Source organism: Saimiri boliviensis, chromosome 8 (genome assembly GCF_048565385.1).
Source record: "Saimiri boliviensis isolate mSaiBol1 chromosome 8, mSaiBol1.pri, whole genome shotgun sequence".
Classification (NCBI taxonomy): Eukaryota; Metazoa; Chordata; class Mammalia; order Primates; family Cebidae; genus Saimiri; species Saimiri boliviensis.
In genome coordinates, this window is record NC_133456.1 from 75255909 (window position 1) to 75327997 (window position 72089).

Below are 72089 nucleotides of genomic sequence, written 5' to 3' on the forward strand. Positions count from 1 at the left end.
ACCTCTGCCTCTCAGGTTCAAGCAATTCTCCTGCCTCAGCTCCTGAGTAGCTGGGACTGCAGGTGTGCACCACCACACCTGGCTAATATTTTGTATTATAGTAGAGACGGGGTTTCACCAGGTTGGCCAGGGTGCTCTCTATCTCCTGACCTTGTGATTTGCCCACCTCAGCCTCCCAAAGTGCTGGGATTACAGATGTGAGCCACCACACCTGGCCAAGATATGACTATTTCTTTATTAGAAAATAATTCTTCTCATTTTATAAGAAAGAGAAAACGTTGGTAAAGGTGGGCCAAGCTCCTGAACTTTATACAGAATAAACTATCCATTGGTTTTCTCCAGTACCGAGGTAAGGAGGGATTGGTAATTAAACAAGATCCTCACTTTACATCTGTTGTTATGTTTAAAATACATGTTGAGTGTACTGTATACACTTCATTTTACAATCCAGGATTGTAAAAATAGATAGATTTTAGCCAGTCTATTTTAAGGACCCAAGTTAAAACTATGGTTTATAGTATAATTAGATATGATTACCTGGATAGGTGAATCCCGTGGACATTTGTGGACACTGTCCAAGTGCTCAGCTAGCATATGGGAATAAACACTCCCCATTTTAGAATGGTGCCTGGGAAATTTCAAGTTTTGTCCTTCAGCATTAAGTCATTCTGATCGACCTCAGTGCTGGGCCCTTTCAGGTGGAATTTTAGAGGGTAGGACTGACACCCAGTTGAGTGACTTCACTTTGAACCAAGGAGAATGAATCAAGTGTTGACACTCACCTTATCACTTGTGCCTAGAGGTTTTGCCAATATTCCAGTAACAAGAAGGAAAGGCCAGAAAGGTGAGAAAACCACTAGGTGTCATGGAAGTCAGAGAAGAGGGTATGGGCAGCTATCCTGTTCTGTAGGAAGAGCAGTAAGGGTGACTGACTCTGAGGTCATAGTGATCATGGGCAGGTGCAGTTGCTCTAGGAGCATCCTGGTTGTCAAGAGTTTACGGGTGTTGTTGCTGTAGGGAGAGTGGAGAGTGGGCTGTTGCTGGGCAAGAGTAGCCACAGGATAGAAAGTGACCAGAGCTTTCTAGAGAAAAGGTCAGCATGAGTTGGTCTAAAGTGGCGGGCAGTGGACATGATAAAAAGAGGATATAATTTGGAGGTAGAAGTCCCACGACCTGCTGATGAATTTAATGTGGGAGTAAGAAAGGGATGAAGGACAATGATCCCTGGATTTGTGGCTTTGTTAACTGGATAGATGAGGAGGGTGGCCATTTACAGAGGCAGTGAATTCTAGTTTGTTTCATTTGCATTACCTCAGCTTCCCTCCTCTCCAACTTAAAATTTGTGCAGGTGATTTTTCTATGTCTGGCTAACTTAGGCCTTGATCTCACGTCTCTCAAGGAAGCAGTGAAGTCAGATGGACCTGCAAAACCCGAGCCAAGCTGCTTCACCTTTCGCTTCTTGCTGCCCTCATTCTACAACCAGACATAGATAACAGCTGATGTACTGGTGTCGGGAGGACTAAATGAGATGCTACAGGTTTATGCATGACCCCTTCTTGGCACATTCTAGGTTCTCAGAAAGTGCCCTCCCTTTCTGCTGCTGCTCCTCATCCTCTGAATTTGGTGGCCTCAGAAGATTATGTTCTTGGCCTTTTTTAAAATCTGTACTCTGCTTGGCAAGTTTATCCTCTCTCATGATTTAAACTGTCATTCTTACCCAGACAACTGCAACTTAATAGCTCCAGATTGGACCTCTTTCTTGAATTCTAACACTGTATTTCCAAATAATATCTTCAGGATTTCCTCACCACAATTACCTAAAACAGTTTCCTATGTGACTTGTTTCCTCTAAGTGATGCATACCTGGAGACAGCATTATTCAAAACGTGAATTATTTTAGAATTACTTCTTCCCAATAGTATCAGAGAGAATATGTTTTAGAGCTGTTAAATATATCGCCCTTATAGCAGATTTTTTGTATTAATACTACTCTGTACTTTCTTAACATTATTTTTATTTTGCAGAGTGTTCTCTCGTAAATTAATAGCACTAAATATGTCTCATTTATTTGTTTTCTTAGTGGATTGTAATCATGTCTAACTCATGTTTCAAAGTTACTGGATTTCAGTTGTGTTGTTTCATACTTGTGCCACTACTACCAATTAAGAATATTTTGGTAGCTGTTAAGATAATATAGAAATTGGCCAGGTGCGGTGGCTTATGCCTATAATCTCAGCACTTTGGGAGGCCAAGGCAGGTGGATCATCTGAGGTCAGGAGTTCGAGACCAGCCTGACCAACATGGTGAAACACCATCTCTACTAAAAATACAAAAATTATCTGGGCATGGTAGTGGGCGCCTATAATCCCAGCTACACAGAAGGCTGAGGCAGGAGAATTGCTTGAACACGAGAGGTGGAGGTTGCAGTGAGCCAAGATCATGCCATCGCACTCCAGCCTGGACAACAGAGCAAGACTCCATCTCAAAAAAAAAAAAAAAGGAAAAAGATTGTACAAAAATTTACAACTCTAATAACACCAAGCATTAGAAGAATAAAATAGCAATAATCAAAGTTACTCCTCAAAATTTTGTTGCACATGAAAAAGTGTCGTTCCCATGATATTGACAAAAGGTGATGATTATTTCTCTTTCATGGAATAGTCATATGGCAATGCTGTAAATACGACTCATACTGTGCTTGCTTTAAAAATATGCAATCTCAGCTAGACACGGTGGCTGGCATGGTGGCTCATGCTTATAATCCCAGCACTTGGGAAGCCGAGGTGGGTGAATCACTTGAGCCCAGGAGTTTGAGAGCAGCCAGGACAACGTGGCAAAGTCCAGTCTCCACAAAATATACAAAAATTAGCCAGGCTTGGCGGCATGCACCTGTGGTCCCAGTTATTGGGGAGACAGAGGTGGAAGGATCACCTGAGCCCAGGAGGTCAGGGCTGCAGTGAGTTGAGATTGTACCACTGCCACTACACTCCAGCCTGGGACACAGAGTAAGACCCTGCCTAAAATTAAAAAAAAAAAAAAAAAAAGCAATCTTTGGCTGATTTTTTAAATGTGTAAGATTTAAATTGTTTCAAAATGTAAATTATGTATTTTTAATCTTTAAGATTTAAAGCAAGAAAATGTAACCTATGTGACATGGCAGTCAACGTCAATTTCCCAAATATTCACTTTTATAAAATATCACTGGTGCTAGCATATACCACTCTCAACACCTGTAGCCCTTTCCCCACCCCCCAACTAGACCCAAAAGTCTCAATAGGAATATACTGCCTTGCTAGCATTCTTATCACTGTGTGTGTGTGTGTGTGTGTGTGTGTGTGTGTGTGTGTGTGTGTTGAGCATTCAGCAGTTGATGAATTCAACACTCCTTTCATATGGTCTGCCAAGGCTAAGAATGTTCATAATGTTCATCACAGCACTATTTGAAAGAAAGTAGATTATAAACAATATAAATTTTCTGTACTAGTAGGCTGGCTAATGAAATAACATTATGTTCACTCCATGGACTACTTTGCAGAAATTTAAAATTATGCTATAAAAAGTAACAATTTATGTAGAAATACATTTATAACATATTTTGAAATGAAAAAAGTGGGTTTTAAAGTGGTATTATTCTGGTTTTCTAAAAAAATGTATATATCAATATATACATACAGACAGGAATAAAAAATTACCAAGTAATAACAGGAAGCAAAACTAAAATACTAACAGTGATTATATCTGAATTAAGGAATACTGAGGAGCTGCTTTTCCTTGTTGTACTAATACTTTTTCTTATTTCCCAAACTTTCCACATGCTCAAGTTTTATTTTCATAGAAAGATATTTTTATTTTGTTTGTCTAGAATAGGGGTTAGAAAACTTTTTAGTGGCTGGGCATGGTGGCTCACGCCTGTAATCCCAGCACTTTGGGAGGCTGAGGTGGGCAGATCATGAGGCCAGGCATTTGAGACCAGTCTGACCAACATGGGGAAACCCCATCTTGACTAAAAATACAAAAATTAGCCGGGCATGGTGGCAGGTGCCTGTAATCCCAGCTACTCAGGAGGCTGAGGCAGGATAGTCACTTGAACCTGGGAGGCGGAGATTGCAGTGAGCCGAGATTGTGCCACTGCACTCCAGCCTGGGTGACAGAGCAAGTCTCTGTCTCAAAAACAACAACAACAACAACAACAAAAACTTTTTAGTGAAGGGCCAGGTAGTAAATATCTTTGATGTTACGGACCAGGCATTCTCTATTTCAATGCAACTCTGCTATTTTAGGAGGAAAGCAGCCATAGCTAATATATAAATGAATAGGCATGGCTGTGTTCCAGTACAACTTTTATTGCAATATGAGCAGTGAGCTGAATTTGGCCTTCGGTTATAGTTTGCCACTGTGGCCTAGTACAGTGGAAGTAAGGAGAAATTGAGTTGGCGGGGGAATGGCAGTCAAAGAATAGATCAGTTTCATGTGGAGTTAGGTGCTAGTCTCTGATGTCAATCCGGTCAAGCAAGAAAGAAGCAAGGGTGTTGTCTGTACGGAAGATGAATCCATGTGAATAATGACAAGCTTGAGGGTGGAGGGCAGGAGAATAAGCCAGGAGACAAAAATATAAGCGACACAGAGAGGCCAGTAAGTCAGAAGATGGCAGGAACAGGAAGAGGAAAGTGTCTACAAGCTAGGTGGCATGGTCCCCACAGAAAAAGGGTTTTATGCAAGCACAGAGGACTAACATCCTGGATAAAACACTGGGAAATGGGGAGGATGCCAGTGTTCCTAAACATAGGCCTCCATTCCAGAGTTCTTCTGGAGAAGCTGTGCTTGAGTGAAAGTGAGACTCAAGTTGAGCCCAGAAGATGGCACAGTTAACAGGGCAGGTAGCCTTTTATTTACTATGGAATGGAAATTTCAGAATGCAGGTGGAAGGATTTGGGCAAAGGAGGCATACCTGATGGCACAGCAAGTCGAGAAAGAGGAAGAAGAAAGGGAAAAGAGATGAGAGTGCCTAGAAAGGACAGACACCAAAAAGGGTTCTATTTGGGGCATATCAAGCTTTCAGGAGCTAGGGTCCAGAATGAGCAGGCAGCAGCCTGCCTTGATTGTAGTTTGATGATTCTGGTCAAGACTAGGCCATGGGATCAATGAACTCTCAGGCCCTCAATACAGGAAACAATGGTAATCTCTGGAGGATGGGAGGCCTTTTCCTAACTGGATAGCTTTGGATGACATCTCATCCAAAGCCCATGCATGGCTATGTTTTCTTTGGTCTCCATTGAGACACAAGCCATGGATATAAGTGGATTGGGTAATAATGTTTTTATCGTCTCTATCTCACCCTCCATGGCACCTCCATAGTGCCTAGTCCTGACTTTTCAGCTAGTCTTGACTTTTTCACTTCATTACCTCTTGGTACACTGCCTGAAGGAAGAACTCAACAAGGCTTTACAAAATCGTCCCCTTCTCTATCCTATTTCCTTTAAATATCATGCTCTAACCAGGTAAAATCAATTACTAGATCTTACTTGAACAAACCCTGGGATTTCTTGTCTCTCTGTGACTGCATATTGCTCCCTGTGTGTACTGCCTCTTGCCCTGTTCCCCAAAACCATATGTCTAAACGCTATTTCCGCACCCACCTCAAAAACCCTCTTCTTCAGAAGCCTTCCCCGAGCCCTAACTAGGAAAACCTCAGCTTTTTCTGGACCTATTTTATGGGACAGAGCTCTTTCTGATGTGTTTTGTGTTTTTTAGTATACATGTGGCAGCCTGTCTGATCCATTTTAATTCTCTCCTCCCCTGCCTCAGCCACCTTCAACACGCCTGCTGATGGCCCACCTATCCAACATCTGCAGCTCTTCCCATCTTGCCTTCCCTACCTCCACACCATTTCTGCCACCCCCAGTTCCCACAGTCACACCATCATGGTGTAGTGGTCCTCTTCCTGGATGGCAAACCTCGCCCTGCCCTCACTCTGCCCTCACTCTGCTCTCAGCTGCCTTTTATCCACCTCTGACTCACTCTTGATGAGCTTCACTGAGAACATCAATCCCTCTGTCTCTCTGTTTGTTCAGGGTGTCAGACACTTCCTTGCTTTACTTCCTTGTCTTCAGGCCCCAACCCCACAATGATCATTTCAAAGATATTCACGTAAGCACCCTCTGTGGATCTTAACCTTCGGTCCTCCGGACCACATGCCTTATCAGGGCCCAAGTCCAGCTGGACTTTCTCTCTGTCCTGTTTCCATCCTGAGGGCCCCACTGAAGGGCTTGGCTCTTGATGCCCTGACAAAAGTTGCTCTCCATCCTCAGACAGGGTCACCGCAGCTCGCCACCGCTATCCTCGTCTCTTCATGACTTCATTTCCCACTCCCCACAATGACTCGTCTACATATTTACCCCTCTCAAATCCTAATCATACCTCCACATCTCAACTCTCAACAGTTGAATCTCCCAGCTTTCAAAGAAAATCAAAGCTATTAGGTAAGAATTCCCTCCACTATATCTCTGAAGTCACCCACTGTCACCTCCTTCTGTCCGGCTCAGAGGAAGTATCTTCCTCCTCTCTTAGGCTACTCCCCCAACCCTCACCTTCCCTGATCACTTCACCCTTCCCAGCATCCCTTCCACCTACATCAGCACCACGCTTTCTGCTGACCACACTTTCAGATGACACCCATGCTAAATGATCTCTCCCCCATGACCCTACATTCCTCTCAAGCCATTTCCCTATCTTTCCCCTTTGTTTTACTACCAAACTTCCTTTTAAAAAAAAACATTTATTTCTGTATTTCCTGTATCTGAATGTTGGCCTACCTTCCTAGGTAGGGGAAGTTCTCCTGGTTAATATCCTGAAGAGTGTTTTCCAGCTTGGATTCATTCATCCTGTGATCTTCCGGTACACCTGTCAGGCGTAGAGTAGGTCTTAATTTCTAAACGCTATGTGTTTACTAAAAAAATTAGGGAAAACCCTGAGAAGTTGAAGGAGTGAAAATAAATGCCTCCCACGATCTCATATCTCAAACACCATTAACCCTTTCCTGTATTGCGTTACTTTCCTTCTGCCTCCCACCTCCACCGCTGCGCAGGGGTGCCTTACGAAACACAGCCCAGCATCATGGCAGTGTCATTTCAACTGTCTGTCCTGCCTTGCAACTTAACATGATAACATAAACATTTTCTATACTACTGTGTAGGCCTCATAAACATCATTTTTGATGGCTAATTGGTATTCAGCAAGTGTAGCCAAATCCAAGCTAATACCACTTGCTGAACAGCATCCAGTAAGCCAAGAGACAAAGCACTGGGGCAAGGAAAGCAACTTTATTCGGAGAGCAGTATTGATTCTTTCTTTATTCTTCCCAGCAAACTGAGAAGACGGGCAGACTCGTGTCCTAAAAAAGCCATCTTAGCCGGGCGCGGTGGCTCACGCCTGTAATCCCAGCACTTTGGGAGGCCGAGGCGGGTGGATCACGAGGTCAAGAGATCGAGACCATCCTGGTCAACATGGCGAAACCCCGTCTCTGCTAAAAATACAAAAAAATTAGCTGGGCATGGTGGCGCGTGCCTGTAATCCCAGCTACTCAGGAGGCTGAGGCAGGAGAATTGCCTGAACCCAGGAGGTGGAGGTTGCGGTGAGCCGAGACCGTGCCATTGCACTCCAGCCTGGGTAACAAGAGCGAAACTCCGTCTCGGGAAAAAAAAAAAAGCCATCTTAAGTTAGTATGCATTTCAGGCTCCTTTTATGTTAGAGAAAGGGAGAAAAGAGAGAGGGTTAAGGTGAAGAAATATCCAATGATCACAGGCACCTGAGTGGCAGCAAGGGTCTGAGGAGGTGAAACTTCTTTGTCCTTGGCCAGGTCACAGTGCTCTTATAAATCTTTAACATAAATAACATTGTTACTTGTGTGTACACCCTTCTTAGCTCCTTGGAAGTTAGTTTGGGGAAGAGACTATTACCATGCTTGCTTTAAAGTTAAACGGTAGGCCGGGCATGGTAGCTCATGCCCGTAATCCCAGCACTTTGTGAGGCCAAGGCAGGTGAATCACCTGAGGCCAGGAGTTCAAGACCAGCCTGGCCAACATGGTGAAACTCTGTCTCTACTAAAAATACAAAAATTAGCCAGGTGTGGTGGCGGGTGCCTTTAATCCTAGCTACATGGGAGGCTGAGGCAGGAGAATCTCTTGAACCCAGGAGGCGGAGTTTGCAGGGAACGGAGATCGCACCATTGCACTCCAGCCTTGGTGACAAGAAGGAAATTCCGTCTTAAAAAAAAAAAGAAAAGTTAAACTGCAAACTAAATGCCTCCCATAGTTTGTGTGGCCTATGTGCAGAGATAAACAAAAGCAGTTAACTTAAAAGATATCATTTTGGGGGGAGTTGCAGGGAGACTGGGAGAAAAATGGAGTTGGTCATGCTAAGCCTCCTTTTCACTGTTACATAAATAGAAGTTTACTTAGCCATTCTCCTGTTGTTGGACATTCAGATGGACACTTTTTCATGGGTGTAAATGACATACCAATAAATATTATTATGCATAAAAGCTTTCCTGTATGTGTGAATACTTTCAAAGGTAGAGTCTCAGAAATAGAACTAGCACTCCAAAATAATGTGAATATCTTACAACTCTTGACATGTATTGTCAAAGTGCTTTACAAACAGATTTTGCCAATCTACACTTCCAAAATCTGAGTGTGCCCATCTCACTCAACCTTTGCTATTACCTGGCCTTATCATTTCTCTCCCCGCAAAATACCAACTTATAACTGCCTTAGTTACTAAAAGATAACTTACTATCTCTTCGTCACATCTCAATCCATCACACTTTGGTTCATATTCATACCACTGTAGTAAGATTTCTCTGGGAAAGGTCATTGTTGACCTTCTTATTGTCAAAACCATTGACCCAACGATTTGTTTTTCCTTGTTATGCTACTTCATCTCTCTGCAATGTTTGTTGTTATTGCCTACCTCCTACTTGGAACTCTTTCTGTCTCCATCTCCTCCAGCTGCCTCTAAAATGCTGGGGTTCCTGAGATTTTCACCTTTTCTCTTGTCACTTTATTTTGTATTTATTTTGAGACAGAGTCTCACTCTGTAGTGCAGACTGGGGTGTAGTGGCGTGATCTTGGTTCACTGCAACCTCTGCCTCCAGGGTCTGGTTAAGCATTTCTCCTGCCTCAGCCTCATGCACCACCATGCCTAATTTTTGCATTTTTAGTAGAGATGTGGTTTCACCATGTTGCAGGCTGGTCTTGAACTCCTGACCTCGTGATCCACCTGCCTCGGCCTCCCAAAGTGCTGGGATTACAGGCATGAGCACCACGCCCAGTGTTCTCCTCGCTTTCTATGCTCCCATTGGTAATCTTATCCACTGTTGTAATTTCAGTTTACTCAGTGGCCTTGGTCTTATTCCACAAATGTGTCTTTCTGCTGTATTTATAATCTCCCCTCGAACGGTCCTACACCCTCATCATATAAACATGCTTAAGTTTCTTCTATTTATTGTATTTTTTGGCTGGGCACGGTGGCTCTAAACAATGGTCTACGGTGGCTCACACCTGTAATCCCAGCACTTTGGGAAGCTGAGGTGGGTGGATCACCTGAGGTCAGGAGATCGAGACCAACCTGACCAACATGGTAAAACCCCATCTCTACTAAAAATACAAAAATTAGCTGGGCGTGGTGGTAGGTGCCTATAATCTCAGCTACTTGGGAGGCAGGAAAATCACTTGAACTTGGGAGGCTGAGGTTGCAGTGAGTGGAGATAGCACCACTGAACTTCAGCCTGGACTTCAGACCCAGACTCTGCCTCAAACAAACAAACAAACAAACAAAAAACAAAAACAAAAAAAACAATGGCCCATACTTGCTCATCTCTACTTCCTGAATTCCCATTCATTTTTTTCCCACTGTAATCTGGCTTCTATCCCCGCTACTCCTCTGAAACTGCTACCAACAAAGATCGGGGGGAACTTCTGGGTAAATGGATACCAGAAGTTATGAATAAAATGGTAAAATGGATACATGTTTAGACCTCTTTTATTCAAGCTCTCCATGGCATCTGACCCTCTGACCATGCCTTTCCTTTTTGAATACAATCCTTCCTGGTCCATGGAGCCTGTCTTTCTCCTCTGCAGCCTTTCAATCTCAGACTCCTTTTCTTTTAGCTCATCTTCCTCTGCTTACTCCTTAAATATTAGTTTTCCCAGAGCTCCACCTCATTCTCATCTCATTGCCTTACCTGCTCTCCCAGAATGAGCTCATCCACTCCCAAGATTTTAGCCTCAATCTCTAGCTGATGATGATCTTACTCATCCCCTTTAAGCCTTGGGTCCATACATCCAACACATATTATGAGTGTCCACTTAGTGATTGCTCAGATTTTCAAATTTAACAGCCTGAAACTCAGGTCCCTGTCCCCTCTCTGTTCCATATCTGCTCTATTCCTGTAATGGTAACTCAACTCTTTGACTCGGTCAAATAACCTGAAAACTCTGGAGTCATTCTTGATCCCTCCCTCTTCCTTGCTGCCATATTTCATGAGTCACCAGGTCTTGATTTCCTACATTCTCATTATATCTCAGATCCAGTCCTTCCTCTCTGTTTCCACCGTCACTTCCATTTCTTCAGCAGTGTCTCCTCTGACAGGCTTTTCTCATTCACAACTGTACCACTCAGAATTCAGATTTATTATAGGGAATTGGCTGATGCAATTGTGTGGGCTGAATAAACAGTCCCTATAAGGCTATCTCCGTATTTGATGCTGTAGCCTAAAGTCCACAGGGCAGGCATTCAGAAAGAGAAGATGGTTATGAAGTAGGAGGAATTGACAGCAGATTGGAACCCACAACCATGAGCTGAGACCCTGCAAGGATGCTTCGACACACACGCCTGTTTTTGTTGCCCATGGCGTTGATGAGGGTATCCTGCAGAAGCTGGGGCCTTTCATCGCTGCTACCTGGGATGATCTTTCTGAGAACCAAGTCCTTAAAACCTTCAGTGATTCCCCAGTACTTTTAGTATCCTATGCAAATCATTACAACACAGAAGACTTTCAGGCTTTTAACTGACTACCACTCTGGCTTTATATCTTGTCATTCCCTTGACATGCCTCTTCTCACCTCTTCCCCTCTACTTTCTAATTCTCTTTCTCTCTCTCTCTGTCTCTCTCTCTCTCTCTCACACACACACACACACACGCACACATGTACACATACACACATGCACGTGCACACACACACACACATAATCTCAAGCCATAAAGAATTACAGTAGAAAAAAATTTACCCATAATTTTGGGAGCCTGGTTTATTCAAAATTAACTAACTTAACTCCAGAAAAGAACACTTGAAGAATTATGTTGCTACCTGCTAAAACATAAAGAAGGCAAGAATTGTCGCAAATTTTGTGCTACAAGCCAGGTTTCTCAAATATCATGTGAGATTTCATTTTAAAGAGTGTTGCCCTGTTCTCATCCTGTTGTCCTCCCTGTTGTCACTGACCAGCCCTTGGCAGCCCTGTGGTGTCTGTTATCTTCCATTGGAGCAAAGGATTCTTCAACTGTTACAATGCAGAAGATTGAAAACTACGCACTTATTTATTTATTATTTTTTTGAGACAGGGTCTCACTCTGTCACCAGGCCGGAGTGCAGTGGCACAATCATGGCTCACTACAGCCTTGACATCCTATCCTGGCTCAAGTGATCCTCTTGCCTCAACCTCCCTAGTAGCTGGGACTACAGGTGCATGCCATCATGCCTTGCCAATTTTTAATTTTTTTTTTTTTAAGAGATGGAGTCTTGCTATTTTGCCCAGGCTGACCTCAAACTCCTGGGCTCAAACAATCCTCCCAACTCAGCCTCACAAAGTGCTGGGATTACCAGCATGTGCTACTGTGCCTAGCTAGCTTTTTAATTTTTTATCGCCAACATCTAGCATAGAGCAGTTACTTCACTCACTAGAGAGTAACTTACATTACTTGAAAGAAGGAACTTTCTTCTTACCCCTTAAAGTCCTCATCCATCAGTCCTTGGAGGAGCCCAGAAAGTCAAGCTTCATAACCTCTCTTTGCTTTTTTTTTTTCGACAGTCTCACTCTGTTGTCCAGGCCGAAGTATAGTGGTACAATCTCAGCTCACTGCAACCTCTGCCTAACGAGTTCAAGTGATTTTCCTGCCCCAGTCTCCCGAGTTGCTGGGACTACAGCTATGCACCACCATGCCTGGCTAATTTTTGTATTTTTAGTAGAGATGGGGTTTCAGCCTATTGGCTGGGCTGGTTTCAAACTCCTGACCTCGTGATCCACCACCTTGGCCTCCCAAAGTGCTGGGATTATAGGCATGAGCCACTGCACCCCGTCTCTCTGCCATTTCAAGATAGGCTTTTGTTTACTGTGCTTGGGACATTCAAAGGAAGATCATTTCCTAATGCTTTATACACTGCTGGTGTGAATGCTATTGTTATAATATTTCTGGAGAGCAATATGGCAAATTATTATAATTATAATTATTATTTTATTTTTTTCTTTTTTGAGACAATGTCTTGCTCTATCACCCAGGACGGGGTGTAGTAGCACAATGATAGCTCACTAAGTGCTTGAACTCCTGGGCTCAGATGATTCTCCCACCTCAGCCTCTGAGTAACTGGGAGCACAGATGCATGCCATCAAGCCCAGCTAATTTTTAAATCATTTTTTATAGAAATGGGGTCTTGCTGTGTTGCCCAGGCTGGTCTTAAACTCCTGGCCTCAAGCAATCCACCCACCTTGGGCTCCTAAAGCACTGGCATGAGCCATTGTGCCAGGCCTAATGTGGCTTTAACATTAAGAATTGCCCTTGACCCAGTAATTCCATTTTTAGGCATTTGTATTAAGAAAATAATCAAGGATGTGAACAAAGATTTACCCATAAGAATGTTAATTGCAACATCATTTATAATAGAAGAAAATTGGAAACATTCTGCACGTCTATCAAAGATAACTGGCTTGAAAAACTGACTCACCTGTCAACAGGCTATTATGTAATAATTAAAAATTAAATTGCAGAAGTGGGTTTTTTATATGTCAAGATGCTCATGATCTATTGTCGGATTTTAAAAGCAAGTTACCATACAGTAAGTATACTACTACAGTATTTTTGTATAAAAATCCATGTGATATATGCATAGAAGAAGGACATTCCTCAACTATTAACCATGTAGTCAAATATTTTTATCTTTTTCTTTTTCTGAGATGGAGTCTCGTTCTACTGCCCAGGCTGGAGTGTAGTGGCGCAATCTCGGCTCATCACAACCTCTGCCTCCCTGGCTCAAGTGATTTTCCTGCCTCAGCCTCCCGAGTGGCTGGGACTGCAGGTGTGCACCACCATACCCAGCTAATTTTTAGTAGAGACGGGGTTTCACTATGTTGGCCAGGCTGGTCTTGAACTCCTGACCTTGTGATCCGACTGCCTTGGCCTCCCAAACTGCTGGTATTACAGGCATGAGCCACTGTGCCTGATCTGCTTTTTATTTTTCTATAAAGCACATATCACTTTGGCAATATTCTTCTAATGAGAAAAGAGTTTAACTTGTAGTGAGTTCTCCAAGCCCTCCACTCAGCTGCATTCGTAGTCATAAACACTTTTGGACCAAAAGAAAGAAGAAAACAATGACCAATTACTAAGACTTACTATTGGGTGGGCATATATCATATACATGAACTCATTTAGTCCTGTAAATATGCATCTTGTCTCCATTTTTACTGAAGGAAAAACTGAGTGCCAGAGAAAATAAATGGTAGCTATGCCTGAAGTCACACAGCTAGTGACAGATGGCATCAAGCAGGTCTATGCAACCATAAGCTCCAGCCCTTTCTACTGCAGCACACAGCAGAGGCCTCTCCTGAGAGCACCCACCTCTGAGGCCATGGTTGGCACTAAGAAGGGTGAAAACAAATAAATTCTCAGGGTCATTGTCCTCTGATGTAAGCCCACCAGAGGCCAGGGATCCTTGCATTAGCAGAAGTTGGGCTGAAGCTGCGGGGGTGTAGATTGGCTTGTAGTTAATGGATAACAATGTATTTGCCTGAGTATTGACCCATGATGAACAAGAACAACCAATATCATGCACTCACTGAAAACACAAGGCCAGAGAGTCTTGGGCTCAACTCCTGGCTGGGTGTGTGATCTTAGGTGAGTAATTCAATTTTTCAGGATTTTGATTACGTTATTTCAGTAGGGTTTGGCCTAGTGACTTTCCAGGGACTCTTCAATCTCTAACGCTTTATGATTCTTTGATGAGTTGCAGATACCATGCAGTTTTCTCTTTGTTCCTAAATATCTCAGGGTCTAACTTTCTCTTACATAATCACCGTATAGTCATCCAATTCACAGAATTTAACATGTACCCATTATTATATAATTTGCACTCCATATGTAAAATCTGCCAACTGTCCCATGGTATTCTTTAGAGGAATTTTTCCTTCTTATCTCAAGATCCAATCCAGGATCAAACTGATTGCATGTTGCATTTGGTTATGAAGTCTCTTCAGTCTCCTTTAATCTAGGACAGTTCTTGAGCCTTTATCTCTCGTGAATTGACATCTTGGAAGAGTACAGCTAGTTGTCTTGCAGAATACCCTTTAGTTGGGTTTGTCTCGTCTTTCCTCATTGTCAGTTTAGGTTACCTGTCCCTCTTGAATACCATAAAAGCGAGGTTGTATCCTTCGCAGTGCATCGCATCAAGAAACACATGGTGTCTATCTGGCTTGTTATTGGGGATATTTATTTTGATCATTTGGTTAAGGTGATGACTTCCAGGTTCCTTTGGTATATAATTAAAATTTCTCCCTTTACAGTTATTAAGTAATCTATGAGGAGATACTCAGAGACTAGGTAGATAACCTCTCCCATTTCAAATTTTTACTCCATAGTTTTAACATACATTGGTGATTCTTGCCTGGATTTGTTATTACAATGATGACTGCAAAATGGTGATTTTCTAACTATCATCTCTTCTATATTTAGCAACTGGCATTTTATTGTAAGCAAAATGTTTTCTTTCTTTCTTATTCAGTTGGTATCAGTATGGACCCATGGTTCACTATTTTGTTCAGTGTATTGTAATTCACTACTATCGTTAATTATTTTGATGCTGATTGTCCTAGATTGCACAATGGATTCTCTTCAAGTGGTTTCTTTTTACATGGACTTATCATTCTTTGAGTCCTTCCTTACTTTCTGCAAAGGATCAACTTATACTTTCCCTTTTCCTGGAATCAGCCATTGCTTCAAGGAGCTTTGGTTGCTTTTAATGGGAAATAGGATTTAGAAAACAAGTTCTGATAGTAGGTGGCCTTACTGGTACTGGAACACATTCTTGCTTGTAGCCATTCTCAGTGGACAAATTTGCAAAGAACAATAATTTCATTTGGGTCCATGTAAAATTATGACTTCATTCTGCCACCTCTAGTACCAATCCAAGATCCCAGAGTTTCTTGTCTTCTCTCATCCTCACTCTCTCTCACAGTGAGAATCCTGGTTTTCAAATGACAGTATGAATTTGCTCAAGATTACAATATACATAAATAGTTTTAAGAATTGCTATACCCATTCTATTGTGTAAAACAAACCTACTAAGTAGATTCCAAGATTTGTTTGCATTTCTTTTTGTTGTTGTTGTTCTTTAGACTGATGAAATATACAATTGTCCCTTAGTATCTATGGGGGATTCGTTCCAGGACCCCAGAGGATACCAAAATCTTGGAATGCTCAAATCCCTTATCTAAAATGACATAGTATTTGCATATAACCTATGACATCCTTCCATATATTTTAAATCATCTCTAGATTACTTATAATATCTAATACAATGTGAATGCTATATAAGTAGTTTTTATACTTTATGGCTTTTTAATTATTTGTATTGTTTATTATTAAAAAAAATTTTTTTTCCAAGAAGTTTCATTGGTTGAATCAAGGATGCGGAACACACAAATATGGAGGGTGATGGTAATCAAGGAACTATGTCCAAAAATTACTTGGATTAGTTTTCTTTTTTCCCTTTCATTATATCTAGTATTCATTTGAAACACAGTTAGGCTCATTTGTTTCTCTTTGTATTTTAGTTTCCATTCCCCTATCTTTGTTCAATTGATTTTGTTTTAAATATATAAAACATTAACATGATTCTAAAAGTCAAAATTAAAGAAGTACTCTGAACATAGTACTGGAAATTCTGAGTAATTTTTTCTTTTCTTTATATTTAGAATTCTCTTTTAATTATTACTAAATATATCTTCTTTCAATAGGATTTGGTGAGACTGCCATCGAGCATACCTCCTCCTTGCTCCATTCAACTTTGGCTGTCCTCATAAACTTTTTTGTTGTTGAGACAGAGTCTCACTCTATCACCCAGCCTGGAGTGCAGTGGTATGATCTTGGCTCACTGTAACCTCTGCCTCCTGGACTTAAGCAATCCTCCCATCTCAGCCTCCTGAGTAGTTGGGACCACAGGCACAGGCCACCACATCTGGTAATTTTTAAATTTGTGTAGAGAGGGGGTCTCCCTATATTTCCCAGGCTGGTCTCAAACTCCTGGGCTCAAGCAATCCTCTCGTCTCGGACTCCCAGAGTGCTGGGATTACAGGTGTGAGCCTCTGTGCCCAGCCCCCATATATATTTTTTTGAGACAGTCTCCCTCTGTTGCCAGGCTGGAGTGCAGTGGCGCAATCTCGTCTCACTGAAACCTCCGCTTCCTGGGTTCAAGCAATTCTCCTGCCTCAGCCTCCTGAGTAGCTGGGATTTCAGGCACGTGCCACCACAACCAGCTATTTTTTTTTTTTTTGTATTTTTAGTAGAGATGGGGTTTTACCATGTTTGCCAGGCTGGTCTCTAACTCCTGACCTCGTGATTCACTCACTTTGAAATTGTTGATGTTTTTATTGAGTTTTATTTTTTTAATATTTATTTATTTTTTAAAATTTCAACTTTTGTTTTAGATACAGGAAGTACCTATGCAGGTTTGTCACATGGGTATACTCTACCTAGGTAATGAGCATAGTATCCAATAGGTAGTTTTTCAAACTATACCCTCTCCCATCTTCCCTACTCTAGTAGTCCACAGTGTATATGTTTCCCATGATTATATCCATGTGTGCTCAATGTTTAGCTCACACTTGTAAGTGAGAACACGTGGCATTTAGTCTTCTGTTCCTGTGTTAATTCACTTATAATTATGGCCCTCAGGTGCATCCATGTTATTGCAAAGGGCAGGATTTCATTCTTTTTATGGCTGCGTAATATTCCATGGTGCATATGTACCACATTTTCTTTATCCAGTCCACCATTGATGGGCACCTGGGTTGTTTACATGTCTTTGCTACTGTGACTAGTGCTGTGGTGAACATATGAGTGCATACGTCTTTTTGGTAGAATGATTTATTTTCCTTTGGGTACACACCCTGTAAAGGGATTGCCGGGTCAAATGGCAGCTCTATTTTAAGTTCTTTGCCAAATCCCCAAGCTACTTTCCACAGTGAACTAATTTACATTCCCACCAACAGTGTATAAGCATTCCCTTTTCTCCACAGCATCACCAGCATTTGCTGTTTTTTGACTTTTTATAATAGTCATTGTGACTCTCAGGAGATGGTATCTCAATGTGGTTTTGATTTGCATTTCTCTGATGATTAGTAATGATGAGTACTTTTTCATGTTTTCATGTTTCTGCTTGTATGTCTTCTTTGGAGAATAATCTGCTCATATACTTTGCCCATTTTTTAGTAGGGATGTTCACTTTTGTTTGTTGATTTACATTTCCCACAGATTCTGGATATTAGAATTTGCATATTTTGCATATTGTCATATGCATAGCTTGTGAATATTTTCTCCTCATCTGTAGTTGTCTGTTTACTCTGTTGGTGGTTTCTTTTGCTGTGCAGAATCTCTTTAGTTTAATTAGGTTCCAGTTATCAATTTTTGTTTTAGTTGTAATTGCTTTTGGGGACTTAGGCAAAAATCCTTTGCCAAGGCTGACACTGAGAAGGGTATTTCCTAGGTTTTCTTCTAAGATGTTTTTTGTTTGCTTGTTTCTGTTTGTTTTTTGAGATGGAGTCTTGCTCTCTCCCTCAAGCTAGAGTGCACTGGCATGATCTTGGTTCACTGCAAGCTCCACCTCCTGGGTTTAAGCGATTCTCCTGCCTCAGCCTCCCAGGTAGCTGGGATTACAGATGTGTGTCACCAAACTCAGCTAATTTTTGTATTTTTAGTAGAGACAGGTTTTCACCATATTGCCCAGACTGCTCTCGAACTCCTGACCTCAGGTGATCCACCTGCCTTGGCCTCCCAAAATGCTGGGATTACAGGCATGCACCACTGCACCCGGGCCTAAGATTTTTATAGTATGAGGTCTTACATTTAAATCTTTCATCCATCTTGAGTTAATTTTTGTACCCATACACTTTTATTTCTTCATCAGAACTTTAAAAACTCCAGTATTCAGGAAAAATCCAGGAAAGAAGCAACTCAATCATAGCTGAGCTTCCACTGAGAGAAAATGTGCCAGAGCTGTAACCTCTTTATGAGAACATGGTTTGCCATTAGATCCTGGTTCTGTTAATTTGGCAGATGTTATCACATGCAGGGTATTTGAAAGGACACGTGCTTTGAGGTGACACGATTGTCAAATGGAATGAAGATACCTCCCAACAAAGCTTCACAGGATGAAATGTGCATACCTCACACTTAGCACAGTACCTGGCATACAGGAGGCATGCAGCAGTGTTAATTCTCCTTTTCTTCTTTGGTCAGGGTGTGGGTAGTACTGGTAATGGTGGAATTTGGCAATAAAATTACCCATTGGGAGTGACACACATGAGAACCAGCAGCACTGGGTGAGGCAGTTTGTCTACAGGGTGGATGCACTCTCTGAGTTGGCTTGTAAAGATGCTAATGAGGCAATCTGAAAAGAGCCCAGATCTGTGCAAGGTACAGGGCAGCTCCTGAGAAAAAGACTGTACTGAATTAAAGCTTAGCCTTCTGCCCTGCCTTCAATTCAGGGTTCAGGGTGTATGCCTGGCACTGGAATCCAGCTAACCACCTGTATTGTTAGTATTGCTAACCACCAAGTGTTCTGAAATGATGATGCAGTCTGTTTGCAGGATATAAAAGGACAATCAGAGAGGAAGAATTTGTCAGCATTTGTCCAGCCCTACTGGAGAGACGCTAGAAGAGGCATCGGTCTCCAGTGCAAATTAACAAACTGGCTTCTGGCTTATACATCAGTTGCCTGTGTATAGGGTCAGTGTACTCATCCCCAGACCTGAGCAACTCTGGGTCCTCAGGAACCCTGAAGGTGTGACTGGCAAAGCAGAGACCCTGCCTTGGGGGCTGCTTCCCTGAGACTGCACCTACTGCATCCTTGACATCTCTTTTCATAAACCAGCACAACTGTGAGTATGAGATATGGCTTGAAGATCCTAACTGCCCCCTTCTTATCTTTTAGAATTTCTTTGGCAAGGTACTAAGGGCAAACTGCATGCCAGGCATTTAGTGTATAAAATCCCACCTGGTCCTCACATCCATCCTGTAGATTAGCTGTAGCCTCAGAGAACATGAGAAACCCATCCTTGGACACAGCTGATGAGTGGTGGAGCTGGGATTTGAACCCCTGTACTCTTAGCCATACTGCCATAGGGATTTGTGGAGGAAATTCCACTTTTGAGGCTATAAGGGAGATTTGCCCTAAGAATATTTTCTATTCTAAAAAGTATTCTCTAAACATTTTGATGTTTTCCATACATTGTCCAAATATGGCTGATAAAAGTAAGAGGAAGAGGGAGATTCCAAACATACGATACTTCAGGAAGGAGTCAAGGACAAATTGCCAAAAGGTAGCCCTGAGGCCAGCAGGTGGGTTGGAAGCAGCAAATACTATCCCAATGACAGAGGAGACAGCTGCAAAAGTTGGAAGGATGTGGAAAGTAAACAATGTGATTCACAGTTTTCACCTTTACAGCTCCTGCAGTAAAAGTCAACAATCTGTTAGATAGGCTCCCTGGCTTTGTCCCTCAGGCATACTCTGTTCTTCCTTCAAACCCCAGAGTGAATGTTATCCTCTCTAGGAAGCCTGTCCTGACTTCCCCAGCAGAACTAGTTTCTCCCCCTGGTGCATTCCTAATATCCACTCCTTGAGGTCCAGAACCATGCCTTCTTCTCCGAAGCCATATAGGTTAGAGGCAAACCCTGACTGTAAGACCTCAGGCAGGCAATTTAACCTTTCTGTTCCTCAGTTCCCTTATCTATACAATAGGAATAATAGTGGTACCTACAGGCCTTGCTTGGTCATGGGCTTACATGAGAAAAGAAACACAGAGTGTTTGGCACAGGACTGGGCACATACCAAGACTTATCAGTGTCACATAGAGTGCTAGGCTTTGGCAGTCGATGGAGTAGATGTTCATTCAGTATTTGTGGAAGGAAGAAAAGATAAAAGGAGGAAAGGGAAGAGAGACAGAAACACACCAACTAGCTGCAGAGACCACTATGAACCAGGCAGCACTTACCTAGTATTTTGAAGCCATTGCTGCCGTACAGTTTTGCTAAGTACAAACCTCCTCGCCTTAGGCCAAGACCTGGTATCTGGATTTCTAATTCTCTGGACACCTAATCTCGTGTGCTGTCTCTCTCAGCTCTGCAGCCAACAATGTCTCATCTGTCTGACCTCTCCCTGTTCTAAAATCAGTGATTCTAAGTTGCTGCCCTGGATCACACCTGCGTCAGGAGATGAGCAGACCAGGAAGCCCCCTGCCTCTCCCTCCTCCCTCAAGGAAAATCAGCTTTGTTTCTCCTAACCTGGTGCACCTGGTGGTACATCCATTCAAGTGTGACCACTTCCCTGTTGCTGGACCAGAAAAAGACCACTGGCAGAGTCACATAGGAATCTGCTCTGTGGGAGACAAAGTGAGGACCACAGGGTGCAGTCACAGCACGGACAGCTGTCCTCAGACATTGTCCCTCACATAGGAATCTGCTCTGTGGGAGACAAAGTGAGGACCACAGGGTGCAGTCACAGCACGGACAGCTGTCCTCGGACATGGTCCCTCACATAGGAATCTGCTCTGTGGGAGACAAAGTGAGGACCACAGAGTGCAGTCACAGCACGGACAGCTGTCCTCGGACATTGTCCCTGGCCATCCTGTGCACCAGGGCTATGCTAAGCACCTTGGCACACCTGTGACAAGCCCATATTGCAACCTCAGGAAATGGAGACGCCTGCTACCTTCCTTTTTACACAGCAGGGGCCTGAAACTCCCAAAAGCTAGTCCTGGACTGTCTAATAAGGTACCCACATGGAACTCTTGAGCATCTTTTTTTTTTTGAGATGGAATTTCACTCTTGTTCCCCAGGCAGGAGTGCAATGGCGCAATCTCGGCTCACCGCAACCTCCACCTCCTGAGTTCAAGCAATCCTCCCACCTCAGTCTCCTGAGTAGCTGGGATTACAGGTATGCACCACCATGCCTGGCTGATTTTTTTTTTATATTTTTAGTAGAGACAGGTTTCTCCATGTTGACCAGGCTGGTCTTGAACTCCTGACCTCAGGTGATCTGCCCACCCTGGCTTCCCAAAGTGCTGGGATTATGGGCGTGAACCACCACGCCCAGCCCCCTTGAGCATCTTAAATGTGGCTAGTCCAAATTGGGGTATGCCACAGTGTGAATGTAAACTGTCCCACTCATAATTTTCATATTAATCACATATTGAAATTATAATATTTTGGATTGATACGTTAAGCAAAACATTGTTAAAATTAATATCATCTGTTTCTTTTTACTTTTTGAATGCAGCTCCCAGAAATTTTATTTCCATTAGACAGCACTGTATTTGACAAAGCCTAGACTGCTCTATCTCCACAGCCTTGCTCTTCACTCCTGTGCTAAAACTAAACTTCCACGCTGATACTAAAGTTGTTCCCATATGCGATGGAAACCCAACACCTGGGTTGGGCTTCCAGGGAAAGAGGAACTCTGTCCTCCTCTTTCTATAGGCGGGTGCATCTGTGCATGTATGCATATGCTGGGAGTGCCATTGTTTTATGAGTAAGGAAACAAAATGCTCTGTGGCACACCCAGTGTCACAGGCCCTCTTACCATGCAGTGGAAGAGGTGGAATTTAAACCCAATACTGCCTGACACTGAAGGCTGCCCTCTTCCCTTGCTTCCTCTCCCAGGGCTCCCATACTCCACAGCCTAGGAAAAGGCCAGCTCAGGTTCTTTGAGACTGGGTTGAAACCCAGGTGCATAGTGGTAGTGCACAAGTTCCACGTTATTGGATCTTTTTATCTGTTTGAGTCCTGCCTTTTATTTTAGTTGCACTCATGGCCTTCACCTATACAAGTCTAATACATTCCTCAGGCCCCAGACCATTCTCCTCCTCTTTGTTCTGTGTCCTGAGGCCTCACATTCTTCCCAGCCTGTTTCTGTACATAGCTCAGGCTCAAAGAATGTTTGTCTCCTCACTGGCTGAAGCTAAACCTTTGTCGTACCCCAGAATCTGAATGTCTGGTTTCTGTACACATTTTCCTAGTATTGTTCCTATTTGAAAACAATGCCTACAGCCCATGTCTACAGAACTGGGATCTTTAGATTAGGATTTGTAAATCAATCCTCAAAAACTGTTTGCCTCCAGGAATTAATTAGGGCTGTGCCTCAGTCAGTTTTGCATAATTATAACAGAATATCACAGACTGGGTAATTTATAATAAACAGAAATTGCTTTGGCTCATGGTTTAGGGGGCTGGGAAGTCTAAGATTGAGGGGCTGTACCTGGTGAGAGCCTTCACGCTACATCATAACATGGTGGAAGGCATCACATGGGTGAGAGGAAGAGAAAAAGGAACCAAATGCATCCTTTTATCAGGAACTTGCTTCCAGATAATGGCATAATTCATTCATGAGGGTGGAGCCCTCATGACCTAATCACCTATTAATGGTCCCACCTCTCAATGTTGTTACATTGGGATTAAGTTTCTAACATGTGAACTTTGGGCACATACTTAAACTATATCAGACTGTATCTTAATAATCTTAGAAGTCTTATCAATCCTTGATTCCCCCAGAATCTTATTTCAGTTCCTGGCATTTGTGGAGTTGCTCAATAAGTGCTTGTTGAGTTACAATAACTATCAGGATTACCCAATAGCTACCACTGTGTACCAGCAAGCACACGGAGGGATGCAGCATCTCCTAAACTTATTTGAACACAGAATTCTGGGATAGAGACAGGAGGAAGGAGAAGGGCTAGAGTAGGGAGAGAGTGAGGGGGTGGTTCCTTACCTCATGGACTAGGACTTTATAGAACGCCTTCTGTGATAACCTCATCTAGAGGCTTCTTTCCCACTTTGTCTCTTTTCTCTCATGACAAACTATTGCTGATACGTTTTTTTGTTGAAATAGAAAGTTTCTAAAAGATAATTGTCTTTTCTTAAACATAAGACCTAACACCATAAAAACCCTAGAAGAAAATCTAGGCAAAACCATTCAGGACATAGGCACAGGCAAGGACTTCATGACAAAAACACCAAAAGCATTGGCAACAAAAGCCAAAATAGACAAATGGACCTAATTAAACTCTGGAGCTTCTGTAAAGCAAAAGAAACAATCATTAGAGTGAACCGGCAACCAACAGAAAGGGAAAAAATTTTTGTGATCTACCCATTTGACAGAGGGCTAGTATCCAGAATCTACAAAGAACTAAGACTTATAAGAAAAAAGCCCATTCAAAAGTGGGCAAAGGACATGAACAGACACTTTACAAAAGAAGACATATATGAGGCCAACAAACATATGAAAAACAATGCTGATCATCAATGGTCATTAGAGAAATGCAAATCAAAAGTACATTGAGATACCATCTCATGCCAGTTAGAATGGCGATCATTAAAAAATCTGGAGATAACAGATGCTGGAGAGAATGTGGAGAAATAGAAACACTTTTACACTGTTGGCGGGAGTGTAAAGTAGTTCAACCATTGAGGAAGACAGTGTGGCGATTCCTCAAGGACCTAGAAACAGAAATTCCATTTGACCCAGCAATCCCATTACTGGGTATATATCCAAAGGATTATAAATTGTCTGAATATAAGGACACATGCACACGAATGTTCACTGCAGCACTGTTTACAATAGCAAAGACTTGGAACCAACCCAAATGCCCATCGATGATAGACTGGACAGGGAAAATGTGGCACATATACACCATGGAATACTACGCAGCCATAAAAAATGATAAGTTCATGTCCTTTGCAGGGACATGGATGAACCTGGAAACCATCATTCTCAGCAAACTGACACAAGAACAGAAAATCAAACACTGCATGTTCTCACTCATAGGCAGGTGTTGAACAATGACAACACATGGACACAGGGAGGGGGGCATCACAAACTGGGGTCTGTTGGGGGGACCTAGGGGAGGGACAGTGGGGGGTGGGGAGGCAGCAAACCACATCTCCATGTATGTACCTATGCAACAATCTTACATGTTCTTCACATGTACCCCAAAACCTAAAATGCAATTTAAAAAAAGATAATTGTCTTTTGTATGGTTCCAATAAGTAGAACCTTTCTGAACCACAAATAGAAGCTCAAAAAGAAGGCAATAGTCCCAACCACCGAGTTGCTAGTGTTCCCACCCACCTGCCCTTCAGTATCTTTCTCTTAGCAAGAGTACCAGGTTTTAGTCTCTTAATACATTTGCTTCCATACATATAAAAGGAAGAATAGGCTTGCAATATGATGAGAGAACTTTTGATGTCTCTGACTTTTCCCCCTTAAGTAAAGTCATTGTTTAAAGATAACCTAAATGACAATAAGTAGAATGTTTTCCACCCAGATGGCTAAAGGGCTTAAGGAGTCTCACCTATGCTTCTGGCAGGTGACTGTGGGGTTCAGCCACCTTCCTGATCTAACAAGGGCTTTGCACACAGACTGTCAGCCAGGAAGTCTGAATTCACCAAGCACCACTGGGACCTGAGATAACTATTAGAGTGGCTAAGGAGATCTTCACAGCAAAGGTGCTAGGGTAGAGGGGGTGGATGGGACAGTCCTCCATATTCCTATTCAGGAGGGGACCTGCAAATCACAATCTAATTATAAGACACTTGAACAAATATTATGATTTCTCGGGAAACAGTTGGGAAACTGAAATTTGTTTGTATGCACAGGTGGATATGAGGTTGCTCAACGGTCTAAGGTTAGAATCATTGGCAAATTCTATCGAAAGTACTGACTTAGGAAAATTCAAGTTCAGAATTCAAGGTAAACTTGATCAGCCCTTCCAATTGTAACAAAACTGCTCAAGTCTGCCTTAAAGAGCCTTACAGGCCGGGCAATCCCTGCAGCTCCACAAACTGACCCATCCTTGGACTTGTTCTCCACAGAATGGATCTGCTCCTTCCCCTGGCTCTTTGCACCCTAGCCCTGTGCTGTGGAGCAGTGTCTCCACCCAGGCCGGCTCTCAACCCCTTGCCTCTGCTCTCCCGGGGCTGCAATGACTCAGATGTGCTGGCAGTTGCAGGCTTTGCCCTGCAGGACATTAACAAAGACCGAAAGGATGGCTATGTGCTGAGCCTCAACCAAGTGAACGATGCCCAGGAGCACAGACAGGCAAGTAACAGGCATGTGGGCAAGCTGGAGAGACTGGCCAGGGTAAGGGAGCCCAGAGTCACATGATGGGAGGTGCCTTCCAAATTGGAAGCCCTGCTGAGAACACTGTTCTCCTCTGCCGGGGTAAGCGACATCGCACCTGCTGTTAGTAAAAACAAGTGTTAACAGTGATCCTATTCTGACACTTGTGTAGGGTTCAATGGTGTATAGGGCATCTTCACAAACATCCTTTGGCTTTCCCATAAAGCGGGGATTTTTTGTGTGCAGTTTTCTGGGTTTCTGCTTCCTGTGAAACATGTTGCATTTCTCCACCCCTTCCCACAGGATGGCCTGGGATCTCTGTTCTATCTCACACTGGACGTGCTTGAGACTGATTGTCATGTTCTCAGTAAGAAGGCATGGCAAGACTGCACAGTGAGGTTGCTTCATAATTCGGTGAGTGCTTGTTTTCATAAACCATTAAGGGCCCTAGGGAAGGCAAGGAGGTGCCTCTTTCTACAGGGTCAAGGTTGCTCAATGTCTGCTATCTTTCAAATGTCCCACTTTATAATAATCTCATGGCAGGTGCCTATGAGTTTATTTTAATGCTCTAGACAGACCAAAGTTTAACTCATGAGAGGGGTTTCTGAGAAGTCCCATTGAGGTCATACAGAACAGAATAGAAAGGCTGCCCCCAAGACTTTTTTTTTCCCCTCCAAGACCCTCCTTTAGGCTCTGAACCAGAGTTCAAATTGTGAGAAAAAGACCTGAGGTGTGTATCCTGCGTGTGGGGTTAATGTAGACTGCAGAAGCAATGGAGGTAGAGCTTTGTCTATTTGTTTTATTTGGTTTTGTTTTGCTTTAATAGACACTGATGTGAGGTTTGAGGGGAGGAAAATGGATGACTTGCAGTATGAAAGCTCTCAAGGGTGCCGTGTAAGGATTTCCTGAAACCACAGAACATAAAGTGCTGCAGAATTAATCTTTTAAAGATGATCATAGAAGAGACTTGAAAATAGATAATCCATTTCATTTGATTCTTAATTATCCTGGCGTGATTTTCATTAACTGATATAAAACTTTACAATATGAGTGCAGGATTGTGATATAAGTGTTTAGAAGCAAACTGTTTGATCAAGATATTTTTCCTAATTATGTAGCCAGTTGGTCAAACTGCCCCCAACTTGATTTTGAAAAGTGAATATCCTGTTGCGAATTATGTTTGTTATGGTGACACTGGCTACTAAAACACATACACAAAAAGTGTATACTGACTCTAACATGACAGAAGTTCATTTCTCGTATGTGTAAAGTTGAAAGTAGAAGTTCCGGATTAGACAGGGGCTTTGCTCCAGGGGGGATTTGAGACCCAAGTTTATTCCACACTGTGGCTCTAGGCTCTGCCAGCTTTAGCTCATGACTTCCCTGGTTACCTGCTCATCTGCATCAAGCTGTGCACAGAGAAAGATGATAGAGGACAGTGAGATCATGGGAGACCCTTACGTGCCAGAGCTGGAAGTGGTTACACCTCACTTCTGCTCACCTTCCTGTGGTTAGAACTCAGTTATACACAGCCACACCTGTTGGGGAGACTGGGAAATGTATTCTAGCTGTGTCCTAGGAAAAGGTTAAACAGTTTGATCATCAACTGCAGTTCCTCCCAACCAAAACCACAAAATTCGATCTTAAGTTTCTAATTACTTTAAAAGAAAATGTCTGACTTTAATTTTGGAGTTATTTTAAAAGCTTGTAGTTGCATTCACTAGTCATAAAATGTATTTGTTGGTTTCAGGTTTATGGTCAATGCAAAGCAATATTTTATATGAACAACCCAAGTAGAGTTCTCTATTTAGCTGCTTATAACTGTACTCTTCGCCCAGGTAAGAAATCACTATGATTTTGTTAATTTTAATAAAGGATGGAAAAGACTACTCAACTAGGGCTTTGCCAAGAGTGTATAGGGTGTCTCTCATTCTTATTTGCAGTTTATTCTTAATGCCAGTTTCTTAATATTTCCATTACTTACCTCCCTACTGAAATTCATCCTATACTCCTCCTCTTCCCACAATTAATCTTACTAAATTACCTGTACATTTATATCCTGCATCAGATCTTAAAATTGCAGTCTGACATCAATGGCATAATCTCTATGACTGTTCCTCAGGCTTCCTTTCTTGCTATCTCTGCCATTATTTCCCAGACTACACCAACTCTACACTCCATTCTACTGGATGCCACGCGGTTTTCTGAACATGCACTGCACTTTCCAGTCTCTGCATCTTGCTTGTGCCTCTCCCTCTGCTGAGCCTGCCCTCCTCTGATGACCTCTGACCTTGGAACACACCTGTTCTTTAAGGACCACCACCATTTTCTTCCACAATGTTCTCTATTCTAGAAAGGAGTGGTGCTTTTGCCATCTACATCCCTATAAAGCTTTGCCTAAACTACTCAGGGAACACATAATGATTTGGGGTCTCATGTCTTATATCACGTACAATATTTTATCCCCTTTGACCCAGCAATCCCATTACTGGGTATATATCCAAAGGATTATAAATCATTCTACTATAAGGACACGTGCACACGAATGTTCACTGCAGCACTGTTTACAATAGCAAAGACCTGGAACCAACCCAAATGCCCATCGATGATAGACTGGACAGGGAAAATGTGGCACATATACACCATGGAATACTATGCAGCCATAAAAAAATGATGAGTTCATGTCCTTTGTAGGGACATGGATGAACCCGAAAACCATCATTCTCAGCAAGCTGACACAAGAACGGAAAATCAAACACTGCATGTTCTCACTCATAGGCAGGTGTTGAACAATGAGAACACATGGACACAGGGAGGGAAGCATCACACTCTGGGGTCTGTTGGGGGGAAACAGGGGAGGGACAGCAGGGGGTGGGGAGTTGGGGAAAGATAGCATGGGGAGAAATGCCAGATATAGGTGAAAGGGAGGAAGGCAGCAAATCACACTGCCATGTGTGTACCTATGCAACAATCTTGCATGTTCTTCACATGTACCCCAAAACCTAAAATGCTATTTTTTTTTAAAAAAAGAATATTTTATCCTTTATCCATTCTTCTTCCTTGCTGCGCCCTTCCTTATTTCTCACCATGCAGAAGGTGGCAATAATGTTGTTAGTAAATACATGGACTAGAAATGAGGCTGAAACTAATGACATTTAAAATATGCACATGCATTTACTTGGGGCCTTCCTTTTTTCAAGGGAAAGTCTTTGGAAAGAGAGCATCCACAGTGCGGGAAAACAGAATTTGGTCACCTGTCAAACAACTACCTGGGTGTGGCTCCCCTGGTGGATCCTGTTAAAGTGCAAATTCTGATTCCATAGGTCTGGGTCCGGGCCTGAGATTCTGTATCCTAATAAGCTCCAGCAGATAAGAATGCTGCTGGTTGCTCTGAATAACAAGGCAAGCGAGCAAACATTTTGTTAGGCCCAGTTTACGGCTCCTGGTTATGAAGGCAGGATTCACCTAAGATAAATTAGAACACCAAGTAGTAAACAGTCTCAGGACTTAAATGGAAGTCATAGGTATCAGAGCTATGGGAGGTCAGGAAGTAATAGGTGGTGATGATTCAGGAGTGACAAGCTGTGGATGTAAGTCCCCCATTTTCTTCCCCAGTCTCCAAACACATGCAGATAAACACAGAATCACTCAAAACAATGTGTTTGCTCTGCAAAAGCAGCTTCAAGATAAATTCTCTATCCTGCCTTCCACACGAGGCTTACTGCCCTCAGCTCCTCCCAAATAGAAATTCTGGCTGTACTTGGTGTGATCATTCTATCCAGTCATACAGTGACTTGACCAATTTTGTTTTCTGGCTCACTCGCATTTTTCTTCCTTTATTTTTTTTTTAAATGTTTTTCTTTTTATTGACAAAAAAGAGTTATACATATTTGTAGCATACATAGTGGTATTTCCATAACTACTGTATCATGATCAGATTGGGTTATTAGTATATCCATCTAGTATAGGAGCAACGGACTAGTTAGAGATTAGACAGGTCCAGACTGCATTCAAACTTTTATCACTTCCTTGTGTTGGGAACATTCAACATTCTTCTTCTAGCTATTTGGAATTTTATCTTATCGTTAACTGTACGCATCCTGCAGTGGTCTAGAACACTAGAATTTATCCTCCTATCTAGCTGTAATTTTGTGCCCTTTGACAGATCTCACTTGCATTTCTAACCAAACAGGATGTGCTTCCACCTTCTACTATGTCATTCACTTACCCATTCATTCTACAAGCATTTACTAAGCACTTTCTACGTATCAGATGTGATGTTCGGTGTTAGGGACTGAAAGGTAAGTATGACATGGCAGCAATGAAATCTCAATCTTTTAAGACACTAAGTCTACTTTACAGAGTCAATAATGAGAAAAGATTTTGAACTTGTTGGAGGAAAAGGTCCTATATAATATACTAAATCATGTGTCTTTGAACAAAATTCTCAGAGTAAATGTGTGTGAGGTGAAAACTTGGCTTTGCTTTGTTCCTTTTTTTAATTGTGAAAGTAATACATGGTCATTACGGAAAACACTGCTGACAGCTAACTTCTATTCCAGAAAATGTCTTCCTCGCCCCATCCTTGCCTCTTTACAGTCATATGATTTATAGGATTCAAAGTCAATAATATTTAAAAGTGTATGTTATTGGCATCAACAGTTTCAAGAAGAAAGATTCACATGATGTGTCCTGACTGCCCAACGCCCTTACCCACCGACTCTTCATATCCCCAAGTTTTGGAGGCTGCCATCAAGTCTCTTGCAAAATACAACAATGGAAGCACATCTAAGCAGTATTCTCTCTTCAAAATCACCAAGGCTTCTAGCCAGGTGAGGCTAAAATGCTCAAGCCAGTTATACAGTGGGTCTCATAACTGCTGCTGAAGGTTCCTAAGCTGAGAGGAGAATGTCAAGGCACTCATTTTGATTAGAACCAAAACAGCTTTCTCTACTTTCCCCACTTTGATAGATCTGATACACAGTCTATCATGTTTCAGTTTCTAAGTTATTCCATGGCATTTCTACAAGAGTCAGGTGACTTGATTTTGCTCCCCCAACCTTAAGGAAAGAAGAGAAATGGACTCCTGGTCTCCTTAGGGGATTGTCCATAGGTCCACTGCTCCCTGCTACCTTCTCATATCTGACTGATCATGGACCATTTTACAACATAACTTTTACTCTACATTAAGGCCTAGCGTGGGTCTTGAATTTTATGGATTAGGGAAAATAAAGGCTCATTTGTATTTAGGTCATGTTGATTTTTTTCCTTCTTTTTTTCCCCTCTGTCTTTTTTTTTCTTTTTTGAGACAGAGTCACTCTGTCACCCAGGCTGGAGTGCAGTGGCACCATCTTAGCTTAGTGCAACCTCCACCTCCTGGGCTCAAGCAGTCCTCCTACTACCTCAGCCACTTAAGTAGCTGGGACTCCAGGTGCATACTACCACACCTGGCTAATGTTCGTAGAGATGGGGTCTCACTATGTTTTCCAGGCTGGTCTTGAACTCTTGAACTCAAACCAATCCACCCTCCTCAGCCTCCCAAAGTGCTGGGATTACAGGCATGAGCCATTGCACCTGGCCTGATACTTCATTCATATGCAGAAAAATCTAAAAGATAATTCTACATAAGGAAAAATCAATGAATTAAAATAAGGTGTTTAGGGCCCATTCAAATCTTAAAGAAGGGAAGAAAGGTATGCGGTTATAAACATAATAACTAAATCATGGAACACGGCTTGATCAGTGTGGGTATTTGCAGAACAACAGATATGTGCATTGACAATGCCTCTGGTGACATATTGTTTCTGCAGATGTAATGCTGCCAAACCTGGGTCTTTTCCCCAGGCGAAATGTTTGATTTTTATGTCTTAACTCTTATCTCATAACAGTGGGTGGTTGGCCCCTCTTACTTCGTGGAATACTTAATTAAAGAATCACCATGTACCAAATCCCAGGCCAGCAGCTGTTCACTTCAGTCTTCTGATTCTGTGGTGAGTTTTCTTGAATGCCTTCATAATTTCAGTGTTCACAGATAATTTTTAAGTGTTTGTGGAGCATAAATTACATATGAGGTGTCATAAAGCATGAGATGCTTTTCTTTCTCTCAAGGATCAACTGACTAATTAGAGATTAGACAGGTCCAGACTACATTCAATTTTAAGTGCAATTTTCATCAGCAGTTGCAAAAGTGATTATATGGAGCTATAAAATATAGACATCTCAGTGGTGAGTAATGCTTTGGTCTGACCCAATTCAGTTACATTTGTAATACAGCATGGTGCTCCATTCCACTCTTTAAGAAGGACAAAGTCAAATAGTCCTTCATTCAAAGAGGTATCCAAGAAGGAAAACATGCCTTGAAGCCATCTGAAACACACCTGGTGGGAATTTAAACTGGCACGATGTGTTGGAGTGCAACTGTCAAAATGCACCAAGAATATTTTTCCTCTTATTGACTTACAATAACAGCTTTATTAAGAATTCACACATTGTATAATTCATCCGTTTAAGGTGTACTTCAGTCGTTTTTAGTATGTTCACAGAGTTGTGCCACCATCATCACTTTCTTATTTTAGAATATTTTCGTTAGCCTCAAAAGTAGCCTCACATCCACTAACAGTCATTCCCCACTGTCACCTTACTTTGTGGAATACTTAATTAAAGAATCTCTATGTATCAAATCCCAGGCCAGCAGCTGGAAACCACTAATCTACTTCCTGTTTCTATGGCTTTGCTTATTCTAGACATTTCATATAAATGGAATCACACAGCATGTGGTCTTTTGTGTCTGACTTCTTTCACTTAGCATAATGTTTTCAAGGCTTCTCCATCTATAAATAGATACAGTTTTACCTCTTCCTTAGCAAATAATGTCTTATTGCACAAATTTTGTTTATTGTTTGTCCATGCTGGTGGACATTTGAGTTGTTTCCTGCTATGAACAAGTGTACAAGTTTTTATGTATACATATATTTCCATTTCTCTTGAGTATATACCTCAGAGTGGAATTGCTGTTACATGAAAAAAAAAAAAAAAACCCAACTCTGTGTTTAACGCTTTCACAGATATACTGTTTCCCACTGTGACTGTATCAGTTTCACAATTCCATCAGCAATGTATGAGGGTTTCAATTTCTCCATATCTTTGCCAACACCTATTATCATCTTTCTTTTGGTTATAGCCATCCTACTGGGCATGAATTGGTATTTCATCATGATTTTTATTTGCATTTTCCTAATGACTAATAATGTTGAGCATCTTTTAATGTGTTTATTATCCATTAGTATGTTTTCTTTGGAAAAACGTCTACACAAACCATTTGCCCACTTAAAATCCAGTTGCTTATCTTTTTATTGTTGAATAATAAGAGTATTTACATATTCTGGATACAATATCCTTATCAGATATATACCTTTTAAGTATTTTCTCTCATTCTCTGGGTTGTCTATTCACTTTCTTGACAATGTTCTTTGAACTATAGAAGTCTTACATTTTGATGAAGTTCTATTTATGTCTATTTTTTCTTATTTTGAATAAGAAATAATGTCATACATAAGAAACCATTGCCTAATCCCAAATCACCAAGATTTACATGTGTAAAATGCAAAAGATCCAGAATGCCAAAATAATCTTGAACCAAAAGAATAAAATAGGAAGACATACTTCCCAAACTCCAAACTTACTACAAAGCTACGGTATTTAAGTGTCTTGGTGGTATAAGAATGATATATAGATCAATGAAATAAAATTGAGAGTAAAGAAATAAACTCCTATATGTAGGTCTATGACACATTTTGAGTTTTTGTACAAGGTGTGAGGTAGGGAGTTCAACTTCATTCTTTTGCAAGTGAACATCCAATTTTCCCAGCACTATTTATTAAAAAGACTATTCTTTCCCCCATGTAGTTGTCTAGGCATACTTCTTGAAGATCAATTGACCATAAATGTTAAGAGTTTATTTCTTAAATCTCAATTTTATTCCATTGATCCACACTTCTAAGCTTATACTAGCATAACACTATCTAGAATACTATATAGCTTTGTAGTAAGTTTTGAGATTGGAAAATTTAAGTCCTCCTATTTTGTTCTTCTTGTTCAAGATTGCTTTGGTATCCTGACTCCCTTGAATTTTCATGCTGATTTTAGGACCAGTTTGTTCATTTTCTATTTTTAAAAAGGCAGTAGGAAATTTGATACATTTGATTGCATTGAATCTGTACATCAATGTGGAAAGTACATTATCTTAACATTAAGTTTTCAAATCCACGAATATGTGGTATCTTTCCATTTGTTTAGAACTCATTTAATTTCTTTCAACAAAGTTTTGTAGTTTTCCATGTACAAAAATTTACCCCTTGGTAAATTTTATCTCTTTTATGCTAATGTAATGAAACTGTTTTCTTAATTTCATTTTTGGATTGTTCATTGCAAGTGCATAGAAGGACAATTGATTTTTAATATTGATCTTATATCTTGTAACCTTGATGAACTCGTTTATTAGTTCTAACAGTTTGCTAGTGGATTTCTTAGGATTTTCTATGTGATCATGTCATCTGAAAAGAATAGCTTTTTACTTTACGCTTTTAAATCTGGATGCTATATGTGTCCCTAGCCTCTAGGGCTCACATGTTCAGCACATCCATAAACTCCCAATTTGTGATCCACTCTAGTGTCAGCACCAGGTAGGCCAGTGAACTTTGGTAGCCCAGCAAAGCCGAGCCAGCATGGGAGTGGCCAGGCTCTACTTGGTCCAAGTACCTGCAGTTTCTCCAGAAGGTTCTCTGAGAGCCCTTACCCTTTGTGACTTGATGATGAAGAGAAAGCAAAGGCTGAAACACCATTTCCCAGGCACTTCATACTTTAATGGATTGTCCCTTTTTAAGGAATTTCTAGTCTTCTTTTCATATGGTCTGGAACTGAGTGACAGAGTAATATTTAGGTAATCTGTTTAGACACTTATTTTTCTTTTTGTAGATTTAGGGATACAAGTGGAGTTTTCTTACATGAATATATGGCATAGCTGTGAAGTCTTGGCTTTTAGTGTACCCATCACTCAAATAGTGTACATTACATTCAGGGTGGTATTTCTTCTTGTCTTTTCTTTTTTTGTTGCTGTTTTGTTTTGCTTTTCTTTGTTTTGTTTTGAGGCAGAATCTTGCTCTGCCACACAGGCTGGGAGTGCAGTGGTGCAATCGTGGCTCACTGCAACCTCTCCCTCCTGGGTTCAAGCAATTCTCCTGCCTCAGCCTCCCAAAGCAGCTGGGACTGCAGGAACCTGACACCTCGCCTGGCTAATTTTTGTATTTTTAGGAGAGATGTGGTTTCACCATGTTGCCCAGGCTGGTCTCAAACTCCTGACTGCAAGTAATCTGCCTGCCTCAGCATCCCAGAGTGCTGGGATTACAGGTGTGAGCCACAATGCCTGGCTCAAGGTGATATTTCATACCTCACCACACTCCCACCTTTTGGAGTCTTCAATGCCTGTTACTCTACTTTGTGTCCGTGTATACCCTTTCTTTAGCTTCCACTTTTAAGTGAGAACATGTGGTTTTGGCTTTCTGTTTCTGAGTCATTTTACTTAGGATACTGGCCTCCAGTTCCATCCATGTTGATGCAAAGGACATGATATCATGATAGATATACAAGTGCAGTTGTCTTTTTCATACAGTGGTTTCTTTTTTCTTTTTTTTTTTTTTTTTGGTGGAGGGGGCAGATAACCAGTAGTGGAACTGCTAGATCAAATGGTAGTTCTATTTTTAGTTTAGTTTTAGACACATGTAGTAAATTTTGTGTGGATAGACTTAAGAGCTCTTCTTTAGAAATTGAGGAAACATTTTATTGTACTATTCTATTTATGCTTGAAAATATGCATAGTGTATGACCCTAAAATTCCTCTTTTAGGAATTTATCCTAAGGAAGTAACTAGGAATCCACAAAAAGATATAGCTTCAATGTTTAAACAACAACAACAAAAAATAGATTCAGTTTGTCCGTCCAATAAAAGAGAGCTTTTTAAATATCACAGAGGAATATTAGGTAGCCATTATTAAAAAAAAATCCTAGAAGACCATTCAATGCCATAAAAGGGTTTTTATAATATTGCTAAGTGACAAAGTAGTTATAAAATAATACATATAATATGACTATTTTGTAGAAGAAAAAATATATGCATAGGAAAAAAGATTGGAAGAAAAGAAACCAAATCATTGCAGGTAACAGGTATCTTTCATGTAATTTACAGGTCTTAATTTTCTTTTTATTTATCTCTATTCTAAATAACTATGACATTTGAGTAAAGAAACAAAGTTACTTTACTTTCAAGTAAAGAGAAACTTAAGGAGCTGAGAGTCATTTTGTCTGAGAAGAGAAAACTCAGGTGGAACATACTTAAAGGGCAGCTACATAAAAGATGAAAACAAGTTTTCTAATTGACCCTAAAGTAGAACTAAGGCCAAGAGGTAGAAGTTGTATAGACATAGCTTTCCACTCAACAAAAGAATTTTTTAATAAACAGAGTTTTGTTCCTCAAGGAATACTGAGCTTCTCATTGTTGGAGGCAGTTTCACCTAATTTGGATGATTTCTTGGAAGGGGTGATCTAGAAAGAATTGACTCAGAGTCTACCTATTACATGGTACAAGCATAAAAATGTTGATTGGCTGTGTATCTACAAAAGGAGAAAGCTAGTTGATTTCCATCTATGATCACTGGTAATACTCACACGACATTGTATTTTTTATGTCTATTAGCCTGTTGGTATTTGCAACGGTTATCGGATACAAGCACGTTTTGAAGAGTTTGTCTCTGCGACTTGTGACTTCTTTGAATCACAGGTATTTTTCAATCTAACTGCTTGTCTTTCTGTGAAGGAGAGCAGATTATCTATAGCTACCTGCCACTACCTTACCCCTCCTTTGATTTTCCCAACCACCTTGCTCACCACTTTCCTCGTGCTGCCCAGAGGCCATACCCAGAGCGTAGCTAGTCAAAGACCTGTTATGCTTTGTGTTAGTCACAATATGGTCCTGTAGAGTATGCAAGACAAATTCGGATACCGGGAGCTACAGGCTTGGATGTCATTCAAGCTTCTGAGACATTCAGTTCAGTGTCCAAAGAAACCTTACCTCAAGCCACAGGGAGAAATCATTTCCATGAAAACATTCAGTACCTTTCCAGAAGTGTTTATTGAGAACTTATTGTAAGGTAGCCTGGTATATTTGAGAGGGCAGTTGAAACAGGACAGTTGGGAGCGAGTTTTGCTCTGGTACCTGTGAGCTGTGTAAAAGGCACATCTGTTTGAGTTTTGTCTGCCTTGTTTATAAAATGGGATTGCAACACCTGCATCATTCAGATCCCTGTGAGAAGCAAGTTAAAGGACCTGAACAGAGGGTGCTGTGCAGAGCCTGGTGCAGAATAAACAACCGAGGAAAGGCACCTGCTGCTGCCACTACTGGAAACAGATAGCTTGTTGGAGACTTTGAGTGAGTCACTGAACCTCTCTGGGCCATTATTCAGCTCTGAAATTGTGAGACTTACAGTCAAGTTTCTACAGGTCTTGGTTCCCCCTGGCCCTTATCTGTTTTGTTTTTTAACCCTTTCACCAGGAGATCTATCCCTCTAATCCCTCTACCTAGTCTCCCTTTGAAATGTTCCAACGGAAAGGCACAGATCAGCTTAGGCTGGTGCTAGGCATGGGAGGGCTTTCCCTATGGAACTCTGCATTTTAAAATGTTCTCATTCCAGGCTTCAGCCCCTGGAAGTGAAAACTCTGCTGTTAACCAGAAACCTACAAGCCTTCCCAAGGTGGGAGAATCCCAGCAGAAAAACACACCCCCCACAGGCTCCCCCTACAAAGTTGGGCCAAGAGGATCTGTCCAATACCTTCCTGACTTGGACGATGAAAATTCCCAGGAAAAGGGCCCTCGAGAGGCCTTCCCTGTGCATCTGGATCTAGCCACGAATTCTCAGGGAGAAACCCTGGATGTTTCCTTCCTCTTCCTGGAGCCCGTGGAGAAGAAGCTGGTTGTCCTGCCTTTTCCCAAAGAAGCACGCACTGCTGAGTGCCCAGGGCCAGCCAAGAATCCCAGCCCTCTTGTCCTTCCGCCGTGAGAATCACACGGAGTCTTCTGTAGGGGTCTGGTGCACCGCCTGAGGTGAGAGGCAGAGAGACAGAGTGCCCACACGTAGAAAGTGGCTAATGAAGGACATCTTTTTGACTTCTTGGTCTCAGCATGTTGACTGGGAATGGAAATAGTGAGCCTGCTGCTTGGGCTGCAGACTACCTTGTACACTGCCTTCTACCCCGGGCTGCATCACCTTCTAAACTGAGCAGTCTTATGCCATGGATAGATGCCTCTTGTATGTCTTCAACCACTCACTTAGAAAGATTATCCTTTCAGCAATATATGTGTGCTCAAATCTCAGCATGAAAGCCTCACATGAGTAAAGATACTTTCCCTAACACCAAGATACATATGAAACTGAGACCCAGCACAGTTTCAGTCCTTAAATTCCCTTTAATTCCAGGACAGGTATTAGCTGCATATGGCCCATACCATTTCCAACCCTCTAACTCTTTTCATCTGTCTGAAAGTCTCCAGGTCTCAAGAGTCAGGTAATTCACTTAGAACTGGGGGCACATGGAAGAGAAGTGCACGTGTGGCCTGTGGTAGACACTGTGGGAGTACCAGACCATGACAGTTCTCATCAGTGTTACAATTTCTCCAGGACAGACAGAGGAGGGCCCATTATAGCATTCAATTATAGTCTATGTTTTTCATCCTTCAAACACTGCAGGATCAACTTCCCCTCATTCAGTAATATATATGTGCACATGCACACCAGATAGGACTCTGGATATTTTGACAGAGAATGTGCAGATGCAGCTATTGTCCTCTATCCTGGCCGCTGTTAGAAGAGGCACATAGGTCTTGGGGTAATTTGCATAAGAGAAGTAGACAATATTTGCACTCTGTTCCTCTTTTTTTTTTTTTTTTTTTTTATTGCATTTTAGGTTTTGGGGTACATGTGATGAACATGCAAGATTGTTGCATAGGTACACACATGGCAGTGTGCTTTGCTGCCTTCCGTCCCCTCACCTGTATCTGTCATTTCTCCCCATGCTATCTCTTCCCACCTCCCCACCCCCCGCCCCTCCCCCATTTCCCCCCAACAGACCCCAGTGTGTAGTGCTCCCCTCCCTGTGTCCATGTGTTCTCATTGTTCAACACCCGCCTATGAGCGAGAATATACGGTGTTTGATTTTCTGCTCTTGTGTCAGTTTGCTGAGAATGATGGTTTCCAGGTTCATCCATGTCCCTATAAAGGACGTGAACTCATCGTTTTTGATGGCTGCATAATATTCCATGGTGTATATGTACCACATTTTCCCTATCCAGTCTATCATCGTTGGGCATTTGGGTTGGTTCCAGGTCTTACCCATCTGACAAGGGGCTGATATCCAGAATTTACAAAGAACTAAAGCAGATCTACAAGAAAAAAACAAACAAGCCCATTCAAAAATGGGCAAAGGATATGAACAGATACTTTACAAAAGAAGACATACAGGAGGCCAACAAACATATGAAAAAATGCTCATCATCACTGGTCATCAGAGAAATGCAAATCAAAACCACATTGAGATACCATCTCACACCAGTTAGAATGGCGATCATTAAAAAATCGGGAAACAACAGATGCTGGAGAGGATGTGGAGAAATAGGAACACTTTTACACTGTTGGTGGGAATGTAAATTAATTCAACCATTGTGCACTCTGTTCCTCTTATCTGCTTCTCATAAGGAAGTGATTATGCGGGGGTGTCATGTGGGGTCTTACACCCTGTTGGTCAGGATCTGAAAGAAGCAGAATTGTACTCAGGTGGCTCAACTAAAAAGACTTTAGTTGTTGTGGCGCGGTGGCTCACGCCTGTGATTCCAGCACTTTGGGAGGCCAAGGTGGGTGGACCACTGGAGGTCAGGAGTTCGAGACCAGCCTGGCCAACATAGTGAAACCCTGTCTCTACTAAAAATGCAAAAATTAGCTGGGCTTGATGGTATATCATCTCTTCATTCCTTAGGTCTCATTTCTCATGTCATTGGTTCAAAGAGCCAATGGGAGGCAGAGATTGGAAGGAAGCAGGATGGGAGGGAGGAGGCAGGGCGTAATCCCAGCAACTCAGGAGGCTGAGGCAGAAGAATCGCTTGAACCTGGGAGGTGGAGTTTGCAGTGAGCCAAGATCATGCCACTGTATGCTGCCAGCCTGGGTAAGAGAGATAGACTCCGTCTCAAAAAAAGAAAAAGACTTCAGTGAAGGGAACTTTAGTGAAGGCTTGTGGCCCAGGCAAAGGGAAGGTCAAGGGATGCTGAGGCATCTGGACAACAGCATCAGCAGGGAGCCTTTGCCACCTGATGCTGAGCAGGAGCAGGAGTGGCTGGCTTCCCCGATCTATTAGAGCTGTCCTTTGGAGAAGCCACCCCGCAGGTGGAGGGATGTAGCCCCTGCAGAACCTGGTGCTGGAGCGGGAAGGAGCAGGGAATAAGCACCCTTCCCTTCCCCTCCCTTCCTGCTTCCTTCCAATCTCCTCCTCCCATTGGCTCTTTGAACCCAACAGTAAACTAGCCAGCAGGGGAGCCTGGGTTTTTGAGTTTCCTGGAGCCAGCCTGGGAGACAAGGCCAGGCAGAGAAAGTCAAAGGATGGGCCTGAGGCAAACAGAGAGAAACCATTACAAGCCCCAACTGGGGTTTCCCAAGAGGTGTTCTATAAGGCCCTTCTCTACTGGTAAAAGGATGGGAAAGGGCCTCAAACTTTGTGGCTCCTCCTACCTACCACCTCCTTTCTCTTTCCATGGCTTAATTTGTGAAAAACTAGGTTGTTCCCATGCCTGCCACTTCCTCACCACCTCTTCATTCCTTAGGTCACTGTAATGTGAATCCATCTCTTTTCTTATAACCCACTGACTTGGTGTTCCCTAACAATCTTTTACTCTAAATTTTTTTTAAAAAGAAGCATTTCTGTTCACTTTTACTTACACTTTCAAGCATCTGGCAATGCTGACCTTGCTTGCTTTTTAGACTTTTTCAAGTAGACTTTGCCCCACACCCTCCAGGTTTTTCTTCTATCTACACTCCCCGTCATGTCCCACCTTGGTTCCTCTTCTCTGGCTCATCTCTCAGATGCTGTTTCTCTGGCTTTCAGTCCTTGATCTTTTTTTCTTACTCTGGAGACTCCAGGCAGACAAGCTAATCTACATCCTTATCAACAGTTGCAAAATGCTGCATTTATTACTGATCTCAGGCTCTTGTGTTCAAGTCATCAGTAGTTTGCAAATTGCTAACACTAATCTACAACAAAATTTTGGGAGCTCAGTATTTCTAGTTATATAATATTAAGAGTTATCTCAGCTGAATGTTTAAAATGAACATATTCAACAACAGGAAAATGAAAAACCTAAGTTAAAAATGGGAAAAAAAAAAAAAGAGAGAGACCGTGTCTTGCAGAAACATGGATGAAACTGAAGGTTATTATCCATAGCAAACTAATGCAGGAACAGAAAACTAAATACCACATGCTCTCACTTAGAAGTGGGAGCTAAATAATAAGAACACATGGACAGGTAGAGGGAAGCAACAGACACTGGGACCTACTTGAGGCTGGTGGGTGGGAGGAGGGAGAGGAGCAGAAAAACTGTTGGGTACTAGGCTTAGTACCTGGGTGACAAATAATCTGTACAACAAACCCCTATGACATGAGTTTACCTATATAACAAACCTGCACAGGTACCCATGAACTTAAAAGAGAAGTTTTAAAAATAAAAATAAGCAGAAGATTTAAACCTCACCCCAAAAAATATAAAGATGGTAAGTAAACATCTGAAAAAAATGCTGAACTGTAGCGAACTTCATATGTCATCAAAGACATGCAAATTGTAGTAACAATGAGATACCACTATGCATCTGTGAGAATGGCCAAAATCCAGAACACTGACAATACCAAATGGTGGCAAGGATGTGGAGCAAAAAACTTCTCATTTATTGCTGCTGGGAATGCAAATGGTATTGCCATTTTGGAAGACAGTTTGGCATTACTTACAAAACTTAACATACTCCAATCATACGATCCAGTAGTATCCAGTAGTCACACTCCTTGGTATTTACCCAAATGAGGTGAAAACTTATGTCCATACAAAAACCCCCATATGGATATTCATAGCAGATCTGCTCGTAATTGTTAAAACTTGGAAGCAACAAAGATGTCCTTCACAAGGTGAGTGGATAAGTAAATCCAGACAATGGAATATTATTTGACACTAAAAAAAAATATGAATGTCAGGCCATAAAAAGACATGGAGGAAGGTTTTAAATACATATTAGTAAGTGAAAGAAACCAATCTAAAAAGATTAAATACTGTATGGTTCCAACTATGTAACATTTTAGAAAAGGCAAAATTATGAAGATGGTAAAAAGACCACTGGTTGCCAGTGGCTAGCAAGGAGACAGGGATGGAATATGTGGAGCACAGAGGATTTTTAAGGCAGTGAAACTATTCTGTATGCTACTACAATGGTGAATACATTTCATCATTTGCTGAAACCCATAGATGTACAACATCAAGATGATAACGATGTGTCATTGTAAGTTCATCAGTTGTAACAAATGCTCTGCTAGTGTGCAAAGGTTTATAGTAAAAGAGACTGTGAGTGTGAGGGGCATATGTAGGGGCTCCATAGGAACTCTGTACTCTCCACTCATTTGTGCTGTCAACATAAAACTACTCTGAAATAATAAAGCCCATTTTTAAAGTAAATTAACAAAATAGGTGGATCATAAGGTCGGGTGTTCAAGGCCAGCCTGACCAACATGGTGAAACCCCGTCTCTACTAAAAATATAAAAATTAGCCGGGTGTGGTGGTGCATGCCTATAATCCCAGCTACTCAGGAGTTGATAAAAACTGTGTTTTCTTTAAAAAGTGACTCCTATTACAAAAAATTAAATTTCATAAAATTCTGTCAACCACTCTAGTGATTCTCAAAGAAATAGAGATTTACAAAGAGGTCCCTTGCAGCATGACTTATAAGAACAAATAACTGGAAAAAATATGCATGGCCAAAAATTGGGGAACATTTAATACATTAACACATATATAACATGCAATATTCTGAAGAATATTTAATGATCTGAGAAAGTCCTCAAGGTATAACCTTAAAGGAAAATACAATATTTAAACCCCATACAGCAAGGCATTGTTAAAAGTCCTTATCTTGGCAAAAGGTTTGGGGGGTGAAGAATGGAGGAAAGAGGCTTTTTATTTTATAATATTATAAAATATTGTTTGCTTTTTTACTTTGTGCAGGGATTATATTTATGACTAAAAATTGTATACTTAAAAATAACTCAAAATTTAAAAATCCTATAAAAACACAAAAACATTTATAAAGCTTACATGGTTTTTATTAATACCTGAAAAAAATAGAGGTTATAAGTAAATACATACTCAACTACAGTGGAGGAAAAGAAACACTTGTATGTACAGAGTGATTCTAATGATACTATATATATATATATATAATATATTTTATTGCACTTTAGGCTCTGGGGTACATGTGAAGAACATGCAGGATTGTTGCATAGGTGCATACATGGCAATGTGGTTTGCTGCCTCCATCCCCATCACCTATATCTGGCATTTCTCCCCATGTTATCCCTCCCCAACTCCCTACCCCCCTGCAGTCCCTCCCCTAGTTCCCCCCAACAGACCCCAGTGTGTGATGCTCCCTGCAAAATATATATATTACATATATTCAGATAGCAAAAAGTGTATGAAGCAATTATATATTATAAATAGTTGGTTTTCCTCATGGTTGTAGAATTAGAGGTGAATTTTCCTTATGCTTTTTGTATTTTCTACATTTTTTGCAAAGAGCATGTGTTCTATTATGAGTCAAAAGCTTTAAAGTATAAAAATTCTATTAAGTGGCTGGGCACAGTGGCTCACACCTGTAATCCCAGCACTTTGAGAGGCCCAGACAGGCAGATCACAAGGTCGGGTTTGAGACTAGCCTGACCAACATGGTGAAACCTGTCTCTACTAAAAATACAAAAATTAGCCAGGCATGGCGATACATGCCTGTAATCCCAGTTACTCAGGTGGCTTAGGCAGGAGAATCACTTGAACCTGGGAGGCGGAGGTTGCAGTAAGCTGAGATTGTACCACTGCTGTCCAGCCTGGGTGATAGAGCGAGACTCCGTCTCAAAAGGAAAAAAAAAAAAGTCTGCTAGGTAACTCTTTTTTCTGATAAAATAGCCAGGACACCCAGAAATAACCTAAATGCAGAATGAAAATGTTAAGACAGCTGGGCGCAGTGGCTCATTCCTATAATCCCAGCACTTTGGGAGGCCGAGGCTAGTGAATCACCTGAAGTCAGGAGTTCAAGACCAGCCTGACCAATATGGTGAAACCACGTCTCTCCTAAAAATACAAAAATTAGCCGGATGTGGTGGTGGGTGTCTGTAGTTGCAGCTACTTGGGAGGCTGAAACAGAAGAATTGCTTGAACCTGGGAGGCAGATGTTACAGTGAGCCGAGATGACTCCACTGCACTCCAGCCTGGGCAATAGAGTAAGACTCTGTCTAAAGAAAAAGAACAAGAAAAGAAAAGAAAATGTGAAGATGAAGATTCTACCTGCCTTAGTTTGCCCAGATACCATCTGTGTAAAGTAAGCACTTCCATCCGAGGCCACTCTGTGGTTCCCCTAATGCTAACAGGAACCATCCCCAAAGCCAAATGTCACTTCCCGGATCATGGAGAGTCCTCAGGACAGAATGTCTCTCTTACTTACTACCATTCTGCCTCCTCCCAACCATGACCATCCCAGCACCCTTAATGTGCTCTCTCCCCTGAAGCTACTCCAGATGCTAGAATGGCATTGTGAGTACTGTATCGCTCTTAAAGACTCAATAAAGCAAGAGGAAGAGGATGCATGGCTCCCTGAGGTTCCCTTACTCTCAGCAGATCAGTACTGTAGAAAAATCATATTCCTGTTCTGGATGCCTCTTCCCAGCCCCTCAACATTCCCCTCCTTTCTCTATACCAGCATTTGGCTCACCCAGGACACCCCACGTAGGGTGCAGCCAATATAGCCATAAAAGAAAAACTTCATTAAGGAGCTCAACTCATAATAACAAAAACTCAAAATAGTTTTTTTTTTTCATCAGTAGCTTTCCCCTTCCCCACTGGGTTGTAGCCTTTTAACAACACCTTGAGCAGATTCCCTACATTCCTGTCATTCTCAGTTACAATGGACTGGTCCCATTGGGTATTTAAAAGCCAGGGTTACTGACATTAAAAGTTCATTGGCAAACATTATTCAAAACACGTTGCACTCATTAACCCTGTGACTTGTGGAAATGAGGTCTACTTTTCATATACCTCCCTTTTCTTTCTCTCTTCAAATCCTTTCCCTCTCTTCAGTTGTCTCTAGAATCCCAGTAATTCTCAACCTTGACTGCACACACTGGATCGCCTAGGAGTTTTAAAACGACTCATATCAGAGTCCACTCCCAGAGATTCTGATTAAATTGTCCTGGAGGGAGTCCTTGACCTCAGGACTTTTTAAAGCTCCTGGGGTGATTCTAATATGAAGCCAAGTCTGAGAGACATGAGTGCGGACCCCCACAGATACTCATGGTAGAGGCAGAACAGGGAGGAATGGCAATGATGCCTAACTGGCTGTGGGTAGTGAGGACGGAACTTAGGCTGATTCCCTCTGGTCCATTCTGATGCTGCTGGCTCTTCTGGTCTGAGGGTTACATGTAGGTATATGGGTTTCTTCTGAAGGGTGAGGGTAGGGGGTCAGCTGTGTCAGAGCCCAGTTCCCCCACTGCTGATCCCCTCTCACTGTGAGATTGGCATCCAACTATTTGACTCTTGCTCTCACCACCATCCTCTTCCACATGAACCAATTCTTTTCGGCATGCTTTAAGGGCCACCGAGAATTGGGATGGCATGAGGTGTCCCCAACTTCTTTGCAGGCACATAATAATAACAAATAGCATCACTTATTCGGCATCTACTCTATGCCAAGAATTATGTTGGGTGCTTCACATTGGTTGTTTTCTTATTTAATTATCACACAAGCCTGCCAAGGGGTAACAATCCATATTTTATAAATGAGGAAACTAAGAATCAGATAAGTGGCCAGGCGCGGTGGCGCATGCCTGTAATCCCAGCACTTTGAGAGGCTGACGTGAATGGATCACTTGAGGTTAGGAGTTTGAGACGAGCCTGACCAAGATGGTGAAACCCTGTCTCTACTAAATACAAAAAGTTAGCTGGGTGTGGTGGCACATGCCTGTAATCCCAGCTACTTGGGAGGCTGAGGCAGGAGAATTGCTTGAATCTGGGAGGTAGAGGTTGCAGTGAGCCAAGATCACGCCATTACACTCCAGCCTGGGCAACAAGAGTGAAACTCCGTCCCAAACAACAAAAACAACATCAACAACAGCAAAGAATCAAATAACTTTTGTTGCTTACCCAGCATTACACAGTAAGAAAGTAACAGAGCCAGGTTAGAAATTCAGATCTGACCTCAAAAGGATAGCCTCTTAATTATTCTATTTTACCTAAAGTCACTTTCTTTTATGATGGTACCTGTTAAACACATTACCTCCCTAAGATAATGCAGCTGCCATCTACTAAGGAGTTTTAGTGCCATGATCAACTGACTGATGATGGAGATTTCCAGCTGAGACAGACAGGCAGATGGAGAAAAATTACCCCTAGACCTCCCGCCTACATTAGCATAGGCAGTGCTTATGTTCAAAAACGTATTTTGGATCTGCTACCTACTAGAAAAATCCAGATCTGTGCAGATCACGGTTCCACCCTCTCATCAGCAGCATTTCTCAACTTTCTGACCCCAGGACTCACTAATCATTTACAGCTTGTTGATGGTTATTTGAACTCAGGGTCAAGGTGAACATCCCCAGTTACACAAGGAAAATGTATAAAGGTTTTGTTTAATTAATTGCGTGTGTCTCAGAAAGTCTGTATAAAATTCTCCGTGGTGGAAGATCATAGCGAGGTATGGTTTAACAAAATGAAGGCATTCATTGCAGCACTGCTTTTGATCACACTGCAGTATTCGTGTGCTGTGAGTCCCACTGACTGCAATGCTGTTGAGCCGGAGGCCGAGAAAGCTCTAGACCTGATCAATAAAAGGCGACGGGATGGCTACCTTTTCCAATTGCTGCGGGTTGCTGATGCCCATTTGGACAGAGTGGTGAGGAATGGCCAATGGCAGAGTTCAGTTGGGAGACTATGCACCAGGGGCGAATGTGACTCTACCCCTATGCTTACTGCTTTGCATAATGGATGGCTTTGGTCAGAGTTTTCTGTTTGGCTTCTGTGGCTGCTCTAAATTGTTCTTTTTTCCTTCAAACTAACGTTATTAGTATGCCCTTAACTATGATTTAATTTGTGAGTACATATAAACATTTATGCTGAGCCCAGTTACACCTGAGTACTGCCAGAGAAACATTAGAATAAACTATAGGCCTTGGCCTCCAGGAAATGATAATATGCTGGCACATACAGGCAAACTGTGTAAGTTAGGATAAACTCGAGAGAAGGAAAAGTTTTCTCAACCCTCCTAAGGCTCCTGACTGACCCTGAAATAAAACTGGTAGACAGATTAACAGAAGAAAATATACAAATTTATTTAACCCAATGTTTACCGGACACAGAAGTCTTCATAAATGAAGACCCAGATATCCAGGGAAACTGCCCACTTGCATACTTAGAATTGATGAAGAGTGTACAGAATGCAGAAGTAAGATGGGACAAAAGGTGGTGATCTAAAAGCCATAGACTGAAGGAAGGACCCCACAAGGTCTGCCTGTTTGAATTCTCCTTGACCTCTCTGTGTGGCATTTCTTGCCCCCAAGTATGAAGCAGGATCCCTATGGTATGCAGATCTGAGCACCTACTTATCAAACAGAGTAGGTCAGAGAATTTCTTTATGGCTAGCTCCTACAAAGAAAGACCCCGGGGGAAGGTTAGATTCACATTTTAGGATTTATGGATGCTTTTAGGGAGAGGGCTTCCATCTTCTGTGACTTGCCCTGGAGAAGAGAAATTTTAGTTCCTATGGCTTGCCTTGCGGGAGAAAGCAGAGTAGGAGAACAAGGGGCAGGAGAAGGTCAGACAGGTCTTGCCCTTCCCATTTCCTTCAGTTCAAAGGACTCAGCATGACAAAGTACCATACTTTGAGGTATCATGTTTTGAGCCCCAACAATAGCCAACTGATAAAAGAAGTGATAAATGTACCAGAGCAGTTTAATGAGGGGAGATTTAGTGAGACTGGATGGGAGGAGGCTTCCACTGTGTAATAATGCGTGGTAGGATTTGAACAGGTCTGTGAAAGGTGTTCCTGGTGAATTCCTGGCACCACCACTTCTAGGAGGGTAGGGAATCAGGAGGAAAAGTGTTAGGGAGCCACTGAATATAAGCAGGGGGGTTCCAGAAGTTCCATGTGGGTTCTGGAGCAGCCATCAGGTGGGAGCAGCCTGTGGGCTCGTCTTGAGGTGAAGCAAGCTTACTGTCTTCACTTAGATTACATGCCTGTCTAAATTGGACTCTAGGAGCTCATAGACATTACAGAGAGACAAGAAGCCTCCCTCTAAGCCCCTCAAATAACCTACTCTTCCTCTGATGGAAAAACTGAAGTTAGCGAGGCCAGACAAGGAGTACTGCAGAGGACAATTTACCCTTCTGAAAGTATCACAGAGGGAGGCACAGCAGGTTGCAGAGAACAGGTGTGCAGGAATTTAGGATTCAACTAGTAATTCAGTGACCATTAGTCCCATGCCAGGCTCGTTGCCACATGTTAGGGCACAGGATGCCTCCGCACAGAGCTACCACTGAGAGCTAGCATAGAGAGTGAGTGGGTGGAGAGAGGACCTGGTCTGCCTGGGGAAACTGAGGCAAAAGATGGGGACATGAACTAGAAAGCTATTTACGTATTCAGGAATGAAAGAACGAGGATGAGATCTGGGTAGTGGGAGGCAGGGCAATAAGACTGAGGAACAGACATGAGACACATTTCCAAGAAAGGCTATTCAGAGCGTAGTGACTAGATAGCAAAAGCAAGGACAAGAGAGACATCTAGTAGGTTTACATGTTTTACCGCAGAGGCTAAGGCAATATGTAATTAGTGGTGCCACTGGCAAAGACGAGGGAAGTGGAGAGGCAGCTGGTTTGCAAGGGAAGAGAGAGGATTTAGCTTTGGGCACAGTGACGCCAAGGCAGAAAATCCATGTTCAGGAATAGACCTGGGCGAGAGGACACAACTACAAGGACAGATTGGAGGCCCTGATGAGGCCGTCACTGCCTAAACTTCTAGGTGTGTATAGGTGATGACACTTCCACTAACCACTGCCATTTAGTCATAGCTTCTTAAAGTTTATGGGCAGAAGACACATCAGGCCCACTCAAAAAGAAAATCTGGAAGTAACTACTGAAGCTATTTATTGGCATCAATAGATGAAATGACACAAAGGTAGGGCATCTGCAAAGAAAGGGAGAGGATCATCTAAATTAATTTACCATAGACTGGCCCTGTTCATACAGGAATTCCTATTTGGAGAAAGTCGATTTGAGAATCGATTACATGCCCTTGGAAAATAGGGGTGTCTATAAAAACCCACCCTGGCTTAGACTATTTAAAGGATAAAAGGAAAAAGAATCTCAACCATTTTAAGATAATTCATGGTTTGTAAAGTTTTCAATGCTAAGTTATTTAAAGAACATTTATTTAAAATATATCCAGGAAGAATAAAGTCTGCTAACATGTTCAAAAAACTTTACCAAAAAAAAAAAAAAAAAAAAAAAGAAAGAAAGAAAGAAAGAAAGAAATATATGGGCTTAATTTAAAAAAAAAAAAAAAACAACCCACTAGGCTTCCACGTGCTACTCACATGTTGCTTTTGGCATTCCTCAGGAAACTGCAACTATATATTACTTAGCCTTAGATGTGCAAGAATCTAACTGCTGGGTCCTATCCAGGAAACACGGGAATGACTGTGAGCCAGCTGGTTCCAGACGTCCATCTGATACAGTAAGGAAACAGGGTACCTTTGCTTTGCTCTTACCATTCTTATTTTCCATCTACTCTGTTCATTCAGGGAAGCCAATTCCTGGGCTAACACAGCAGAAGAGAAAGGGCAGCTTTTGTCTTGAGATTCATGAAGATGATGTTGACCTTGAGCAATACTCTTGAGCAGGCGTCCCCAAACTTTTTACACAGGGGGCCAGTTCACTGTCCCTCAGACCGTTGGAGGGCCACCACATACTGTGCTCCTCTCACTGACCACCAATGAAAGAGGTTCCCCTTCCTGAAGTGCAGTGGGGGGCTGGATAAATGGCCTCGGGGGGCAGCATGCGGCCCGCAGGCCATAGTTTGGGGACGCCTGCTCTTGAGAGTCTTTCTGGGAACCCAGTTCAAGACAACTCAGCAGGGCTGTGGTCCCATGAAAGAGCATGACCAGTTGTGAGTCCTTGGGCATTCATCTCATAACATCCCTCCACTTCGGTGTTTTTTTGACTGCAAAGTAAGAAGTGGGTTTAGGAATTCACAGACTCTCAGGGCTTTCCACTCTTGGCAGTCTATAGGTATGAGAATCTGTGAAGTTGTGATTGTGTCCTATGAACAATGGTCCTGTTTTCAGGAATGGCCAAAGGGATAACTCGCAGTGAGGAGTTGGGTCTTGTTCAGCATCTAGGACATATGCTGAGGAATAAGATCTGGCTTTGCATGTGGGAGGTGGGTACTCAAATGCCAGGCTCTCTGACACAGGGGGAGAACATGAAGATGAATGAGCACAGATTCAAGATCTCATTTCCAGAAAATGGCAGGTTCACACTCCTGGGAGTTTCGCCACTTTTTCCCTTGAAAATGTTTGGGGTATGGTCATGATACTTTAAATAGTTTCTCGCTGGTTCTCATGAGGATGTTGAGTGCCAACAGGATGCAGCACACAGACACTGACTATGAAAATGCAGGTTTTGAGACAAGCTCTGATGAAGGAAATGCGTTTTAAGTGAACAGTAGGAGGATGCTGCATCACCTTTTTGCTCTTTCATATCCAACCTGAGGAAGGCAGGATGCAGTGACTCAGCAAACTCTCAAGAGTCTCTTTCTTACAGGTGATCGGACAATGTAAGGTAATAGCTATAAGACATTCCCATGAATCCCAGGATCTGAGAGTGATTGACTTTAACTGCACCACAGGTTCTGGTAAGGTAATCTGCTAAATTGCTAATTAATTCTTGATTAATACAAATTCAATCATACAGTGGTATTTGTCTCATCTATGTACATATATATTCATATATATTAATATGTATTCATATGTATTCAGGTACATATATGATGTACACGAAAGAAAAGCCCTCATAGACTCCATTATTATTCATTCTCCAGAGAATAGAAGAGAGACAAGTTTCCCCTGGTCCTGGTACACCTTCCTTTAAAGAAATTCAATACATAAAAATAGAGATTTATGAGAGGTAGGTTAACATCATTGTACATGCAGGCTCTGGAGTGTCAGACTTGCTTTAGCTTGAGTCATCATCTGCCAGCTGTATAATCTTGGGAGGAAGTAAAGACTTGGGACTATGAAGTCAAGATTATGATACTTTCTATTTAAGACAAAATAATTGAGGCTCAAGGAGGTTAAAGACTTGGCCTTGAGAACAAAGCCAAGATATTGTGAATACATGCCACTATCCAAAGAGCATTAACTCTAAATTCCATACCCTTTTAATTGACATTTTCAAAAAGAATTATCACAGAATTCCTTTTAAAAATAGCAAATCCAAATATGATGTTATATACAAAAAAGCAAGCTACTTCCATAGGAGGTTGCATTGAAGAAAGGATGAGCTGTATCTTCTCCTCTCTCTGGGCAAAACTCTATGTTAATGTTCCCTCTTCCTCCTTGGCAACAACAGGAAGAACTTATTCAAATATTAGTGGCCTGGCGCAGTGGCGCACACCTATATTCCCAGCACTTTGGGAGACTGAGGCCTGAGGGTTGCTTGAGCCTAGGAGTTTGAGACTGCCTGGGCAATGTGGCACAACCCCATCTCTATTATTTAAAATACATGTATATATGTTAGCACTTTATCAATGGTACTGGTGAAGGCATCATGAGTAGGGGTCACAACACAGACATGAGGATCAGAAAGACTGGAAGGAAGAATCAGCAGTTTAATTCCGTTGCTGAATGGCGGATTGATCTTAAAGCAGTTACTTAGCTCTTCCAAGCCTCAATTTGTCCATCTGTAAAATGAAAGTTATTGTCATTCTTGCCACCATTAACATTTACAGCCCTTAACTGTGACACTGCCATCTTCTTTCTCCAGTCTCTTCAGCACTGGCCAATACCAAAGACAGTCCCGACCTCTTACATTTCTTTGAGGATACCGAGCCCTACAGAAAACAAGCCGACAAAGCCCTGGAGAAGTACAAAGAGGAGAATGATGACTTCGCCTCTTTCAGAGTGGACCAAATCGAGAGAGTTGCAAGAGTGGTGGTGAGTCTCCACTAAGGTTCATCTGGAGTCTGAGGGCCCAGACTCCAACCCGGCAGCAGGAACTGAACAACACACCCTCTCCACCTGCCTCAATTGACCGGCTGCCTTTTAATCGGACACCTTTGGGACCATAAAACACAGGGAGCGGGTATAAAAAAAAATACCAAAAATTGCCTTCCTGAAACACTTTTATTTTTTGAAGGATGGGTAAGGCAGTGGACATCTGACAGAAAGGAGGGAAAATCTAAAGAAGAAACAGGGAAAGACAAGAGCTCAAGAGGATTGTGTCATTACAAATCATCCAATACTAACCTTCTTGTACTACGATGGAAAACTGAGGTTCAGAGAAATGGCCTCACCACACCAAGTAATGTGCCTAAAATTAGATGGTTCCCTGCTCTCTCCACAAGGACCCAAGTGCTCTCGCCCAGAGCTGTCTTGTAGAACAATGGGTTGACATTTGCCATGCATTCAGAAAATGCAAAGTTAAATAGATTGTGTTGCATACAAGTAAGGAAATGTGTACCATGCAGGTGCTCAAAGAATGTTTGCAACCCATGTGCACTGGAAAGAGTTTCAAGACACACTGGTAAGAAAAAGGCAGGTTATAGAACAGTACTTAGACTATGAGGCCATTTATATGAAATATTCAGATCTACCTCTGTATGTGTAACATATCCAGGAAAACACTCAAAGAGGAAACACATCAATTGAATGAGAATGAAAACTCTGAGAAGTTGGAGTGCAGAAGGGGTGATTTGAAACTTTTCAGTGAAATGGTGTACACTTTATTACTTAAGTGATACAGAAACCATTTAAAAAATGAAATGTGTTGGTGATTTTGAATTCTCATACTGCCTTACAAAATATTGAATGGTAGGTATCTACTACTTTTTTTTTTTTTTCCTTTTTCTTTGTCTGGTCTTGAAACTATTTTGATCCCATCTGTTCTAGAGAGGAGGGGAAGGAACCAGTTACTACGTGGACTTCTCTGTGAGGAACTGTTCCAGGAACCGTTTCCCCAGACACCCTAATGTGAGTATAAGAAATGTCTGTGATCGTTGACTAGTGTCACAGAGAAAAAAGAAAGAGAAGAAGCAGAAGAAGAAGGAGAAGGACGAGGAAGAAATGTCTATGAAATACGAAGTATTATCTGGGAAGCACAGTACCTGCTGGGCACTCTTCTAAGTGCTTTACACATAGGATAACCTGTTTTGTTTTGTTTTGCTTTTGAGAGGGAGTTTCACTCTTGTTGTCTAGGCTGGAGTGCAATGGCACGATCTTGGTTCACTGCAACCTCCACCTGTCGGGTTCAAGTGATTCTCCTGCCTCAGCCTCCCAAGTAATTGGGATTACAGCCATGCGCCACCCTGCCCAGCTAATTTTTGTATTATTAGTAGAGACGGGGTTTCAACATGCTAATCCTGACCTCGGGTGATTTGCCCACCTTTGCCTCTCAAAGTGCTGGGATTATAGATGTGAGCCACTGCACCCAGCCTATGAAAACTTATTAAGCCTCACACTACCATATGAGATATGGTATTTTTATCCCAAATTAGCAGATAGGGAAACTGAAGCACAGAACACATAAGTGAATCATAAGAATATGATTTTAAAATATACATGATATATACCTAAACTTAAAACTGAGTTTCTTAACCCGTTAGGATTAAAGGCTTAGTTAAAACTATAGCAACTTGTACTAAGACCCTACACCTAGTGGTTTTATTAATTCTACATCATTGACACTCACAGGAATCCCACCTGACAAATTGAGAAGGTAACTGAAGCTCAGCAAAGGAAAGGTCTTGCCAATGTTCACAACCAAACTGAGATTAAAACTTAGTTATTCTCATACAAAGTCCAGCGGGATTTTTTCCTCTAATCATTTACAAATAGATCCCATGTACCTGCAGGAAGACATTATTAATACTACCTGGTACTTGCATGGTGACCTACAGTTAAAGAAACACCTCCACATCTATTATTGCCACGTCAGAGCCTCATGAAAACCCTGCTGACAAGGAAAAGCAAGTATCTGCCTCCATTTCCTTGTGACAAGGGGACCTAAAATTAAAACCACTTACCTAAGGGCACTCAGCTAGAGAGTGTTAGGAAATGGAATTTTAACTATGATGTCAAGTCCAGGATTTTTCTGAGGCTTAACAACACATTTTCCCAGGTCAAAAGGGAGAAACCATCCATTAGTACCTTTTCTAGCTGTTCTAATATCCAAACTGAACCAGGTCTAGAGTCCTTCTTAGTGGCTACCAGCACCAGAAAAGACACCTCCCTCACCTATGCCTATGGCCAACAAACCCTTCATGATCTTGGTGTGGATAATGTAAACCCAGAGCTGAAGCATCAGAGCTGAAGAAGAGGCTTGGGGATAAGTGTTTTACAGCATCCTCTCATTTAATTAAGTCCTCCCACAACCTGTGAGTACATAGTATTATACCCATTTTACAGAAATCTTTTGTAACTTTCCCAAACTCACACAACTAGGAAATGGAGAAGTCAAGATGAACACAGGTCTCTCTGATTCCCAAACCATACTCAGAACCTCAATGCTTAACAATTTCTTCGAGCAGACAATCATCCTCCTGTCCTAGTCGATCTTCCACAGCTGGGTTTAGGGGCCTCTAGAGCACAGGAGCACCAGGCAGTTGTAGTCCTTGTACTTAGGGTGGAGCCAGCAGACACTTGCCTTGACAATGTCCATGAAAACCCATGTTTATGCTAATGAGATTCCCTCCTGTCCAACACTTTCCTCCAAGGGACCAGCTGAAGTTGTAAAACTCTCTCTATGACACCGTTCCTCATTCTCCTAGGCATGGGCAACTTAGGTCTCCAGGGCAGAAGGGTTGGCCTAAAGGCAAGGCAGCAATGATGTGGTTTTCCTCACCACCACCCATGAGGAAGCTCAGTGCTGGTGCCCACTCGTGAAAGAAACCACAGCAAGTTGAATGATACACCCTTTACCACCGGCACTTTCCCCTAAATTTGATGAGGAAAGATTGCTCAACAATTGGTGTGGATAGTTGATCATATTACCCTGATTTTTCTCAAGCACTTCTTCCTTTTCTGAATGTCTGGAAGCTAACTCTGGCTGTTCACCTTCACACCACCTGGACACATACACTAACAGGCTCCTCATTCCTTTGTAGGTCTTTGGATTCTGCAGAGCAGATTTGTTCTATGATGCAGAAGCCTTGGACTTGGAAAGCCCAAAAGACCTCGTCGTAAACTGCGAAGTCTTTGACCCTCAGGTGGGTTGTCTAAGCAGACTTGGTCACAGCAGTGCCAGATTCAGTGACATATGTACACAAACAGTGTTGTTGGTTCCTAAAGTTCTGTGCATGGATGTGTGTGTGTGTGTGTGTGAGAGAGAGAGAGAGAGAGAGAGAGAGAGAGAGAGAGAGAGACAGACAGACAGGCAGACAGACAGACAGGAAAGAAAGAAGATACAGAGAGTACCCCACAACTGTGGAAAGGAGTGCAATTGCCAGATTACACAAAGAGTATGAAAGCTTTTCCAATAACTGGAGAGGAGTAACAACCGGCAGAAAAGTAAAATCATGTCCAATTCAACCAACCTTGAATGAATTTGAAAATGCTCCTTGTAGTCAGGACTGCAGTGCTGAGACTTAGTCATTCCTAAACTTACATTATTGGGCACAGAATCTAAGGGGAATAAATTAGCCTCAAATTTATTATGTAAATACATATAAAATAAGATGCGAAACCATATTTTGCATCTGTCTCAGAAATCTTTGTTCTATTTTTTACATGAGTACAAAGATTTGCTTCATGAAATTTTTCATATCAGAAACAAAACTGAAAATAATCCAAACATTTATATCCCAAGTTGAAAAAAAAAGAAAGAAAAAGAAAGAAAAGGCCAGGATTATCACCATGAACATGGCTCTGTAAGCTATTTTTAAAAATTAAACTCTGAACAAGGAGGAGAGAGAAGAGGTCAAGTGTTCGGCTTTTTGAGTAAGAGATGTTGATATCACCAAGCCTTAGTTAAAAATATCAGTTACAATGCTAGTTTTCTAGTGTTGGTCTACAGATGGGTGCCAGGCCACAATATTGTTTCACCACTCTGTGTAGGGAAAATAAGAAAGGTAAGAATAACAAAGTTTTTTAATATAACATTTATCCATCTAAAGGACAATCCTTTATTCTGATATTGTGTTTTTGGATCTTTTTTTTTAATCAAAATTTCATTCCAAGCCGGGTATGGTGGCTCATGCCTGTAATCCCGGCACTTTGGGAGGCTGAGATGGGTGAATCATTTGAGGCCAGGGGTTCAACATGGTAAAATCCCGTCTCTACTAAAAATACAAAAATTAGGTGGGCGTGGTGGCTTTGTCCTGTAGTCCCAGTTACTTGGGAGGCTGAGGCAGGAGAATCGCTTGAACCTGAGAAGTAGAGGTTACAGTGAGCCAAGATTGCGCCACTGCACTCCAGCCTGCGTGACCAAAGCGAGACTCAGTCTCAAAAAAAATCATTTCTTTTGTGAAACAATGATGGTGGCAAATGATAGTTGCCTATATTTTAAATAACAACTGGGCCAGATAACAATTTGAGATCCTTTTTTGTAATACTTTTAAAACTGATTTGTGGAATCTATGATCTGGGAGCCATTGGTATAAATCGAGTTAAGTGTCTAGCACCTTCTTTTATGTTACATGCTGATAGGCACTCTTCTGTGTTCTTTTCCAGGAACATGGAAACAGCAGTGTACCACCTCATTTGGGATGTCCGTTCCAATGGGGTGGGCATGAGCATTCTCTTCCTACCAAGTCTCCATTTAAGCCCCATGGGTCCAGAGATCAACATCATCCCCACAAGTCACATAAACATGGATGCCCACCCCCTCCAGATGAAAAAGATTACTCAGACAGACCCCCACTTCAACAAGGTGCTCCTCTGGTGCCCATGTCCTGCCCAAGATGTCATCATGCCACTTTTGGCATGAATAGGACCCAAAGACATCCTCATAATCATAATGCCAGTGACCTCCAATCCCATGGACACCGTCCCCATGCACACCATCCTCATGAACACGGTACCCACAGACAGCATCCCCACGGACACCACCCCCACGTACACCATCCTCATGAAAATGGTACCCATAGACAGCATCCCCATGGACATCACCCCCATGGACACCACCCCCATGGACACCATCCTCATGAAAATGGTACCCATAGACAGCATCCCCACGGACATCACCCCCATGGACACCACCCCCATGGACACCATCCTCATGAAAATGGTACCCATAGACAGCATCCCCATGGACATCACCCCCATGGACACCACCCCCATGGACACCATCCCCACTACCATGATTTCCAAGACTATGGACCCTGTGACCCACCACCCCATAGCCAAGGTCACCATCACCATGGCCATGGCCCACCACCTGGGCACTTGAGAAGACGAGGTCCATGTAAAGGATACTGTCCCTTCCATTCCAGACCAACTGGATTTGTGTACCGACTCCCTCCTCTAAGGAAAGGTGAGGTGCTGCCACTTCCTGAAGCCAATTTTCCCAGCTTCCCACTGCCGCCCCACAACCACCCTCCAAAGCCAGACATTCAGCCCTTTCCTCAATCACCCTCTGAATCATGTCCAGGGAAGTTCAAGAGTGAGTTTCCACAAGTTTCCAAGTTTTTTGCACATACAGTTCCAAAATAAAATGTGATTCCTTTGAAGAGGAAAATGAATAATACTTTGAATTGGAATCGTAAAGAAAATGACCAGTAATTATGAAAATTATGGTTATTCCAACTTACTTACATACTGAGGATGCAGCAAAATGGGAATGGGAAAGGAGATGGCCTGAGAAGAGAGATCAAGTGGAAAGGAGAGGAAAGAGCTCAATGCTGCCAATTAGCAGCTAATTCTGTCACTCACCACTACATCGCCTGAGGCAAATCTATGCCACTCAGATCTCCTTCTTTACCAGACTTAACTCTAATTCCAGATATTCTCTTACTGCTTGGGCTACACCTGGGCATATCAATAAAGCATGATACTGAAACTATTATTATTATTTATTTTATTTTATTTGTTTAAGTTCCAGGGAACATGTGCAGGATGTACAGGTTTGCTATATAAGTAAATGTGTGCCATAGTGGTTTGCTGCACCTATCAACCCATCAGCTAAGTATTAAGCCTGCCACGCTTCTTTTTCTGAATGCTCTCCCATTTCCCATTCTCCCCCATTTATAATTATTAAAGTGATTTAAATTCTCTCCTAGTGATTATTTCTAGGTATCTAAATTTTCTTTTGGAAAAAATAAGTTCTAAATTCAATCATGAAGTAAACAAACCTCTGGCTTTAAACAGCAAAGAAGTTTGCTGGCATGAATCATGACCATAAATTTAAGTGTTCAAGAAATGTCACTTTATGCTTAGAACAAATTAATTTGTATTTGAGGATGCTATCCTACTGGCTTAGTGGGAAATTTAACCCCAGTCCTTTTTGGAGTCCCCTTGCCCTGCCCTGCTACTTTCCACATAAAGTTGGGCCACAGTTCTAGAATCTCACATGGTGCCAAGTGGTCCAGGTGGTAGGAAGCAGGGTAGTGACTATCCCTCAGCAGGGGTGACTGTTGGAGCAATGATCATCATCATGAGCAGTAGCCATCATGCTGGGGGATAGTCACGACCCTGTTCACATTACTCTTTGAGTTTGATTTATCTGCTACTTCTGTATGCAGGAATGTCTGTACCAGCAATGGACATGACTGCCAAGGTATGGAATATGGCTACTCTCTCCCTGAGATCTTGCTGTCTTCCTGGCTGCATGCCGAGAAAGCAGGGCAGAGGTCTCCTCTGCCTCAGAAACCCCTTACCCCACTCTTCTTATGTTTTCTCCCCCAGCTAAGGACTCTCTTTCTAGCCTCGGGTAAGTTCACTTTATTTATTTTTAGGGCCAGAAGACTGTTTTTTCACATTGTACTCCCCTTTTTCCTTCTTAAGTCAGGACTCAATCATTTGAAACAAACTAAAAGAATTCAGATTCTCGAGACTCTGTCTCAAAAAAAAAAAAAAAAAAAAGAACTCAGATTCTGTCTATTTTCTAACTACAATAGTGACATCAGAGCAGGAAATCCACATTCAGGAATAGACCTGGGCGAGGACACAACTACAAGGACAGATTGGAGGCCCTGATGAGGCCGTCATCACCTAAACTTCTAGGTGTGTCCCTTCAACACCTCCACCAAACCACCACTGCCACTTAGTGACGGCTTCTTAAAGCTCAAGGGCGGAAGGAACATCATGACCACAGAAAAAGAAGATTTGGCAATAACTAATTGAAGCTATTTATTGGAATCAATAGATGAAATGACACAAAGGTAGGACATCTGCAAAGATGTGGAGAGCAGTGAGAATTCTGTAGAAGATATAAAGATAGACATTATCTTTATTTTAAAAAATAAGAATTGGGAGGCCAGGGTGGGCAGATCATGAGGTCAGGGGATCAAGACCATCCTGACCAATATGGTGAAATCCTGTCTCTTCCAAAAGGCACAAAAATTAGCTGGGTGTGGTGGTATAAGCCTGTAATCCCGGCTACTTGGGAGGCTGAGGCACAAGAATCGCTTGAACCCAGATGGTGGAGGTTACGGTGAGCCACGATCACACCACTGCACTCCAGCCTGGTGACAGAGTGAGACTCGGTCTCAAAACAAAACAAAACAAAGCAAAAAATCCAACACCCAAAGCTGAAATTCTAATTAAACTATATCCAGGAAACACTGGAATGACTGTGAACCAGCTGATTCCAGATGTCCGTCTGATATGCTAAGTAAACAGGGCACCTTCACCCTGTGCTATTCATTGTTACTTTCCATCTACTTTGTACACTCAGAGCAGCCAATGACTGGGCTAACACAGCAGAAGAGAAAGGGCAGCTTTTGCCTTGAGATTCATAAACATGACGTTGACTTTGATAATACTCTTGAGAGTCATTGCTGCTGTGGTCTCATGAAAGAGCATGAGCAGCTGCGCGTCCTTGGGCAAATCACCTAAGAACATCCCTTCACGTCAGTGTTTTTTATTGTAAAACAAGAAGTGGGGTTTGGAGTTCATGCACTCTAAGGCCTTCCGCTCCTGACCATCAATGACTATAAGAAATCTATGAACTTGTAATTGTGTCCTGTGAACACTGATCCTGTTTTCAGGAATGGCCAAAGAGATACATTGTGACATATGAGGGGACATGTGAGGACTCGGGTCTGCTTCTGTGCCTTGCACATACACTGAGGAAGAGGGTTTTGTTGTGCATGTGGGAGGTGGGTACTCAAATGCCAGGCTCTCTGACACAGGTGGAGAATGTGAAGATGAATGAGCAAACATTCAAGACTTCAGTTCCAGAAAATGAGAGGTTCACACTCTCAGGAGTTCTACCACTTTTTCCCTTGAAACTGTTTGGGGTATGGTCATGAAGCTTTAAATAGTTTCTCACTGGTTCTCCTGAGGATTTTTGGTGCCAACAGGATGCAGCACACAGACACGAAGAAAATGCAGGTTTTGAGATAAGCTTTGATGAAGGAAACCTCAAATGCATTTTAAATGGACAGTAGAAAGATGATGCTTCTTTTTGCTCTCTTGTGTCCGACCTAAGGAAGGCAGGACACAACAGCTCAGCAAGGCCTGAAGAGCCTCTTTCTTACAGGTGATCAGACAGTGTAAGGTAATAGCTACGAGACATCTGAATCTCAGGATCTCAGAGTGATTGAATTTAACTTCACCACACATTCTGGTATGGTAATCTGTTAAATTCTTAATTAATTCTTGATTAATATAAATTCAATCATACAGTGGTATTCAACCCCCATAATGCCATGATGTACATGAATAAAAAGGTTCCCTCCCCTCATGGACTCCATTATTCACTCTTCAGAGAAGAGAAGGGAGACAGGTTCCCCTGGTACTGGTACACCTTCCTCTAAAGAAATTCAAGACATAAAAATAGAGATTTATAATAGGTAGGAGAACATTATTACAGAGACATGGGCTTGGGTCACACTTGCTTTAGTTTGAATCTGAACCTCATTACTTAAGGGTCATATAAGATTACACAAGAAGGCAGTGACTTAAATTTTTTAACCTTTTTCACATGTAAAATGAGGTTAGTAACAGCATTAGCTTTCAGGATTCTTGTTAGAATTGAATAAGATGCCCTATGTAGCACACTTCCCAGGTTATTCTTAGCACTTAACCAATGTTTAAATGCCATGAATTACTCTACAATTTACAAAGCAATGATACCTGTTATCTCATTTAATCTCCCAACAAGGCAATAAAATATGATACTGTCAACTTAAGAGATAAATACTTGTGACTGGAAGAGTTTTAATGACTTGTCCTCAGGAACACAGCCAAGGTGTCATGAAGATATGACTCTGTACCAATAGCGTTGACACTAAATTACATGCTCTTTAAAAAATAAAAAATAAAAAATAAAAAAAACTTTTTGAAAAAAGAATTATCACAGAATTTTTCAATGGCAAATTTCACTCGGATTCTGTATACAAAAATTCAATAGGTAAGCTACTGCTGCAGGAGGTTGTTTTAAAGAAAGGTTCTGTATCTTCTCATCTCTCTGGGCAAAACTTTATATTAATGATGCCTCCTCCTCCTTGACAAACACAGAAGGACTTCTTTAATATTAGCACTTGATGAGTGGCAGTGGTGGAGGCATCATGAGTAGGGGTTACAACTGAGACTTGGCATCACAGGAAAGGAAGGAAGGATCAGCAGTTCACCTCTGTTGCTGGTTGCCTGATTCATCTTGAAGAAGTCATTTACATTTCCAACCCTTGATTTGTCCACCTATAAAATGAAAGTTATTGTCCTTCCTTGCATTGAGCCCCCATTGCCATTTTCAAACCTTAACTGTGACAATGCCATCTTCTTTCTCTCGTCATTCAGCATTGGCCAATGCCAAGGATAGTCCCATCCTCTTAGATTTCCTCAAGGTAGACTCAAGGATACCAAGCGCTACAGAAAACAAGCCAACTAAGCCCTTGAGAATGATGACTTTCCCTCTTTCCGAGTGGACCAAGTCTAGTGAGTTGCAAGAGTGTTGAGTCTCCACTAATATCCAGCTGGAGTCTGAGGGCCCAGGATACAACCTCACAGCAGAAACTGAACAGCCTCCCCTCTCCAGCTGCTTCACTGGACCAGCTGCCTGTTAATCTGAGCCCCTTCCCCCGCAGTGTGGCATTTGGAGGAATCAGAGTCAGGCAGCAGATACAGCTCTCCTGGAAGAACTGCTCTCCTGCAAGTTTTTAAAATACTTTGGAGGGTGTGGGAGAAGTGTATATCTGTTAGAGAGGAAGGAAAATCCAAAGAAGAAATAGAGAAAGACAAGAACATATGAGGGTGTGTCATTACAAATCATTCAATATTAACCTCCTTGCACTGTGATAGAAAACTGAGGCTCAGAGAATCTACGAGTGGTGTGGCTGGAACTAGACAGTTCCCTGCTCGCTCTATGAGGACTCAAGTGCTCCCACCCAAAGCTGTTTTCAGAGCAGCTAGCTGATGTTTGTCATGCATTCTGAAAACGTAACATTAAATTGATTGTGGTATATACAAGTAAAGAAATAAAGACTTTGAAGTTGTTCAAAGAATTTTTGAACTCATGTGCATTCAAAAGAGTTTTAAGACATATCGTTACGGGAAAGGTTACAGAACAATATTTAGAAAGGAGTGCAACTGCTAATATTACACCAAAAGTATAAAAACTTTTTGAAGGATAGGGGAGAAATAAGATTTGGAACAAAAGTAAAATCATGTCCAAGTCAGTCAACCTTGAATGAATTTGAAAATACTCCTTGTAGTCAGGACTCTCAGTGCTGAGACTTAGTCATTCCTAGCTTTTATTATTAGGCACAGAATCTAAGGGGAATAAATTAGCCTCAAATTTATTATATAAATGTATATAAAATAAGATGCAAAGCTATATTTTACATCTGTCCCAGAAATCTTAGTTCTATTTTTTACACGAGTACAAAGATTTACTTCATGGAATTTTTTAAATCCGAAACAAAACTGAAAATAATTCAAATATTTATGTCCCAAGTTAAAGAAAGAAAGAGAGAGAAAAAAAAGAAAGAAAAAAGAAAGAAAGAAACAAAGAAAGAAAAGAAAAGAAAGAGCGAGCGAGCAGGAAAGTCACTATGAGCATGGCTCCACAGATTTTTAAACATTGTAATTTGAATAAGGAGGACATGGAAGAGGTTAAGTGTTCAGCCTTGGAGAGTTATGGTATCAACATCCTCAGACCTCTGTCAAGAATATTAATTATAAATTACTAGAGTTTTCCGGTTTTCCAATGTTGGTCTACAGATGGTTGACATTACATAGTATACTTTCACCGCTCTGTTTTGAAATGGAAAAAGAAGGATGAAAATATTTTTGTATCTAACATTTGTTCCATCCAAGGACTATTCTTTACTCTCACGTGGTACTTCTAAGGTTTCTATGGTTTTCTTTATCTTTGTTAGCAAAACATCACTCATTTTGTGAAAGAAAGATCGTGGTAGATGATAATTGTTTATACTTTATCAATTGGGCTAGAATCTTTAGAATCTTTTTTATCCTACTTTTCAAATTCATTTGTGGAATCCAAAATCTGAGTGGCATTGGTCTAAATCCAATGTCTAACTTCTCTTAGAAGTTGAACGTCTAGCTTCTCTCTGTGTGTTACATGGTAATATTTATTTTTCTGCCCTTTTTCAGACATCTACAATCATCAATTATGTGCAACCCCATTTGGCCTATCCCCTCCATCCTGGTGGGTAGGCATGAACATTCTCCGACTGCCAACCCTCCATTTAAGCCCCAAGAATCCAGCGATCATCATCATCCTGACAAGCCACATAAACATAAATGCCCACTTTCAGCAGATGGAAAAGATGACTCAGACATTAACCACTTCAAGGAGAGGCTCCTCCACTATTGCCCCTCAGGGTCCAGATATAACCATGTCCCTTCTAGCATGATTGGAACTCAAAGTTACTCTCATAATCATAATTTCAGTGAGCCTGATCTTCGTGACGATCATCCCCATGGACACCATCTCCAAGGACACTCACTGTTCCCATGCACAACACCACCATGGCCATGATTTCTGTGACAATGGACCCTGTAACCCACCACCCTGTAGCCAAGGTCCCCAAGGTCACCGTCACAATGACCGTGGCCCACCACCTGGGCATTCAGAAGGACGAGGTCAAGGTAAAGGACACTATTCCTTCTATTGCAGATACACTGGATCTGTGTATTAACTCCCTCCTGTAAGGAAAGGTAGGTACCACTTCTTCCCGAAGCCAATATTCCCAGATTCCCATTGCCACCCCACAATAACCCTCTAAAGCCAGACATTCAGCCCTCCCTCAGTCAGCCTCTGAATCATGTCCAGGGAAGTTCAAGAGTGAGTTTCCAGAAGGTATTCAAGGTTTTTGAATATACATTTGCAAAATAAAATGTGATTTTTTGATGGGGAAAAATGAACAATAGTTTGAATTAGAATTGTAAATTAAATGCCCAGCACTCAGGAAAATCACAATTCCTTTCACCTTACTTGCATACTCAGGATGCTGCAAAATATGGATAGGAGAGGCGGTGGCCTGAGAAAATAGATCAAGTGGAAAGGGGAAGAAAGAACTCAGCGCTGCCAACTAGTAGTTAATTCTGTCACTTGCCACTACATCACTGTAGGAAATCTATGCCCCTCAGAATTTCCTTTTTTCCTGGACTTAATGGTCATTCTAGAGTATCCGTTACTGCTTGGGCTATAACTCGGCATAGCAAGAAATTATAGTACCTAAACTATTATTGTTATTATTAAAGTGACCTAAATTCTCTCCTAGTGATCGTTTCTAGTCATCGAAATTTTCTTTAGGAAAAATAAGTTAAATTCAATCATGAAGCAAACAAAACTCTGGGCATAAACTGCAAAGAAGTTTGCTGGCATGAATCATGACCATAAATTCAAGTGCACAAGACATGTCACTTCATGCTCAGAACAAATTAATTTCTATCTGAGGCTGCCATCCTACTGGGCTAATAGGAAATTTAACCCCAGTCCTTCTTGGAGTCCCTTTGCCCTGCCCTGCTACTTTCCATGGAAAGTTGGGCCACAGTTCTAGAATCCCACACAGTTACCAAGCTGTTCAGGTAGTGGAACGAGGAGGTCAGATCCTTGATCACTGGTCCAACAGCTGCCCCTGCTGAGGGATAGTCACAACCCTGTCCACATCACTCTTTGAGTCCAGTTTATCTGCTACTTCTGTTGCAAACTGTAAATGCAGAAGTGTCTGCACAATAGCAATGGACATGACTGCCAAGGTATGTCATATGGCTACTCTCTTCCCAGGATCTTGCTGCCTTCCCGGCTGCATGTTCAGAAAGCAGGACAGAGGTGTCCTCTGCCTCAGAGACACCTTACCTGACACTGCTTCTTATATCTTCTCCCTCAACTAAGGACTCTCCCTGTAGTCTTAGGTAAGTTCACTTTATATATTTTTAAGGGCCAAGAGACTCTTTTTTCACAATGTAATCTTTCTTTTTCCTTCTCAAATCAGGGCTTGATCATTTGAAAAAAGCTGAAAGAATTCAGATTCTCTATAGTTCCCAACTGCAATGGTGATACTCAAAGTATTGCATAACCAATATGAAACAAGCACTGATCAATCAGCCCAGATAAAACAACGAATCAGAACAGCTGCCATCCATGAACAATCAGTGTGGCCACACTGGCAGATGCACTGAATGTGGCCCTGCAGGATCACATTCCGCCTGGAGGCATGGATGCCAGGTCAGCTGCTGGAATGAGGAAGAGTGAAAGCTGAGTCCTGGGGAGGAGGAAAAGGTGAGACCCAGGGAGGACTGTAGAAGCACTGGAGTAGGGTGTAATAATTTACCAAGTACTTTCATAACCATGGCTTGAGTTAATGATAACATTACCTGGAATACAGAGGAGGCAAAGCTCTCAATCCATTTCAATTAAGTGCATTCTGCACATGCACACCCGATACTGCGGGAGAATAATGGGGTAAGAAACCATTCCTGCACTAATACCATACGTTCTATACTAAAGGTTTTATGCAATACACCATGAATCATTGTTTTTCTAGACATTTTCTGTCATCAGGACCAAAAGTCCATGTATCTTGTTTGCAAATATTCCATAAACTTTCACAGGTGATATTCACAGACGTAATATAATAGCGGTGCCTCTTCAAATATCTAAAACCCAAACTCCTCATTCTTCTCTAGAAAATTTCACTTCTTACCATCACCTTTGCTGTCAGTGGCACAATCATTCTTTAAATCCTACAGGTGAGAAATACATATTGATTCTCTCTTTCTCTTCATCTGCAATAAACTGTCACAGCACAGATTTTGCTTTGTTTACTGAAGTGCCTCCCACATACTAGGGATACAAGAAATGTTTGTTTAATGAGCTGGAATGGTAAATGTGTATTGTGACTCTGAAGATTTTTCTATTTTGCAATTTCCAAAAAGTCTCTTATACAGAAAATATCCTTGTATCAAAATAGGTCAGTTGCTAGAACAAACAAACTCAGTAGCCTAGTGATGAAGAATTTGATTTCTCTCTTCATCTTACAGGTCAATATTGGTTATCAGCAGGCGGCCATCCACACAGCGATTCAAGGTGCCAGGCTCCTTTTCTCTGTGGCTCTGCCATCCCGTTGGCCCCAGAATTGTCGCTTGGATCCTCTGCATCCAGCCCACAAGGGGAGAGAGTGGAGGATCATGAAGGTGGTTTCTGCAGGCCAGGCCTGGAAGGCGCATGCGTGATTCGTGCCCACATTTCACTGGCTAGAGCTCAGTCATATGGCCACACCTAATGCAAGGGAGATGGGGAAACAAAGTCTACCTGTGCTCCAAGGCGGAGAGGGACATAGGAAGGGAAAATGAGCTGCACAGTCACCATTTATTAGGGAAAAAAGAGAACCAAAGAGGTTGAATGACTTGCTTAGGATCTTATAGTCAGTAAATGTGGGACTGAGATTGGAACCTTGATTGGCCTCTGCCAAAGCCACATACTGTCTTCTTTATGACACTGCCGGTGACACTGCCCAGGCCTGTTTGTGAGCCTTCACTGGAAACACACTTGCTGGTCAGCCGCGGCCATTCCTGTCCACTTCCCCCTGGACGGTGTTCCCTCATGCATTTCCCCATCCTGCCAGTGTTCAGCTTCTGCATCTCTGCTTCTCCTCCTTCCTCTCTGTCTCAGAACTTCACAAAATCTCTTCCACGCTACATGTTTTCCACACAACTGCGCATTATAACCTGCCTTCTCCCATGACTATGCACCGAATCTGTTTCAGTCAGGCAGGGACTCTTAGACACCTTTGCCCAGTATTAGATATAGTTTATCAGAATTAATGGCCAGGTCCTGCACATATATTACCTCATTCACTTCTAAAAAAATGCCCTGTCAAGATATCATGATTTTTCACCATTTACAGTGAGAAACCTAAGGCTCAGAAACTTTATGTGACCCTGCCTTGCTTGGGATCACCTAGGAAAGTCGCAGAGCTAGACTGGAATCCAGGTTGGACTTACTGCCAAGCTCATGTTCCTGCCCCACCCTACACTGGCCCCATTGGCTCCCACTGACCCTTCTTCTCCAGGAGCGCCAGGGAGAATCAATTAACAAGTTGGAGATCCTAACACCAACAAAAAGTCAACCTTTATGTTTGTAAGACTTGAAGACACACATTTGCTACAGGAAAACACATGTCTCTAACCTACCTTTAAAACTCCTCTCTCTGAACAGTCGAACTTTACTTAAAAGGTTGCTTAGGCTTGGAGAATACAAAACACCGTATCTACTGAGCAAGAGAAAGCAGAGCATATTTATTCAATCGAAGTTTCCATAACTCAAGAGCCTTCAGAATGAAGGCCCAAAGACCCAAGGGACAACTGTCCACTGGTAAGCTTAGATTCAATGAAGACTGGACAACAGCATGATACAACAACAACAACAACAACAAAAATCTGATAGTAATGGACTATTGGGGAAACCCCACAAGGCCTTCAGCTTGAGTTTTCCATGGCCTCTCTGTGTGGTATTTCTTGCTCCCAGGCATGGGGCAGGACTCATCTGACATGCAGATCTTAGGACCTTACTATCAGACAAAGTAGGTTAGAGAATTTGTTTTATGGCCAGCTCCCCATAGAAAGGCCTGGATGAAAGGTGAGAGTCGTATTTTAGGTTTTATGGCTGCTTCGGGGTCTTTCTGTGACTTGCCTGTGAAAAGAGGAATTCTAGGTTCTGTGGCTTGCCTTGGGGGAGAAAGGAGAGTAGGGGAACAAAGAGTGAGAGCAGGTCAGACAGATCTTGCTTCTGAGGCCCTTTTGGTTTCCTTCAGTTCAATGGCTCAGCATGCCAAGGCAACATACTTTGAAGTATCCTTTTCTGAGTCCTAAACTATTCAAGTGAACACAAGAGTGGTAAATATACTGGGGCAATTTAATGAAGGGGGATCTATTAGGATTGCATGGGAGAAGGCTTCAGCTGAGTAGTGCTGCATGGGTAGGATTTGCATAAGAAGAGAGTCTGTGTAAAGACATTCCTGGTGAACTCACGGCACATCACTTCTACATGGGTAGGGAATCAGGAAGAAGGGTGCTAGGGAGCCATTGAATATACACAGAGGATCCGCATCTACGTGGGCTCTGAAGCTGCCATCACATGGGAGGAGAGACTGTGGGCTTATCTTCAGGCCAAGCAAGTTTACTGTCTTCGTTTAGATTATTTGCCTACCTGAAGTGGATTTGAGAGGCTACTAGACATTACAGAGAGACCTGAAGCCTACCTCCTGTATCCCGAAATAAACTAACCTCCCTTTGGTAGAACAAGTGAAGTCAGGAGGACAGACCAGGAGCACTACAGAGGACAAGCAGAGCAATTTACCCTTCAGCACTTCTTAAAGCATCAGAGAAGGGAGCACTACAGGTTACAGAAAAGAGGAGTGCAGGAATTTAGGCTTCAACCAGTAGTTCAGTGACCATTAGTCCCATGCCAGGCTCGTCGTCACATGTTAGGGCACAGGATGCATCAGCACAGAGCAACCACTGAGAGCTAGTGTAGAGAGCAGGTGGGTGGGGAAATGATGTGGTGCACCTGGGGAAACTGAGGTAAGAGACAGGGACATGAACTAGGAAGCTATTTTCTGTAAGCAGGTGTGAGAGAATGAGTGCCAGACCCAGGCAGTGGGTATTAGAGCAATGAGAATGAGAAATAGACATGAGAAACATTTCCAAGAAAGGCTATTCAGGGCCTGGTGACTGGATAGCAAAAGCAAGGACAAGGGAGACATCTCGTAAGTTTACATGTTTTATCGCAGAGGCTAAGGCAATATGTAATTAGTGGTGCCATTGGCAAAGATGAGGGAAGTGGAGAGGCAGTTGGTTTGTAAGAGAAGAGAGAGGATTTAGCTTTGGACAAGGTGACATGAAAGCAAGAAATCCATGTTCAGGAATAGACCTGGGCGAGGACACAACTACAAGGACAGATTGGAGGCCCTGATGAGGCCGTCACTGCCTAAACTTCTAGGTGTGTCCCTTCAACACCTCCACCAAACCACCACTGCCACTTAGTGACGGCTTCTTAAAGCTCAAGGGCGGAAGGAACATCATGACCACAGAAAAAGAAGATTTGGCAATAACTAATTGAAGCTATTTATTGGAATCAATAGATGAAATGACCCAAAGGTAGGACATCTGCAAAGACGTGGAGAGCAGTGAGAATTCTGTGTAAGACATAAAGGTAGATATTACTTCTATTTAAAAAAAAAAACTTCTGGACTGCCATGTGCTACTCACATATTGCTTTTGGCACTTTTCAGGAAGCTACAGCTGTGTTGTATTAGTCAGGGTTCTTTAGAAGGACAGAACTGATAGGATATATATATATATATATATATATATATATATATATATATATATATATATATATATATAAAGGTCTAATATTAACTTACATGATCACAAGGTCCCACAACAGGCTGTCTGCAAGCTTGAGGAGCAAGGAGAGCCAGTTTGAGTCTCAAAACTGAAGAAATTGGAGTCCAATGTTTGAGGTCAGAAGCATCCAGTCCAGGAGGAAGATATGCAGGCTGGGAGCCTAGGCCAGTCTCGCCTTTTCATGTTTTTCTGCCTGCTTTATATTCACTGGCAGCTGATTAGATGGTGCCCATCAGATTAATGTTGGGTCTGCCTTCCCCAGCCCACTGACTCAAATGTTAATCTCCTTTGGCAAAACCCTCACAGACACACCCAGGATCAATTTACATCCTTCAATCCAGTCAAGTTAACACTCAGTACTAACCATCACCCATGTATTATTTATTCTGACATGTGCAAGAATCTGACTGTTCAGTCCTATCTAGGAAACATCGGAATGACAGAGAGCCAGCTGTTTCCAGATGTCCAACTGATATGCTAAGTAAGCTAAGTAACAGGGCACCTTTGCCCTGCTCTTATCATTTTTGCTCTCCATGTATCCTGGTCACTCAGGGTAGCCGATGCCTGGACAAACACAGCAGAGGAGAAAGGGCAGCTTTTGCCTTGAGATTCATGAAGATGACGTTGACTTTGAGTAATAACCTTGAGAGTGGTTCCTGAGAACCCAGTTTAAGATACCTCAGCAGGGCTGTGGTCCCATGAAAGAGCATGAGCAGCTGTGAGTCCTTGGGCAAATCACCTAATAACATCCCTTCACGTCAGTGTTTTTGATTGTAAAATAAGAAGTGGGGTTTGGAGTTCATGCACTCTAAGGCCTTCCGCTCCTGACCATCGATGACCATAAAAATCTATGAACTTGTAATTGTGTCCTATGAATACTGGTCCTGTTTTCACAAATGGCCAAAAGGATACGTTGTGACATATGAGGGGACATGTGAGGACTCGGGTCTGCTTCTGTGCCTTGCACATACACTGAGGAAGAGGGTTTTGTTGTGCATGTGGGAGGTGGGTACTCAAATGCCAGGCTCTCTGACACAGGTGGAGAATGTGAAGATGAATGAGCAAACATTCAAGACTTCAGTTCCAGAAAATGAGAGGTTCACACTCTCAGGAGTTCCACCACTTTTTCCCTTGAAACTGGGGTATGGTCACGAAGCTTTAAATAGTTTCTCACTGGTTCTCCTGAGGATTTTTGGTGCCAACAGGATGCAGCACACAGACACTAAGAAAATGCAGGTTTTGAGATAAGCTTTGATGAAGGAAACCTCAAATGCATTTTAAATGGACAGTAGAAAGATGATGCTTCTTTTTGCTCTCTCATATCCAACCTGAGGAAGGCAGGACACAATAACTCAGCAAGGCCTTTCTTTTCTTTCTTCCTTTTTTTTTTTTTTTTTGAGACAGAGTCTTGCTATGTTGCCCCAGCTGGAGTGCAGTGGCCCAGTGTTGGCTCACTGCAACCTTCACCTCCTGGGCTCCAGCAATTCTCCTGCCTTAGCCCCCCTGAGTAACTGGGATTACAGGCCATGTCACCATGCCTGTCTAATTTTTGTATTTTTTGTAGAGACAGGGTTTCACCATGTTGGCCAGGCTGGTCTCACACTTCTGACCTCAAGTGATCTGTCCACCTTAGCCTCCCAAAAGGCTGGGATTACAGGCGTGAGCCACTGCACCCGGCCTCAAGAGCCCCTTTCTTACAGGTGATCAGACAGTGTAAGGTTATAGCCATAAGACACTCCTATGAATCTCAGGGTCTCAGAGTGATTGACTTTAACTGCACCATACATTCTGGTATGGT

At 42.1% G+C, this 72089-nt stretch overlaps 2 protein-coding genes across 4 annotated transcripts; both read left to right on the plus strand.

Annotated features, from left to right (window-relative positions):
- Positions 1-14079: 14079 nt before the first annotated feature.
- Positions 14080-38004, plus strand: FETUB (fetuin B). 3 transcript variants are annotated; one of them, XM_074404675.1, is made up of 10 exons: positions 14080-14167; positions 19135-19425; positions 21382-21479; positions 25412-25637; positions 25962-26072; positions 27409-27496; positions 30321-30490; positions 31547-31648; positions 36406-36489; positions 37400-38004. In XM_074404675.1, the coding sequence occupies exons 4-10, from the start codon at positions 25413-25415 to the stop codon at positions 37763-37765; spliced, it is 1146 nt and encodes a 381-aa protein (XP_074260776.1). In that variant the 5' UTR covers positions 14080-14167; positions 19135-19425; positions 21382-21479; position 25412; the 3' UTR covers positions 37766-38004. The 3 variants fall into 3 exon arrangements, with proteins under 3 accessions (XP_074260776.1, XP_003927041.2, XP_010335998.2); XM_003926992.4 differs by lacking the exon at positions 21382-21479; XM_010337696.3 differs by lacking the exons at positions 19135-19425; positions 21382-21479 and having other exon boundaries at positions 14101-14167.
- An 8688-nt stretch (positions 38005-46692) lies between these two features.
- Positions 46693-58313, plus strand: HRG (histidine rich glycoprotein). Its single transcript, XM_039478981.2, has 7 exons — positions 46693-46938; positions 49657-49773; positions 50862-50952; positions 52083-52252; positions 53207-53287; positions 55420-55521; positions 56984-58313. The coding sequence occupies exons 1-7, from the start codon at positions 46756-46758 to the stop codon at positions 57962-57964; spliced, it is 1725 nt and encodes a 574-aa protein (XP_039334915.1). The 5' UTR covers positions 46693-46755; the 3' UTR covers positions 57965-58313.
- Positions 58314-72089: the final 13776 nt, after the last annotated feature.

Excerpts from the sequence above, each read along its gene's own strand:
- HRG (XM_039478981.2), top strand. The coding sequence starts at position 46,756 with ATGAAGGCATTCATTGCAGCACTGCTTTTGATCACACTGCAGTATTCG. Across the intron at positions 52,253-53,206 it reads AGAGAGTTGCAAGAGTGGTG|AGAGGAGGGGAAGGAACCAG; the intron begins GTGAGTCTCCAC and ends CATCTGTTCTAG. Across the intron at positions 53,288-55,419 it reads GTTTCCCCAGACACCCTAAT|GTCTTTGGATTCTGCAGAGC; the intron begins GTGAGTATAAGA and ends ATTCCTTTGTAG.
- FETUB (XM_074404675.1), top strand. The coding sequence starts at position 25,413 with ATGGATCTGCTCCTTCCCCTGGCTCTTTGCACCCTAGCCCTGTGCTGT. Across the intron at positions 25,638-25,961 it reads ATGCCCAGGAGCACAGACAG|GATGGCCTGGGATCTCTGTT; the intron begins GCAAGTAACAGG and ends CCCTTCCCACAG. Across the intron at positions 26,073-27,408 it reads TGAGGTTGCTTCATAATTCG|GTTTATGGTCAATGCAAAGC; the intron begins GTGAGTGCTTGT and ends TGTTGGTTTCAG.